Source organism: Pelodiscus sinensis, chromosome 3 (assembly GCF_052426305.1).
Source record: "Pelodiscus sinensis isolate ZL-2025 chromosome 3, ASM5242630v1, whole genome shotgun sequence".
In the NCBI taxonomy this organism is placed as follows: Eukaryota; Metazoa; Chordata; order Testudines; family Trionychidae; genus Pelodiscus; species Pelodiscus sinensis.
Genome location: NC_143054.1, coordinates 195,585,854 through 195,657,285, shown reverse-complemented (window position 1 = coordinate 195,657,285; position 71,432 = coordinate 195,585,854). Strand labels below are relative to the sequence as shown.

The 71,432-nt window shown below is 46.6% G+C and overlaps 2 protein-coding genes across 6 annotated transcripts in view; both read left to right on the top strand.

The window, feature by feature from the left end:
• The first annotated feature begins 26,259 nt into the window (after positions 1 to 26,259).
• On the top strand, positions 26,260 to 55,311 carry CD93 (CD93 molecule). 5 transcript variants are annotated; one of them, XM_075925738.2, is made up of 4 exons: positions 26,260 to 26,591; positions 28,017 to 28,076; positions 28,676 to 30,715; positions 54,877 to 55,311. In XM_075925738.2, exons 3-4 carry the CDS (start codon positions 28,935 to 28,937, stop codon positions 55,013 to 55,015), a joined length of 1,920 nt encoding a protein of 639 aa, XP_075781853.2. In that variant the 5' UTR covers positions 26,260 to 26,591; positions 28,017 to 28,076; positions 28,676 to 28,934; the 3' UTR covers positions 55,016 to 55,311. The 5 variants fall into 5 exon arrangements, with proteins under 5 accessions (XP_075781853.2, XP_075781851.2, XP_075781854.2 ...); XM_075925736.2 differs by having other exon boundaries at positions 28,487 to 30,715; XM_075925739.2 differs by lacking the exon at positions 28,017 to 28,076.
• A 15,913-nt stretch (positions 55,312 to 71,224) lies between these two features.
• The window catches only part of LOC142828084 (thrombomodulin-like), a 5,128-nt gene continuing 4,920 nt past the window's right edge, over positions 71,225 to 71,432 (top strand). The window contains exon 1 of the mRNA XM_075925741.2: positions 71,225 to 71,432. This exon is cut by the window's right edge and continues 4,920 nt beyond it. Within this exon, the coding sequence (XP_075781856.2) occupies positions 71,386 to 71,432 (47 nt within the window). The 5' untranslated portion in view covers positions 71,225 to 71,385.

Sequence of the window (71,432 nt, the reverse complement as noted above, 5' to 3'; positions counted from 1 at the left end):
GGCCTGACTCCGCGGGGTGAGCACTTGGTGCTGTTCATCTCAAAGGGACTGCTTGTGTGAGGAAGTGCTCACCAGTCTGAATAAGGCTTGCCCACTCCAGCTCTCAGTGCGTGTGACAAGTGCCAAACTAGCAGCCGAGGAGTGTGCCAGGCATCCTGATCCCCACAACAGGGGGCTGGGACAAACAGGGCCAGTGCAACTGCCTCCTTCTTGGATGCAGCCTCAGCGACTAAAGCGGGGACCTCCAAATTTAAAACCAGGAGCTGCTGCAGCTTGAGAGCCAAGGCTCTGTAAGTAGGTGGGTGAAGGTAGGGCTGGAGGAAGCAACCCCCCAGCTCCGCCCTCTGCCCTGAGCCTTCCGCCAAGGCCCAAACCCCCAACAGGAGACAAGCCACCTTCCCGTCTCTGCCCCACCGTAGGCAGGTGGGGCCACGCACTGCACCCCAACCCTTAGCACAGGGAGAGTGGGCATGTAGCCCCAGCCTCCCCGGCACAGAGAGAGAGGAGGGTGCATTGCCTCAGCCTCCCCAGCCCAGAGCACAGGGGAGGGCAGGCACTCGGGGACAGCCACACTCCACCCTCAATATGCCTAAAGTAGGTGTTCTGAGGGGCAGAGTGTGGGCAGGGCCAGGGTGACAGGTTCAGGCATACCAGCCATCCCTGGTAGGGGCTGTGACAACTCATGTCCTCTATAACTCAGCAAAGAGCAGGTCACCCGTACCTAGTTACATGTACCACACACTCCTCAAAAGGGCATCACGAGGATAAATGCATTAACAAGATTGTGAGACACTCCGATACTACAATAATGAGGGCCAAGTAGGTGCCTTCGTTAGCACAGTGTATACAATATGCAGGAGTTTATTTGGCTGCCCTTTGTTTTTAATTAGTTGCAGTTGGAAATGTGATACTACAAGTATATTGCTGGCTTCTGTTGTTTGCACACACTGCTGTCAAAAACAGAAATTCTTTTGGGGATGATACCCATCCATATCTGAATCTGGATAATATTTGTATTGAGACAAGTTAAAAAAACTGAAAGCATAGGATGAAGTGGTTTTACATGCACCATGCCAGCTTATCATATAAAGCCAGTATCCTCCCTTAGGTGACCTTAGCTACTACTTGGAAACCACATTCACTTTTCAATTCCTGGAATTGCCAGTTACTGAAAAGAGCTGAGTGGATCTTTTGGGTGTCAAAGATGTGTGCAGGCTTTGGAAAGAGCAGAGCTTCTCAGAAGAGGCCTATACGATGGCAATATTTTATGGTCATAAATGGCTTAAGGCCATATTGTATTTATGTAATGCTTGGCTTAATCTATGCACAATGCTTTGAAAATGAAAAGCCCAGCACTGGCGCTATGAATTAGCATCCTTCAGCCAGAAGTGTTATAAAGGGCTTTACACACTGTAGCGAAGAACTATTTTGACCATCTCTGAACTGTGGCCAGGAGGCAGACGAAACAATGAAGAAACAGTCACTTGCACAAATACAAAATGGGAAATGACTGCTGAGGAAGGAATATTGCAGAAAACACTCTGACAGCGAGAGTGGGTCACCAACTAAATATGAGTCAGACGTGATACTGTTGCAAAAAAGGTGAACATCATTCGGGGATGCATTAGCAGGAGTGTTGTAAGCAAGACTTGGGAAGTCACTCTTCCACTCTACTCAACTTGACTTCAGTATTGTGCCCAGTTCTGGGCTCCACACTTCAGGAAAAGATGTAGACAAACTGGAGAAAGCCCACAAAAGAGCAAGAAAAATTATTCCAGGGCTAGAACACATGACCCATGGCTGGCTACGTCTACACTGGCCCCTTTTCCGGAAGGGGCATGTAAATTTCACCTATCGTAGTAGGGAAATCCGCGGGGGATTTAAATATCCCCCGCGGCATTTAAATAAAAATGTCCGCCGCTTTTTTACGGCTTTTAAAAAAGCCGGAAAAGAGCGTCTACACTGGCCCCGATCCTCCGGAAAAAGCGCCCTTTTCCGGAGGCTCTTATTCCTACTAAGAGCCCGCTATGTTTGGTATGGAGAAGAGCAGTCAGGGAGGAAGGGAGGCATGATTAGAGTTTTCAAGTGTGTAAAGGATTGTTTTAAAGAGGAGAGTGATAAATTGTTCTCCTTCGTCATTAAGGATAGGACAAGAAGCAATGGGCTTACACTGCAGCAAGAGAGGTTTAGGTTAGACATTAACAAAAGCTTCCTAACTGTCAGGAGGGATAAGCACTGGAATAAATTACCTACGGAGGTTATGGAATCTCCATCATTGGAGATTTTTAATAACAGGTTAGATAAATGCCTGCCAGGGATGGTCTAGATCAGGGCTACTCACCTTTGGAAGCCCCGGAGGCCACAATGATACTCATAGCACTTGCCAAGGGCTGCAACTTCAGTGCGGTTGCATTTACATGCAAATAGCTTCTTTCACACTGATGGGCATGAATACAAAGATCAAGGCAAGACTGCACAACACGCAGGCCCCATTTAAGTCAGTTCTACTGATATTAATAAAATGCAACATTTACCCAATTTCCACCCATGTGACAGCACTTTTAGTGAGCAATGACAGTCCAGGAATTTAGCTATTAAAACTCATCAACAGAAGACCATTATACTGACTACCTTTTTGTTTTAGCTCCCACCCGCTGGCTATGTGTGGAGCCCCACGTAAATCCAAGCCACACCGCGGGCTGCAAACATTCAAGCTGCAGGCCAGATGTTAAGTAGCCCTGGTCTAGATAATACTTAATCCTGCCTCAGTGCTGGAGGGACTGAAGTAGCAGAGCTGTTGAGATCCTGTCTCATCCTGCTTTTTTATGAGTCCGTGATTCTGTAGTAGCAGGACAAGGGAAAGTGAGGAAAGAAATTGAGGCTTTGAGGACGAGTAGATTTATTTATCCTACTGAAAGTACAGGGAGAATTTTAGTTAGGCAAAATGATCACTCAAGTTGGAATCTGACCAGGTCAACAGAGCAGGTGGCTTCTCTACCAACAATGCTAAATGAATAGACTCATCTGAATCGTTGTCTAGCACAGAATCATCCCTTACATGGGGGGCCCAAAAAGCTAGACTCAGTGGGCCAGCTCTTGTCCCCACTGGGTAGGTTTACATAGCCAGGTGACTCCTGCAGGCTGCGGGGCTGTTTCATTGCTGTGTAGATGTGTGGGCTCAAGATGCAGGCTGAGTTCTGGGAACTTCCCACCTTGCAGGGTCTCAGCGCCTGGGTTCCAGCCAGACTCCTGATGGCTACACAGCAGTGAGGCTGAGTTGGCTGGCACGGCTCCTTGCTGTGCAGACGTTCCCTCTGAGTCCTGTTTGCGGCATTCCAGGGGCTCAATGGTGTCTTAAAGCGGCCTGAGGCAGCAGCAAAGCTTTTATCTGACCCTACACTCATGCCTTCTACTCCTTAATGGAGGAGGAGATGAGGAGGGCTGGAGGCAAGAAGGGGCAGGGCTGGCGCATGGTCAGTCTGATGATCCTGGCCTGCAAAGCGGCTACTTGAAACCCAGAATCTCCCAGTGCACTGGGAGGCTATGTCACTCGAGGCTATGTCAAGGGATGGTTGGCCCCCAGCAGGCTCCAGGATCAGGGAAGTGAAAAAATAAGATAAAGCTGCCTATGACCCAGCCCCTTGACCCGGTGCAAGTGGGGGCTAGTTCCAAATGCCCAGATTTTGACAACGTCAATCTGAAACCCGTTGATCTCCCAGCACATTTTCCACGCGGTTTGCTGGAGTTCACTTAGCGCAGCACTGGCTGGCTCCTTTGGCTCATGGTTCTGTCTCCGGGAGCTAGTCAGCTGATTCCTGGCCGCCACTCCTTGGTCCGATCTGTCGGATTTGGAGCGAGTCTAGAGCACACACCACCAGCTTCCTCTTCCAGTTCTGCCCCTCACATCTACAGAAGATAGCTGCCTTGGCAAGCTCCATGGAGTGCAGCAGCCTGATCCTCAGCTTCTATAAATCAGCAGAGCCCCTTGGACTCCAGTGGTGCTAGCTCATCTACAGCCAGGAAGGGCTCGGCTGAAGACATTCTGCAGAGACATGGGCAATAAAACAAGCTGCTGGCTGCTGACCAAATGTCATTTGTCCTTTGCTCCTTCATTCTGCCACTACCATTGGCTGCCTGGGGCACATGGTCATAGGGCCCAGAGATAAATGTATCCCCAGCACAGCTCACACGCTGGAGATTTGTCATGAACTACAACCACTTGATGAAGGTTGGAGAGAGGAGCAGCTGGAGAGGAGCCAACACCGAGCGACTCCCTCCCTACAAACCAATCAGGACCCACGAACATGCCGCCCCAACCTTTTCCTTCTTTGGTTCCTGCTGCAGGCTTGGCACCGCTCCTCTGGCAGCCTCCCTGAGCTGGCTGAAGCATAGCCCAAAGCTTTACTGCTTGAGCCTAGGGCTTTAAAATCCCATTTAATCCATTAACCAGATAAACCAGTTCACTGCTTCAATGGGATCCCACATGGCCCAGTGGGCTCAGCCGGGCTGCAGCAGCCACAGTCCGCGGTGCAAGGGGCCACTCCAGCCTGGCCAGGCCCAACATGCCACAGGCTCCTCTGGCCAGGCCAGGCCTGCCACAGGCGGTGGCTGCTCAGATCGGGCCAGGCCTGCCACACCGTGCCACAGGTGGTAGGCTACTCTGGCTGGGCTAGGACCACCGCTGCCCTGGAGTGCCACACCCTTTTTCCTCCACCTGTGGCTCAGCACAGCAGGCCCAGCCAGGGGGGCAGGAGCACCCCCCATGCACAGCACAGTGCGGTAAGGCCCAGCTGGGCAGGCAGGAGTGCCCCTAGCCTGTGGTATGTGGCAGTGGGCCCAGCTGGGCTGGGGCTACCTCCCACCCATTTCGGGCAGGGGCACCACTTCACCAATAACCAATAAGCATTGCCTGGTAAGGGCGATGCTCACCAGTTAACCGGTGACGTTCCTACTTGAGTCCATGAGCGCGTTCCAAGCACAGGCAGAGTGAGTTCAGCAGCAAGGGGGCCCAGCCGAGATGGAGGGCAGGCCCAGAGAAGCAGTCATCGGGAGTGGCTGGGCACTCAGTCTCAGAAGAAAGCATGCCACGAGGAATGAAACAGAAAGGCATGCAGAGCCACTGCCATTATTGTGTACAGACACGTGGGGACACTGCCCAGAGCAAAGGGCAGCCTCCATTCTGGAAGGCAGGGCTCTGAGCGGCAGGGGGCAGACCTGTGCCAAGGAACACCTGACCAAAAATAACTTGTTCTGGACCAGCTCCCCATGCTGTAACAAGAACCCACCGCAAGGCATTGAACTAAATAACTGACACCAAACAGAATGCAATCAGTGGCATAGACCTGCCGCTGACGTGGCACCCTGCAGTTCAAGGGAGCCATGCTTCCACCAGCCGACAATATGGCCCCGTAGGACATCCTTTCTATTCATCTGCAGTCATTATAATATTGAAACATACGACTGACGAGTTACTTTGTGTTTCGTTTAATCGATAATAGAGCGGTGGGAAGGCATCAAAAAGGTTCTTTTCGATCTTGGTTCAGAGTAGCACCCAAAATGTGGTCGCTAATCTTAAATCTATTTGTACTAGCTGAATATTCAGTGATTAAATTAAGGGGGAGGGAAGAGGAAAGGAACACAGCTCCTCCTCCCTCAGGTAAGAAAGTCGGGAGCTCCCTCTTTTATCCCTGCCTGGGGCACGAAGTTGCCGCCACAGCTCTGCTCTTCCTGGACCAGTTTGGTGAACAATATGAGGGGGACTAATTTAGCTACAACTACTCAACAGAGAGAGATCTTGGCGTCACTGTGGATAGTTCTGTGAAAAAATCCACTCTGTGTGCAGCGGCAGTCAAAAAAAGCAAATGGAATGTTGGGAATCATTAAAAAAGGGATAGAGAACAAGACAGAGACTATCTTGCCTCTATATAAAACCACGGTACGCCCACATCTTGACTACTGCGTACAGATGTGGCCTCATCTCAAAAAAGATATATTGGCACTGGGAAAGGATAATAAAAGGGCAACAAAAATGTTTAGGGACTTGGAACGGGTGCCATGTGAAGAGAAATTAAAAAGACTGGGACATTTCATCTTAGAAAAGAGGAGACTAAGCAGGGATATGATAGAGGTCTATAATGACAGGTGTGGAAAAAGTCAATAGGGAAAAGTTATTTACTTGTTCCCATAACATAAGAACTAAGGGTCACCAAATAAAATTAACAGGTAACAGGTTTAAAACAAACAAAAGGAAGTTTTTCTTCACACAGTGCACGGTTGGCCTGTGGAACTCCTTGCCATAGGATGTTGTGAAGACCAGGACTTTAACAGGGTTCAAAAAAGGGCTAGATAAATTCATGTTTGTCAGAGGCTGGGAATGGGTGACAGGAGAGGAATTGCTTGAAGATTCCCTGTTCTGTTCACTCCCTCTGGTGTCTCTGGCATTGGCCACTGTCAGCAGACAGGATACTGGCTAGATGGACCTTTGGTCTGACCCAGTATGACCGTTCTTATGAATGTCACATGAACTGGGAAATGAATATATGGCCAGTTCAGCGTAAAGAAACGGCTAAACCAAACTAAACATATTGGAATAGCAGAACCACAACATGCACACACAATGTAATTTACAGGAAACTTTGTGTATTTAATCATAGCCATGCTACAAAGGAAAAAAACCCTTAAAATAACTGGTGATGTTGTTACAAATGCAGAATATGTGTGTATGTGTGTCTGCTTAAAGTGAATCAATTTGTGTGTCAGGTATTTATAACTCATTCTTTGTTCCCTGGGGCCCCTGGCTGTCTGTTTCAGCTACATAGTAGTTCAGTAGCTTTGTTACATCACTGTTTTCATTTGCCTGTTCACTGAAGTTCATCTTGCACTCACATTGGTTCTGATATAACCCACCGTGATAAACAAAGTCTGGAAATGTTTTATTAGTCTCAGAGAGGCAGCCATGTTAGCATGTAACTTTAAAAAAAAAAAAAGAGCAAGTCTGTGGCACCTTAGAAATTAACAAATCTGTTATATCATGAGCTTTCCTGGGTAAACCCCATCTCATCAGATTTCCACTCCAACTCATCTGATGAAGCGGGTTTTACCCACATATAAATGTATTTGTTAGTCTCTGAGGAGCCACAAGAGTGCTTCTTGTCTTTAGTATTTTATTAGGCGAATTTTTTGAGAGCATAAGAAAGGGAGAAAGAAATTAAATGTTCATTTATAATAGTGGTCAAATACATGGCTCCTTGGGAAGTCCTGAGAGTGGATATGAAGTGAAAAGCAAATAGGGACGCATTTAGATTTAGAAGGACAGGAGGGGCATGTCTATCTGGGGGATTATTTCAAAATAACTCCTCTTATTTTGAAATACCAAGGCAAGCGATCCCAATACCACGCCTGCTCTTTCAAAACAACTGGCTTGTTATTTCGAAATAACAACTCCTGCTTCTGAGGAGGCATAAGCTTACTTGGAAATAGTTATTTTGGGAGTTATTTCGAAATAACCTGTTAGTGTAGACATGGCCTAGATGAGAAGGAGAGAAATTAGGTGATTCAGCTCAGGTCACAAAGCTGAAATTGCACATTGCTGTTGAGAACACTTGTCCAGAGCTGGTGTGAATCAGCACTGTGCCGCTGAAGGCAGTCGCAGATGCATTTACACTCACTTGGGATTTTGATTTTGACTTTTTCTGTCACGTTAGCAAATGGAAAAATTATTTGAGGGAGGATCTAAAGTCTCAGCTGGATTGGGTTAGTTCCCCCTTTCCCAAATATGAGAAATAAGAGGTTCTAAGGGAGGCAAAAGAGAGAGAGCCAACCTTTTCTCTGGCCAGGCTGGTTTAGCACACTGTCGTGGGAGTTATTGCCTGGGGCCTTCAACCCCCACCTGAATCTCAGGTCAGTATGGCCTAATGTCTGGGGTTGGCAAAGTGGCCCTCCCATTGCAGACTGTGCGTCTCAATAGCCAAAGTCAATGGGATTGTTCTCCTAGATGGGCTGCATGGGCGAATGGCCAGAGTCTGTAAAGCTACCCTGCCAGTTAGGCCTGTGGGGCCCAATGGCCAGTACATGTAGCTGTCTTATCCGTCAGAGTTGGGCGGCCTAGCAGCCCGCATTCATTGACAGCAGAGTGACATTAACTAGTGAGACATGCTGGTCTCCAGCAGAAGGTATTCTGTCCTGCCAGACAAGAATGGCCGCTATTTACAAAATAATCACTCTAAATCTGACCCTGCAGCCCTCACCCTCCAAGGAACCCTGCACAGCACTTTCCAAAGGCGAGCTTGGGAGCTACATTTATACTACAGTGAGGATCAACACTCTGAGATCAGTGGTGGATTTAGCGGGTCTAGTGAAGACCCACCAAATGGATCGCAGATTGCTCTTCAGTCGACCTTGCTACTCTATGCCAGATGAGAAAAGTAAGGTAAGTCAATGGGAGAATGTTTCAGGTTGACTTCCTTGTTGTATAGAGATAAATAAGACTCTGTTAGCAGTACAAGGTCAATGACTCATTAATAAATAGTTCTGATTGCCTCCAGCAGAGAGGGCAGTGACACATACACACTGAATTACATGCCCAGGCAAAGGCTATGTACTTGGGGGAATTTGATCCCTAAGTGGATATGACTTATTGTGAAAGTTTCCATATGAACCTCTTACCCAGCTGAAACAAAGTGATAAAGGTAAATTATATCCATCCTATTACATTAGGGTGGATGGGTTTACTAGATGCCAAGTATTTACTATTAACCTGCCACAGCTCAGTTAGCTGTTTTGTTAATTACCCTTAAAATTGTTCCCTGTTTTTGGCAAAGGTTTCTAACCCAGTGTCTCCCCTGCAGCCCACCACAACCTACTACTCATGGCATTCCAAGCTGCTTATGTTTTATGCTGTGAGGGGGCTGTTTACAGTTACCCTGTTCTTACAATAATGCTCTGTCATGAGGCCAAATTTCCTTTCTCTGTGGTACTCATTCTGGGTAATAAAATGGTTTGTTTCCTCCTTGTTTTAATTCCAAACACATGGAGCCAGAGTATATGGCCACTAACTAAGTATTGAAAACAGCCAGGGAGCATTAAACCCCTGTGACTGAGCTTACTTTATGAGTCATATCCAACCCCCGCCCCGCCCCATTGATGGTTTGCCTCTTTCCTTAATTGTCAAGTAATAAACAACCTGAGGTTCAGTGCCTATCAAATAAAGCTACTGTCATTGAAAAGAAAGATTGTACGTATTAGGGAAAAATCAAATGCCCCTTCCTCACCATCAAAATTCCCCTTCCTACTTCCCCAAGACACTCTACTCCCCAAAACCCCCACTAAGTGGTAGTACACATCCCAGTGCTGGGAATTCATATAGCAGTTAGCAATAATGCTGATCTGCTTCTGCAAGTTTAGTGGCAAAAGTTGGGTGCTGTAATTTTTGGTCTTCTGAGCTCACCTCCCTTTCCTGCCTCCAGGATACTGAATGATGTTTTATGTTTTCTAAACAGCTTTTGGGATTTTTTTCAAACACAGAACGACTATGACAGAACTATCAGAATGCATGACAATTTCCGTGTAAGGAGACAGCTGCGGCACCACACAGCCCCAGCGTAATTGCTGGTGTAACCCACACTCCTAGGTGTGGTTCACTGTCCCATGCTGTGGTACTTAGACCACTTAGAGCACTAAATAAGAACAAGAGATCTCTACACCCAGGCTAAAAAGCAACTGGCATTTAGCTCAAGCAATAGAGGCTTCTACACTACGCTCTAGAGAGCCCAGGTTTAAATCCACCAGGTGGTGGTTATATGGGCTTCATCTGCCTCAATAAGGGGACTGTGATGTCAGCTGTGACTTCCAGAGTCCTCCATGATACTTTCTGCCATCTGCAGCCCAGGCAGTAAGAGGACCCTGGAGCTCCCCGCCTTCATGGCTAGTGGAGGCCTCTTATGATCATGAGGGTTAGTCAGCAGCCTGGGGACTAAGGAATTTACTATGTCACTTACCTAAACCAGGTAACAGGCAGCCAATAGAAATATAGGTAGGAATTTCAAACTGGGACAAAGGAATTTTTGGGTTTTTCCCTCCTTTGTCTCTGGTCAGTTTCTCTCCAGCTCCTGAGGGGGACAGACATCATGTCTGTCTCCAAGAAAAGACTCTTCACTATCTGAAAGTAGGGTAAAGTTTAGATAAATCTGTTTTATTATTTTATGGTTTGGGAATGGGACTCTGATGTCTGTGCATTTAAAAATGGGTTTTTCTCTCCTTTGTAACTAAGTTTTGGCCCAGGGTGGAATTTCCCATGAGTTTATTAATTGGTGACTTTTCCATCTGGTCACTATGCTTGTAACAGGAGTATTGTGGTAGTGATAAAAGTTATTTCTCTTCCTTTTATATTAACATGGTATTAGTTAATTTTGTGTGTCCTGGTTTTACTTTAGGGGCTGAGATTTCCCAAGTGGTCTCTCCCTGGTTTCCTTATCATTACTTGGGTGGTGGCAGCAGATTTTTATCCCCCAAATCTAGGTTTTTAAGATTCTGGGGGGAAGTTTCATACCAAAGCCTGGAAAGAGAAGGTTTTGGGGTACTTTTGTGGGCCCCCACTTCTGCATTTGAGACAGAGTGGGGGAGAAGCCTTGACAGGGTCCTTGAGAGCTCCCAGCCCCTGCAGGCAGCAGGAAGACCCCAGAGTGCCCAACCTTGTGGGCAGCAGTCCCCCCTCCCCACAGTTGTCCAGTCATAGCTGGTGGCAAGGGGATACACCTGTAGTGGGTGGAGAAGGGACCCCAGAGCCCACAGCTGCTGTGGGTGCTGGATCCTCCTCATCTTGCCAGGGGTATTTTTAGCAAAACTCACAGACTGGTCCCAGGCTTTCATGAATCTTTGTTTCCTGCCCGTGGCCTGTCTGTGATTTTTACTAAAAATGACCCTGATAAAATCTGAGTCTTGCTTCTGGCCACTGCAATGGAAGTTTCAGCTGGGCCCCAGACAGAAGAGAAAGCTTAGACTGCCGCTTGGCCTGAGAGAGGTTTGAATTGCAGCTTTGCTGAGGAGCTGTTCAGATGTGCACACGGAGGCCCTGGGCTTGCAGATGCTCATGCACATGCTTTAACTGGTCCACACAGTGTGTCTCTCATTGGCCTGATGATGTGCACGAAGTTAAACTTACACAGAACTGTTGGCAAGATTGGGGCTTTCGTGTCTGATCCAAAGACAATGGGAGTCTTTTGTCTGCCTCCTTGGGCTCTGGATCAGAGCCTAAGGGAAAATACAGGTAAAGGGGAAAAAAAAGGCTGGTCCTTCCTGAAAAAGACCAAACAGGCAAAGGGTGGGAGCAGCATGGTGCTGGCCACGCGTGAGACAAGGGTCACACTCCTGACCAATAACAGTGCTAGTGCGCAGCCTCAGGCCCAGGGGCCATGCGGTTTTCATTTTTACGTTATATAATTAACGCACTTGATTATTTTCCTTTGCATCCAATTCATTTGCTGCTTCCCAGCTGTAAAGCCATTCAAGGGCATGGTACCGAGCATGGCAGTCAAACCCTCCTCATGCAACTGAGCAGAGGGAAGCTATTTTCCACACCAGGTTTGATGGTGCAGCAAAGGCCCTGGATGGGGACTTCAGAGATTGGTATTCAACTCCCGGCTCCGTTGCAGATGCCCTGTGTGAGTTTGGACAATTCACTTAACATAAAAGCAGCCATACTGGGTCCTATCAATAGCCTGTCTAGGCCAGTTCCTGTCTTATGGCAGTGACCAACGCTTGGTGCTTCAGAGGGAACTTAATCTCTCTCGCCCTTGTTCCCCACCTATCAGAGACAATTTGTCCATTTAGATGGGAAACCCTTCCAAAGAGGGTCTGGTGTACATATTGCACCTAGAATAAAGGAGCTAAAATCCAGTCAGAGCTTGTGGCACAACTGGATAATCAATAACAATACAGCTGCTATAAGTGGGCATCTAAATATAATCACAAGTATCCAATTATTTCAAAGTCTTATGACTAAAGTACCATGAGTAGCCAAGCAAGATATAATTGCCTTCCGTGACAGCGGATAATGGGATGCTCATAATTACAGGAACAATGTTACGTTGCAACCATCTAACTGGCGCTTGGGTCTAGAAAGGACGAGGACCAGATGTTTTCATGGCACATCTCCACAGCTCAGGAGAATTCCTTTGGGGATTTTGCCTTTTATGCAAACTGCCTGCCCTCAACCGTCACACCCGTGGTTTTCGGAACAGAGACAAGCCCATTGGACGGTAACTGCGCCCTGGAAACGTACAAGGAAAAGTCATTGAAAATAAAACTATCCCCATGCCAACTGCTCTGTGGAGCAACTTTGGAAAGTAACAGGATCTGGAACAACTTTGAAAGGAACAGGGTTTGGATTAAAAAAAAAAAACAAATTCAGATGCACAATGACATTTTCCTCATTGAGACAATAAAGGGCTGCATAGAACCTGGAATGATTTAAAATTTGATCAGCCCACAAGTTGCTGTCAGTGCAGGGAAGAAGAACCTTTGAGTACCATGGCTGAGCTGTTCTCTGTGTGCTGGGGATGTGGCTTTGTGCGTGGATTCCCACTCTTCCCACAGGCAAGAGGACCACCGTGCAGCCAGGGTCTGATCCAAACCCCACTGACGTCAATGGGAAACGTTCCATCTTTGGATCAGGCCTGGAGGCTCTGTCCTTCCTCAACTGAACTCTATGGCAGCTTTACCGTGGGCCAGGCCTCAAACTGCAGACACAGTAAAGTACAGACAGACTCCTCTCAGCAGTGGGTTTGAACTGAAGGGAGATTTATCTGGAGAACAGACATCTGGAAAAGCACTTCTCTTTATACTCACCCAACAGCCAGGAAAGTCATACACCCACTTTTTACTGAAAACCAAGTTAATTGAAATACAGAGTTGCAATAAAAAAAAGTCAAAAGGGGTAGGATTAAAGTGGCTGGATCTTGCTGCTTTTTTCCCTTGATCTCTTGCCCTATCCACAGGAGTCTTAATCTTCCCACCCGCCCGTATTTTATGGCTTTTTTATTCTCAGATCTTTTCAGTGACGCTGCCAATGGAAGGAGGGTAAACAGACTCACAGAAGTGGAAGGCCGCCATCTTGCCTGCCAGCATACAAGTAAATACCTCCCCTTCCCCAAACCCTTTCCCTCCCTCCCTCCCAGCTTTTGGCTACAGCTCTGGAGGGTGGGGAGGAGGTGGAGGAAAGGCCCCTGGCAGCCAGGGGTAGGTCTCGGGGGAGGAAAAAGGCCCGTGCTAGATGGGACCCCAGCCCTGAGAGCCTCCTCACCAAAGGCTCAGGTAGTCGAGTAGAAATTTGACTAGTCGCTTTCCCCCCCGCCCTTGCTGACTATCAGAGAGAGGAGCAAGGGGGGAGCATGAGACAGTCCTGGGGAGAACTGACTTAAGTCAATCCCCCCTCAAGCACCTTCTTCGCAGGGTACAGGGGAGGCAGGGAAACGTCGCGCATGGGGACTGATACAGCTCCGCTCGCACCAGTCCTCCTGCTGCTCCTCTCCCTTTGGAATGTACAAGAGCCACCTGCGGTTCTTGCACATTTCAAAGGAAGACACACTGAGGGGAACCTGTGCCAGCCAGCCTGGACTGCTTTGCTCCCCGCTGGCGCAGGTTCCCCCCGCCTCTCTCTCCCTCTGAAATGTACAGGAACTGCCGCAGCTCCTGTACATTTCAAAGGGAGAGGTGCAGTGGGATAGCAAGTGCCCCCCCCCTTATTGACTAATTGAGTAGTCGATAGAAATTCCATCGAATACTCGAATAGCTGATTAATCAAAATTTAACATCCCTAACAAATATACATTGACATCAGTGGAGCTCACACCAATTTACACAAACTGAGGATCTAGCCCAGTGGTTTTCAAATGGTGGGTCATGACCCAGGACTGGGGTGTGGAATGTCAGGTACTGGGTCTTCTTGCTGCCAGGGGATCAGGAGACCTCTGGGGCTGCTAAGGTAGGTCCCGGCCAGTCCTGGCACCACAGTAACAGGTCCAGCTCCTAGGTTGGGTGGCAGGGAGAGCATACAGGGCTCCGTGCTCTGCCCCTGCCGCTGATTGCTTCTGGGGGCAGCATGGTCTGCGGTGCCAGGAAGCTGCCTTTGCACCCCCACTGCACTGCTGACCGGGAGTTGCTCAAGGTAAGCCCCTCCTGCCCCAGCCCTGATACCCCCAATGCTGGAGCCTCCTTCTACACCCCAAAAATCTGCTGGTCTCCAGCCCCTCCCCAGAGCCCACACGTTAGTCCAAATTACATTGGGTTGTGGGCATCAGCAATTTTCTTCAACTGGGTCAGGAGAAAAAAAAAAGTTTGAAATCCCCTGACCTAGCCCATAGCTTCAGAGTATTTCTAGCTGGGATTTCAGGTAGACAAATATTCAGACTCCAAACATCCTCTTCCTCATCAAACAAGACAGTCCGGGGATATTTTGATATTTCTTAAGCTGAACTTCTAGAGACCTTCCTAGCATCCCTCACAACAAAATAAACAAAAGGCCTGTTCCGACAATTTACATGGTACAAACATTCCCTGGGCACAGGATTGATGGTGTACAATTTTCCAGAAGGCAGAACTCACATGTGTAAAGTGCATCCTTTCAAAGAATTCTAGAAAATTAGATTGCTCTTTAAAACAAATAAACATCAACCCAACCCAAAAGGAAGCTTAGAACAGTCATTACTCAAACGATTCTTCTTGAGAGCAGTAAATATCCGTCATCTCAGTCCAAAATGCTAATATGAAAAGGCTGTGGCTTTCACATGTCCCAGTTGTGCAAGATAATCTCTCTGGGGGACTGCTACATACAAATGGACTGCTGTAGGCTCCTGGGGAAGGGACCGTTGTTTTGTTCTGGGTTTGTACAGCCTCTAGCAACATGGATTCCTCTGCCATGACTGGGGCTCCAAGGTGCCGCCACCATACAAATAGATCGATATTATTATTATTAAACAGGAGGGGCTGCTTATGTGGATCATCTTGCAGAACCGGTTCCTATAGTAGGAGCCTCATTCTAAATATCATTCCTTATGGCTCTTCTGTATGGACAGGAAAAGGAGGATCTGATAGTTGATCTGGACCACAATGACCAGTCTGAGGCAGAAAAATCAGTCTTCACTCTCCCCTTAGGAAAAGTCCCAGCATAATGTCCATTCAGCACACAGGTTTCTGTATGGATTTTGTTAGCATTTTCAGAACTCATCAATCCCAATTTCTAATCTTTGGCCTGTTAGGTGGCTGAATTATTTTAGAAAGATAAGGCTGCAGGGGGTCCCCATACAAAACTAGGCCATCTGTCCCGTTCTGTGACAGACAGCATCTGTCATCTGGTGGTGTCCTTTTCCCTTAATTAATCAGAGAGGACAATTCATTGTATGTAAACTGGGCCTATGGAAAATTGATTTAGGGAAAATTTACAAAAAGAGGGGATTCAATGGGTAATCAGAAGCTGTTCAAAAACAAAAGAACAATGTAACCTGTACAGTAATCAGGCCCCAGAACCCGCTGAACAAAGGAGCCTTTGGTATATATTTTCTTCCACTATTTGATCTGAGGAAGTGGGTCTGGCCCATGAAAGCTCATCACCTAATGAACCATCTTGTTAGTCTTTAAAGTGCTACACGGTCCTGTTTTTTGATTTGTTCTGAGTGTAACTGACAAGCGAAGTGTGACAGGTTTATAGAAACCTCCTTGAAAGTTCCCAAGACGGACGCTCAGGACCTCAGATCTCGAGGCGCCTGGAGAGCCTAGAGGGACGAGCACTGAGGAGAACCCTCGCAGTCTTCCCCGCTTCAGGTGGAAAGCGACTGGCAAGGTTGCTGGCTAGCTGGTGGTATAGGTGGAGTCGTTAGCATGGCTGCGGCAGTCTGGTCTGGAGTCTAGATGACCTGAAAGGAAAACCACCTGCCACGAGGATGGGCAGCCCTGAGCTGTTCGGCTGCCAGTCTTCTGTGCAGTCCAAGGCAGGAAACCCCTGTGAGGGAGACCCCATGGAGCCTGCCCCTACAGGGAAACCTCGTAGGATCTCCTGAGGTAATTCTGGTTCTAACTGGAACTTGTTTACCTCTCTGCTGGAAAAAGGCGGGAAAACCTTTGCCTGTCAGACCCAGTGTCATGGGACTGATCTTCCATTTTGCTTTTCACAATGGGTGCCCGATAATACATGTAAACATTAAAACCCAGGATTTTTACCCTTAACACCTGCTAGCTCAATTGCCAAGGTTTTCCTCCTCTTCGAGTAAAACATCAGTTCCTTCACTTCCCACCCCTCTCCGAAAATGTCCCATTTCTTAGCCATTTCAACTGTGTCTTTAATTCCTTTCAAATATGAGAGGGTGGGGATTGACAGTGCCTCGGTACAGTGGCTCTACTAGCCTGCTCCGACCCGTCAGCCATATCCGCAATGGGTGTAAATCAGTAAAGCACCATTGACATCAATGGAAATCCAGTAACTCAGTGTAGGCTGGGATGTTTCTGTAGGCTAGAGAGGTTCAACCTGTACTCCATTTCTTTTCTTTCAAGATGCTAAGATTCCATTGCACTATAAATCTATAGCTAGATTCACAGTTAGATAGATAGGCAGATAATCAATGTATATTACCTTTGGAGCCCATCTGTTGTATAATAACTTTAAAGATGTTTTTCACCTATGTACCAATTATCCAAATAAAGTTTAATCTGCCATCATTGTAACAATGGTATATTGCACCATGTACAAATGAAATTAAAAATGCCGTAATTGGGAAAAAAAAGTGTTTGTTGAATGTTTTTATTTGATTTTGTCATAGAATCTTGCGAATTCTTATTTATGTAATCTGTAAATCAAGTGCTACTCCCCAGAAACTGATGGCTCAAACGCCATCAATCAGAAGGGGCCGTGGAAGACTGTTAGAGTGAGTTCTCATATTACTTTTTAAAAGCTATATTACAGTCCATGAATTAGTATGCATTCGGGTGGAAACAACTGACTCTTGACTGACATTGTCGATAAGAAAATATTTCTAATCGCTCACCTACCTTGACACACATACAGAACACAAACCGCAGCAAATACCATTGCTGCACATTTACTGCTGTTTGCAGTAGGGATGTAAACGAGTAGGCTTATTGGTTCAACTAGTTGACTACTCGCATCCCCTCCCGCTGCCTCTGATACAGAGGCAGCAAGTTGGGGGGAGGGAGGGAGGAGAGGAGCAGGAACTGGTGCTGAGGGGAGCCAGCTGAAAGCTGGTTCCCCCCAGCACTGGTTCCACAGTGCTGCCTGCCCCCCAACCCATGCTGCTGCCTCTCCCCATGGCAGGCCCTGGCTCGCTATGAACAGAGGCTACTCCACAGCCCAGGGAGATAGCAACCCCTGTCCACACAGGCTCCCAGTTCCACGCAGACAGGGGCTGCTGCCGGAACAGCCTCTATCCATGGGGAGCTTGTGCCACCACAGACAGAGGCTGCTCCGTGGCAGCCTCCCCTACCCCATCCCCCCATTGCAGCCTCTGTCTGTGGGGAGCTTGCCCCTCCTCTCCCCCGCAGACAGGGGCCGCTGCCACTCCGCCCTGCTGCCTCTGTCAGAGGCAGTAGCACGGAGCAGCAGGTCTGCACAGAGGGCTGTTTTTTAAACTAACATCCCTAGTTTGTAGTGAGCATCTCAATGCTGCGGGGTAGATCTTCAACTGGCATGAGTCAGATTAGCTCCACTGAACAGAGCAATGCTTATTTGCTTTACTATCTGGCCCACTTTACTGTATAAGGAGATTGTATAGTTTCAAACTTCCCCAGACAAGGCATGAGTTCCTTTTGTTCTTCCAGAGCATGATCTTCCTGCTATTATTTATGCAGGTGTTACTTTAAGGCTTTTGCATGCTCTTGTCTATTGTTCCAAGTCTGATTCTTTCTTTGGGATTTGTTGTTGACTTGAAACAGATCTTCTAACTTTCCTTCGTCTGGCTTTGGTAACTGGTTTATAATCAGTCCTTTTGATAATCTGAGATGTGATATCATGCCGTATTTGGCAGGCGATCCAATCTCCCTAAAGCAATTTGCGGTTAACCTTCATCTGAAACTTCAGTTCACAAATACCGTACAACTGTTACATTGCTTATTAAAAAATACAAAAAATAAAGCCATTTAACTTACTTCAGGCACTTTTATAGCTATTTATTGGCAGGATAATTAGGGGGATTTTTTTATTTTCAAATGACATCATGTCTATAGAGAAGGAAATTAAATTAAAAGAGTTATTTGATAAGGAGTTGCTATAAATTACTCTCATCAACCATTTGGGTAAAGATATACTGTATACATTTGCTATCTGGAGTTTTTGTTAAAAATTACAATCTACTGTACTTATATACTGTCAGAATCGCTCATAAATAGCTTTGGTGCTAATGTTCAAATTTTCAATATTTATTCCAAAATAAAAAAATATTGAAAGTGGAAAAAGCCAGTGGAGCTACTTGCTAAATTTTGAAAGTATGGAACGAAACAATAAATTTGGATACTGCAATCTTTTAGCAGAACTGCTATTCAAATGGATTTTGACTGAAAAAAAGCCCTAATGGATTAATATATTTAATATACCAGAAGGAAAAATGCCAACATGAGCTCAACTCTAGGTGTGACCGTCTTACAGTACCCTTTAAAAATCTTTCAGAGTTGCAAATTTAAGAGACTGTTATGTTTGCTCACTGCCATATAAAATGACCCAGAAGTTAATAGAAATTAATAACGCATTGTGGGAATGATCAAACGACTTCTATTTTGTTAGGTGCCATGCTTGTTTACAGATTCAACATTAGAGGTAATGCTAATGAGGGGAGAGCATTAGCATAGTTGACTTCTATATTTGGGGTGCAGCTCCAATTAACCCAACAGGGATATACACGGGGAGAGCAAATTCCATCCTTGTTCAAGGCTTGTGCCTGCACCTCACTCCCAAACTATCCCTATGGGAGAGAGACAAGTCTTTTGTTGTCATATCTACACCAACAGGCACTGGCTAACCCTGTTCAGCTTTCAGCCTCAGTCCTTCACTTCTGCATAGTGACAGAGGCGGTTTGGAGAGACAGTAGTTCTTCAGATGGCTGTGGGAGCCGGCTTAGAGTAAACTTTCTCCTCTCCTGATCCACTTCTCTCCCCTGTCAGTTTGTCCCATCTTCCAACCCTTGCTCCTTCCCTCATCAACATTGCCAATAACTTCTGATGTGCTGGGGCCTGGACTCTAAGGTATCCACGAAAACAAAGATCCGACTCAATCTGTTATGTAACGTTATTGGTAAAAGTCAGCAAAAGCTGGAGACTGGGACAAACTGGATTGTTTGGGTTAAACGGACCGCGAGGAGAGCTCTACCGTGCTCCCAGAACAGTCATCGGTTGGCTTGACAAGAAGCTGAATGATTCTAAAAATGGGTGGCAATGTGTTTTAGCTGGATAATATTAATGGAATGAGGCTGCCTCCCCTTTTTGAACACTGTTTACCTGGGGGACACTCTATGCGAGTATCAGGACGGGTAGATGGGAAGGAGCAAGTTTTACCATGATGGCTCCCACCACCACTGTCTCACAGGACCGTAGCAACCTACCTGCCACTTTTGGGCCTTCATTGTCTTGACCCTAAAAGACCTCCTTACCAGACCAGGGCATGACATCATCATCCTCAACTAACACCTAAAACGTGAGACTTGGGTTCCTGCACTCACTCCTCATCTGCCATTTTCTTTCCTATGGTATTTGTCCACTTTCCTACCTCCCTGTTTGACTCCGTCTGTCTCCATCTTAGCCTACAAGCATCCACTTCTCTTACAACACTGCTCTGGTTGCCAGTGACCAAGAAACACAGGGGAAAGCAATGCCTTATGCAGCCTACTGCTGTTAAAAGTTTTCCAAGGCTTGGCGCGCTAGGCTGGTCTTTCCACCGAAGCAAGCTCATAAATGAGAGTCAGCACCAGAGACAGAAGCAGCATTTTCTGTCTTTACTGCTCTTTCATTTCCCCTTTGGTACACGTTTATCTTGTTCGGACTTAAAGAAAATAGGAACAGACTCCAATAACAAGAGATTCAGTCGGACACAACTAATCTTTTCTCCACTCCAAGAAGCCAGTTAATACCATCTTTAACACCGTCTAAAGATGGCCATGGAGAAGTTTCTCTCTGCAAAAGGTTCTCTAAAGCTGACAGGAACACAGGATATTGTTAAAATGAAAGCCTGACTTAATACTTCACATTTTAAAGGTTGTACCTGCTTTTTGTGTTTTTAATTAAAAGCTGAAAACATTGGATGGTAGTTTTGCCAATGGGACTCACCAGCAATATCAACAAAAGAAATCTCAGGCTATACAGCACTGTCTAATATTGTAACAGTGACCATGGTTTCCGTAAAATCTTGTCCATTGCTGTCCCCAAACTCCCCCCCACCCCCCCATCAACACAGCACTCCTTCTCTGTTCTTCCCCCAGCTCTCCACCATCCAGTGCTGTCCCTGAGCCATATTCAAACACCATGTGAGCAAGTACAATTCCACTGACCTCCAATTTAAATCAAAAGAGTTGGCCCTGCTTCTTCACACTCCAGCTTGGAATTGAGTCCTCCAGCCCACATTTAAGAAGGCTCTTCCATGACCCTGAAGCTAACTATTGACTCATCTCTATTTTCCCTGTTTCACAGTTTTTGCAAAAGTAACTCCGTCCATCCTTCCAACCCCTTTTCCATAACAATACACTGAGCTAATTACCCTTAGACATAGCAAATAAATCATTCTTCTGCAGAGAGGTAATAAACTTTTTCCTACCGATGATGGCTCCCTCTGCCTTTTTACTCTCCTGGATCATGCAGGTGTCTTGCACGGTAGTCTCACAGTTTTACCTTCATGGACCAACTCCGTAGAGATGAAGACATCTCAGGCAAAAATGGAATGAATAACAGTGAGCCAATCAAACTGCTCTTTCTGTATCTGATGATGGTTGACCCTTGTGTCACATGAAAGTCATATGTGGGTCCTGCAGCTTAGCAGGTCTGGAACGGAAGTTTCCATTCCTGCTGTACCCAGATTAGCATAGCCTGGGACCCTGCAAGCCCAAACAGAAGCTGGGCTTTATCAATTCTAACCCATACCTTGAGCTGGGAAACTACTAAATGGTAAGAAAGCCCATATGAGTGATAAGAATGGCATTGAGCCAGGTACACGCACTCCTGGTAAACAACTGTAGTATAAGATCACTGGGAGACCCGCCCCTTTGTGAGTCTCAACAGGAACCTAGACCTCGAAGGGTGTCCTGAATCCCCCTAGCTGGAGCTACATCCACTGTGGCCAGGTGCAAGGTGACCAGAATGGGACTTCCCGCAGACTAAACGGGCATAAGCATTTCCAAGTGCCTGTTACTCTTACATGCATTGCTTTGCCTGTGCCGATTGTTGTATTACTTCGCAGTAGCTGTGTAACCATCTGGCAGTCTTAAGCCTGTAATAGTAGTGACATGGTGAGATTAATAAAAGCAACTATCCCTAAGTGACTCTGTCTTGAAGTGAATCCCCAACCCTGCTGGGCCCTGCTCCTATGGCTTGACACATTGTGCCAAGATGTCCCTCCCCAGTTTATTCTCTTGCATCTGTTTTCTATCCTCTTCCTTGGTTACTGTACTTCATGCTTTAATGTTGGCTCAGTTCGTGGGATGATTGTACAAATGAGCTCTACCTACAGTACATTGTCTTGTGACAACTGAAATGACTCTGCCTGCCTGAACCAAGTTAACTTTTCAACCAAATGTCTCAAGAGCAAGAAGAGTTAGGAAAAGAAGCATCCTGGTCTTTTACATCTCTCCCTTCCCTGAGTCCATTTCATTTGTCTTCACGGCCCATAATCTTGGCACTATTCTGGATTCCACAAATCTATCACGGTGCACAGCGGGTTTGCATTGAAGTGTAAGCCCTAAAAAGCAAGACATATACCCCAAAGAGAATTCCAAGATGCATGAGCACACTTACATATTTATTACTGCATCTACATTTGCATGCACAGTTTTTACTGGATATCCACATCAGGTACTTAGACACCTAAATATATACTTAGATGCCTTCATTTCAGTTTATGGGTACAACTGCAGTAAGCGTACACTCAAAAGCAAGAATATGAATTCATGGGCAGAAAATGTGCATGGGCCTAGGATCTCATTGTACATTGAAAATCTGACCTTTAATCTCTTTGCCTCTCATGCAAATTCCCATCTGCAAAATAACAGTCGTAAATAATAGGGCTTGCGAACAGGAACAGCTAACGGAGTTTGGAGAGGGAGTTTTCCAGGTAAGAGAGGAGTAAATACGGGACCCTTGTGGTAGTGTGTGTGTGGGGGGGGGGGGGGGGGAAGAGGGGGAGTTATTTGCTGAGCTTGTGTTTGTCTGTTTGGTTTGTTTGAAGGAGCTTCTAAAAGGTTTGAAATCTAGAAGCCTCTGTTAACGGGCTGAGCCTCAGTCAGGGGGAGGGGCTACCAAGGCTTGATAAGCCTGTGAGTCAGCAACCAGGGAGCTTGCAAACAAGAGCAGCTAACAGAGTTTGGAGAGGGAGTGTGAGGGGGTTCACTCACCATCAGAGCACCCCTGCTGTCTGTCCTGGGAATTAGCTCCTTCTGCTGGCAGGGTACCTTCCCTCAGGTGGTGTTTCCCCTCTTTCCTCCAGGCCACAGCCCTCCAGCAGTGCCCACGTCAGTCTCTGAGGCCCCCTTCCGGGGGTCATTGTTTCTTCAGCGGGCCGTTCTTCAAGCCCTGCAGCCTGGGGGTTTGCTTGGCCAGAGCTCCCCTAGCCCTGCCTTGCCACCTCAGCCCTGCCCTAGCTCCAGGGAGCCTCCTGCTCCCCCAGCAGCCAAGCTCTCACTGCTCTCCCTGGGAACAGCAGCCCATGCTCTTATATAGCTCCCAGCTGGGCCCTAATCAACTAATGCAGCCTCAGCTGGGGCTAAACTCCCAGGCCCTGCTCAAGGCTGGGGGTTGCCCTTAAAGGGCCAGGACAGGGCAAACGCCCTGTCACAGGGAGGTTAGAGGGCACTAGTGACTCCTGACCTTCTTTAAACCTAACTTTTCTAATAATCTATATTCCAGACATTTAATAAACCCAGTTTATACTTAAACTTATTCATAAAAAGATGGAGACAGAAGCCCAGCAGCAGAGTGGGGGCTATTCTGTTTATTGCATCGAGTATAACATGTATGATTAGCTGCCCTGTGGGCGGGTGGCCTATGTGTGCACCCGTTGCAAGGAGCTCCTGGCCCTCAGAGACCGAGTTCGGGCTTTGGAGGTCAGGGTGGCTGAACTGGAGGAGCTAAGGGAGGCAGAGAGCTATGTTGATGAGACTTTCCGGGACACTGTAATACTGTCCCACCTCCAGTCTGAGAGCCCCAGTGCTCTTAAAGAGGATGAAAGTCTCAAGGGAACAGAGCATCCAATGGGAACAGAGGGAAACCTACCCGTAGTTGGGACCCTCCTCCCAGAGGATGTTGCGGCATCCTCTGGCAAGGAGGATACCTCTGAGGGGGAGGGAATGCCAGTTGTTAGGAAGAGGCAGGTGTTAGTAGTGGGTGATTCGATCGTTAGAAACATAGCTAGTTGGGTTTGTGATGACCGGGAGAACCGTATGGTCACTTGCCTGCCTGGTGTGAAGGTTGCGGATCTCTCGAGGCATCTAGATAGACGTATGTGTAGTGCTGGGGAGGAGCCAGGGATCGTGGTACATGTAGGTACCAATGACATACGGAAGGGTAGGAGACATGTCCTGGAGGCCAAATTTAGGTAGCTAGGAAAGAGACTGAAATCCAGGACCTCTATGGTGGCATTCTCAGAAATGCTTCCAGTTCCACGCGCAGGGCCAGGTAGGCAGGCAGAGCTTCAGAGTCTCAATGTGTGGATGAGTCGATGGTGTAGGGAAGAGGGGTTTGGATTAGGAACTGGGGACACTTCTGGGAGAGGGGGAGCCTATACAGGAAGGAAGGACTCCACCTAAACCAGGGTGGAACCAGACTGCTGGCACTAAACATTAAAAAGGCCGTAGAGCAGTTTTTAAACTAAGAGATGGGGGAAAGCCGATTGGTGCGGAGATGCACATAAATCGGATGGAGACTTCTCTTAGAGGAGAGTCCATTGACAGAGATTCTCTAAGCTGTAGTCAGAAAGAGAGGAGGGGAGAGGACAAACCATGGGCCAGAGCAGACAAACAACCGCATATAAAGGAATCCAATGCATCAGGGAAGGGCAGACAAATAAGCAGTGGCAAATTTTTAAAGTGCTTCTACACAAATGCTGGGAGTCTGACTAATAAGATGGGTGAACTGGAGTACCTCGTATTAAAGGAGATTGACATAATAGGCATCACTGAAACCTGGTGGAATGAGGAAAATCTATGGGACACAATCATACCAGGATATAAAATATATCGGAAGGATAGAGCAGGCTGGGTGGGTGGCAGGGTGGCACTGTATGTGAAAGATAATGTAGAATCAAATGAAATAAAAATATTAAATGAATTAACATTTCAATAGAATCGCTATGGATAGTAATTCCATACTCCAATAATAAGCAATTAGCAGTAGGGATATATTACCAACCACCTGACCAGGACACGGATACTGACATTGAAATGCTGAGGGAGATTAGAGAGGCTACCAAAATAAAGAACTCTATAATAATGGGGGGATTTTAATTATCCCCATATTGACTGGATACATGTCACCTCAGGAAGAGAAGCAGAGATAAAATTTCTCAATGGCTTAAATGACTGCTTCTTGGAGCAGCTGGTACAGGAACCCACAAGGGGAGAGGCAATTCTTGATTTAGTCCTGAGTGGAGCGCAGGATCAGGTCCAGGAGATAACAGTTGCAGGACCGCTTGGGAATAGTGACCATAATATAATAACAGTTAACATTCCTGTGGTGGGAAGAACACCTCAGCAGTCCAGCACTCTGGCATTTAATTTCAAAAAGGGGAAGGAGGTTAGTTAAACAGAAATTAAAAGGCACAAAGACTAGAGCCAAATCCCTGCAAGCTGCATGGAAACTTTTTAAAGACACCATAATAGAGGCCCAACTTAAATGTATACCCCAAATTAAAAAACATAGCAAGAGACCTAAAAAAGAGTCACCGTAGCTTAACCGCCATGTAAAAGCAGCAGCGAGGGACAAAAAGGCATCTTTTAAGAAGTGGAAGTCCAATCCTAGTAAGATAAATAGAAAGGAACATAAACACTGTCAAATCAAGTGTAAAAATGTAATAAGAAAAGCAAAAAAAGATTTTGAGGGACAGCTAGCCAAAAACTCAAAAAGAAATAACAAAATGTTTAAGTACATTAGAAGCAGGAAGCCTGCTAAAAAACCTGCGGGTCCCCTAGACGATCGAGATATAAAAGGAGCAATCAAGGACGATAAAGCCATTGCGGATAAACTAAATGATTTCTTTGCTTCAGTCTTCACGGCTGAGGACGTTAGGGAGATTCCCAAATCTGCACTGTCCTTTGTGGGTAATGAATCTGAGGAACTGTCCCAGATTGAAGTGTCATTAGAGGAGGTTTTGGAACAAATAGAAAAACTTAATGTTAACACATCTCCGGGACTGGATGGCATTCATCCAAGAGTTCTAAAAGAACTCAAATGGGAAACTGCTGAACTATTATCTGTGGTTTGTAACCTACCCTTTAAATCGGCTTCCATACCTAATGACTGGAAGGTAGCTAACGTGACACCAATATTTAAAAAAGGCTCTAGAAGCAATCCTGGCAATTACAGACCAGTAAGTAAAACTTCAGTATTGGACAAATTAGTTGAAACAATAGTAAAGAATAAAATTGTGAGGCATGTAGAAGAACATAATTTGCTGGACAAAAGTCAACATGGTTTCTGTAAAGGGAAATCCTGTCTTACTAATCTATTAGAGTTCTTTGAAGGGGTTAACAAACATGCGGACAAGGGGGATCCAGTAGATATAGTATACTTGGATTTTCAGAAAGCCTTTGACAAGGTCCCTCATCAAAGGCTCTTGTATAAATTACATGGCCATGGGATAAGAGGGAAGGTCCTTGTGAAAGGAAGGTATTGAGGCCTACCCAAAATATGTCAAATGAGCACCAGTTTAATTGTAAGTGTAAAGGAAAGGCAGCATTGTCAGATACAGGAGATAAAAATAAAAAAAACAAAATTTGATTGGATGACCAACAATAACCCCGCTTTTAGGGAAGTAAGTAACTCAGACAGCAGTATGCAACAAAGTGCTGATTACCCCAAAAGGAGCAGACAAAAGATTTTGTAAGGGCAGAATGAGACAACAAAAATCTAACGTCAGCAATTGTCAGATGAGTGGAGGAGTACCAAAATACCAAAACAGGGTATATAAGGTTGGCTGAAACAGACCAAGAGCGGAAGGGTTGCGAATCCAAAAAGCCAGGTCTGATCAACCAGGGCTCCCTCCCTGGCACTGAATCTCGCTGCAGTACATAAGCTCCGAAAGGGGAACGAACACCGGTCGTAAGTTGCAACGAAAAATCCAAAGAAAGGAAAAACAAAGAAAAGAATATCTCCTGAATCTAAACAATGCTTCTATCTTTCTTAACGTGAGTATTATATATTTGTTAACACCATAAATTGTTTAAAGGTAAATCAGGAGGATATATCTGTAGGAGAAGTTATTATTTCTTGTTTTTTTTTTAACTCCTGTATCTGACAATGCTGCCTTTCCTTTACACTTACAATTAAACTGGTGCTCATTTGACATATTCTGGGTAGGCCTCAATACCTTCCTTTCACAGTCCTTTCTTGGATTGAGAACTGGTTAAAAGACAGGAAACAAAGGGTAGGAATAAATGGTAAATTTTCAGATTGGAGAGGGGTAACTAGTGGTGTCCCCCAAGGGTCAGTCCTGGGACCCATCCTGTTCAACTTTTTCATAAATGATCTGGAGAAAGGGGTAAGCAGTGAGGTGGTAAAGTTTGCAGGTGATACCAAACTGTTTAGGATAGTCAAGACAGAAGCAGACTGTGAGGAACTCCAAAAAGATCTCACCAAACTGAGTGAGTGGGCAACAAAATGGCAAATGAAATTTAATGTGGATAAGTGTAAAGTAATGCACATCGGGAAAAATAACCCCAACTATACGTACAGGAAAGAGATCTTGGAGTTATTGTGGATAGGTCTCTGAAAACTTCCACGCAGTGTGCAGCGGTGGTCAAAAAGGCAAATAGGATGCTAGGAATTATTAGGAAAGGGATAGAAAATAAGACACAGAATATCTTACTGCCCTTGTATAAAACTATGGTACAGCCACATCTTGAATACTGTGTACAGATGTGGTCTCCTCACCTCAAAAAAGATATTTTGGCCTTGGAAAGGGTTCAAAAAAGGGCAACTAAAGAACTAGAGGACACCAAATGAAATTAATGGGTAGCAGGTTTAAAACTAATAAAAGAAAGTTCTACTTCACACAGCGTGTAGTCAACCTGTGGAACTCCTTGCCAGAGGAGGCTGTGAAGGCTAGGACTATAACAGAGTTTAAAGAGAAGCTAGATAATTTCATGGAGGTCAGGTCCATAAAAGGCTAATATTAGCCAGGGGATAGAAAGGTGTCCCTGGCCTCTGTTTGTCAGAGGCTGGAGAAGGATGGCAGGAGACAAATCGCTTGATCATTGTCTTCGGTCCATCCTTTTTGGGGCACCTGGTGTTGGCCACTGTCAGCAGACAGGCTACTGGGCTAGATGGACCTTTGATCTGACCCAGAACGGTCGTTCTTATGTTCTAAATAATTCCACCTCCGTGAATGTGAGTTTTAATTCAAGTAAGTAAAACACTTTCTGATTCTCAAAGGAAGTATTTCTAATTGATTACAAAGGGGACAATCAACTTAGTATCAACTATGCTTTCTGTAAAAGTTGCCAGCCCTTTAGGATGTTTTTGGGGCCTGATGGTTCATGCATTTTTAATGTATTTGTTCATCTAGTAAAACTTACCACACTAACTACTCTGCCCTTTCTTTCCAACTCCAGTTGACTTCACTGACTTTGGATCAAGCTACAACTATTAATGAAACAACTGATCACTGATCTGTAAGTTCTCCAAAACCATTAATTTGGAACATCATTGTTGCAATGCCCCCATGTCCTTGGTGTTCAGTGCTTTTCTTGTTTGCAGTATCTGGTTTTGGACAACAGATTACTGACTAACTGGGCTATATTCAGAAAACTCCCCCCTGTAGACCAAGTAAGAATTGGTTAAGTGCCCATAAACATCTTGGCTTAGTGCTTGGAGCTCAGACATTCTCATGACCCAATCCCTATTTAGGGACTTTTCCATCTATTTAAAGTGAAAGAATGAAGAAAAAAAAAGTACATGAAATTAATTGTGTGGATGACATATGCACCGAGTATTCAGTTTCTTCTAGAAGATGAAATTTCAACTATGCTTAGGGTCACAGTTAGGGATTCTGTGATCTTTTTTTTCTTTTCTGTTCCAATAGACACTGAAAAATGAGAACGCCCTATTAGAAGTCACAAAAAGTTACTAATGAAAATGTTGCTTACGTCGTTTAAAACCAAAACAAGAAAGCAGCATTTCAACAGATAGGGCAAAGCACTGGGCCAAAACAAAGAAAGCCCTTTATGGTAACCCTTTTTTAAAACTGGAATTAAACCACTTTGCTTCATAGGAAGTTGAAACCATGAGGATGAAGCCACCGGTAACTAAAACACAGGAAACTCTGGACTCCAGTGACAATTAAGAAACGCAACAGCACAGGATGCATGCAGGGCAGCTCCTTGGGCCAAAGGGATCTGAAAGGCAAACAGCCTCCGCTCTTTTGTTCTAACATCTGATGCGAGTCCCCTGCAGGTCTCATCTGGTGCCTAGGCCAGCAACAGCACGGATCCTGCAGCTCTCTACCAGACCAGAGCAAAGCAAGCAAGGGAATGGCTCTTCTTTTCTTCCTAGGCCAGACGCTGCTTTGGGGGGTGCCTTCTTGGGCTAGCGAGGAGGCAGAGGTCCTGTGCTCCGGGATGGCCTGCTACACCCTCCACTGGGGCACGCACAATTGGGAGGATGCCCAGGCCAAATGCCAGAGCAACGGGGGCAACCTGGTGACCATGAAGAGCCAGGAAGAGGCCTTGCACATCCAGGAGCTGCTCGCCAAGCTGCCGAGGAGAGAGGCCGGGCCAGAGGGGCTGGCGAGGTTCTGGATCGGGCTCCACCGGGAGAAGGGCAAGTGTTACCAGAAGCACCAGCTCCTCAAGGGCTTCAGCTGGGTCTCGGGAGGGGAGGAGACCGACTACACCGGCTGGCTCCGGGAGCCCCGGGGGACTTGCACGGCCAAGCGCTGCGTGACCCTGCAGGGGAACAGCACGGCCGTGCTGGGCTGGGCCGACGGGCTCTGCAGCGCCTCGTCCTCCAGGGCGCTCGGCTACCTCTGCAAGTTCAGCTTCCAGGGCATGTGCCGCCCGCTGGCGCTGGCCGGGCCCGGCAGCCTCACCTACACCGCCCCCTTCGGCGTGGGCAGCGCCTCCCTGGCAGCCGTGCCCTTCGGCTCCGTGGCCTCCGTGCGCTGCGGGCCGCAGGGCGAGACGCCCGGGCCCTTCCTGGTGTGCCGGGGCCAGGCGGGCGGCGAGTTCGCGTGGAGCAGCCCGGGGCCGCTGTGCGCCTCGGCCACCCACGGCTGCGCCTACAGCAACGGGGGCTGCCAGCAGGAGTGCCAGGCGCTGGAGGGCGGCTCGGTGCGCTGCGCCTGCCGCCCGGGCTACCAGCTGGCCGGGGACCAGCTCTCGTGCAGCCCGGTGGACTTCTGCCGCGCCCAGCCGTGCCAGGGGCAGTGCCTGGCCCGCCTGGGGGGCTTCGAGTGCCGCTGCCCCGCGGGCTACGCGCTGGCCGCCGACGGGGTGAGCTGCGCCGACGTGGACGAGTGCGGCGCCCCGCAGCCGCCCTGCCCGGGCGGCTGCGTCAACACGGAGGGCAGCTTCGCTTGCACCTGCCCGCCGGGCTACGAGCCGGAGGGGCCCAGCGGCCGCCAGTGCCGGGACGTGGATGAGTGCGCCCAGGGCGCGCCGTGCGCCCAGCTGTGCACCAACACGCCGGGCTCCTTCCTCTGCGCCTGCCAGCCGGGCTACCAGCGGGACGGCGGCGGGGCCGCCTGCCTGGACGTGGACGAGTGTCTGGGGGAGCCCTGCCAGGAGCGCTGCCTCAACCTGCCCGGCAGCTACCAGTGTCTCTGCCCGCCGGGCTGGGCGCTGGCCCCCAACGGCGTCTCCTGCCTCTTGCGCCCCAGCCCCACCTCCCTGCGGGGCCCCGGCAGCGCGGCCCCGTCTCTGCGCCCCCCGGGAGAAGCGGAGCCGGCGGAGGGGGGTGGCCACCCGCCGGGCACCCTCCCTGCTAGCCAGAGCCCAGCGCCGCGCTCAGACCCCACCGTCCGAGCCGAGCCTGGGGGAGCGGAGCAGAGCACGCTGCAGCCAGCTGCGGTCAGCAGGTCGGCGGGGCCTTGGGAACCCGAGTGGGCCAGCGCCACCGATGGCCCCAGGCTGCTCCTGTACTACATCCTGGGCAGCGTGGTGGTGATCCTGCTGCTGATGGCTTTTGCCCTGGGTTTGCTCATCTATAGGAAGAGGAAAGCCAGGAAGGCCAAGAAGAAAGCCAGGAGCGCCACCGACAACTACAGCTGGGTGCCCGAGCAGGCAGGGAACAAAGCAGTAGGCAATGACTACAGGTAAAGGTAGAAAGGGTAGGGGGCTGGCCGAGAGGAGGGGAGCTTCAGGGTTCTCTGGAGAGGCAGCTTTAAGTGTAATTGTGTGCTCAGCATTTCCCATATTCTGTCAATGGTGCTTTCTTTATGTCACTTTACTTTTGTTTTCACTGTAAAAGGGGGGGGGGAGGAGAGGTTGGCACTGCTTAAGTGTCAGTCAGCCTGCCCGTTAGATCAAGAGCCCAGGGCTTTTCACACTGAAATCACCATCCAAACACCCACTGGTTTTAACAGGACAAGGCTCAGGCCCAAAGTGATAAGCTGCTTTTGAACAATAAAAGAAATCATGCCAGAGTGCTCATTTGAACTTTTGAAAGAGAGAAATATCTCAGAATAATCACCCTCGTGATCCCACAAACACTCGTGTCCATCAGTAATTTTATGCAGCTGAGCAGTCCCCTTGAATCCAATGGAGCTATTCATGTGTGCAGAGTCACTCCCTCCCCTCCCCACAAATGTTTGCAGGGCTAGAGTTTAACATATTTGCCAAACTTAGTCTATTTTCCTACCTGTACTTAACAAACGGTTGGCAAATTAGAAAAAAGATGCTTCTCAAAATGTTTTTAGGTATAAGACAGGCAGGAAATGGGAGGAGGTAAAAGCATGGGGACCATGGGTAAAAGCACCATGATCCATAGATGGGTCACTGTGATGGAGTCATTTCTAGGAGTGTCATCTTTTGGAGTCTGGTTCTGCACCATGAGCTCTGGAAGGTGCTGGCCTATGTGAAGAATATTGGATTAGGCCCATTGGCTCAGATGCTCAAATGCATTTAGTTGCTAACTCCCGCTGCCATTTTACTAAATTTGACAATCTGGACCACTCTTTCTAAGAGGAGTAGTCAAGTGACTACAGAGGAAAAGCATAAGAAGGAGGCTAGAAGTTAGGAAAAGATATTTGAAGAGTTGCCCAGTAATTGTCAAAATACAGAACCCAAACCATCCCTGATTTAGTCAAATATGTCTTACTGTGTCATAGAAACTTGTAAATTGTCTGGGCTAAGTATATTTGTTCCACATCCATTCATTAAAAACAGCCATTAGCAAATTCAGACTATAGGAAATTAAGTTATGTTCTCAAGGTGAAGTCATTCCTAGCCCTTGTAGGGGTGGGCAGTGTTGTGGAGAAGGTGAGTTTCCATGTGCCTCTGGAGCTGCATATAAAGTCCAGTCAGTTTCATTCTCTGGGTTCCTTGCTCCAAAAGGGGGAAAGGGCACAGATGGAACCATGGGCCCTGTGCCATCTGCACTAGCTTGGTGATTTTTTTCCTTAAATACATTTCAGATTTCTTTGGGCTCCTCACCATTGCTTCCTTGACTATGTTTATAAAATAAATGTATGACAAAGCAGACTTTTTTTTTGTTAAGAAATGCTTAATGATTTTAGGCGCCTCCATTTCTGGGTGCTCTGTTTAAGAGACCTAATGGGGCTTGATTTTCAGAAGGCTGGTGGTACAGTATTTTTTTTAAATGAGGCCCCTTTAAGGTGATTCAGATAACCTCTCTCCCACTTTTGAAAATCTAAGAGTCCAGGCCTTACTCCCAATCAAGTCAAAACTAGTTTTATTGTTTATTTAAATGGAGCAGCATCATGCCTACAGAGAGTACAAAAAGTGCTAAAGAAAAATATGGATCTGGTTATAAGGGTACTTATTCTTGAAATACTCATCACCTTTATAGTCTTGCAGCTTTTAATATGTGCTTGAGGCCGTATTTGTCAGAAATGTGAACTTAACACAAAAGAGTTAGCTGTGAACCTCACAGCTACATCCTGTTCTTTTCAGTGCGTGGAGGAAAACCCTTTCCTGCTGTTTTTCTTCTCCCGGTTAGCCATTGTACAAATCAAGAAAACAGGAAAATGTAGCTTTTAGCAGCTGTAAATGTTCTGAATAGCTTGTATATCCATTTCTCTGGATAATAGTTGAAAAGAAGCAGTGCACTCATCCCTAGGTTGTAGGGAATTTCTTTGTTGTGACACCAATCTAGTCAAGCACAAGAATAGTTTTAAGCATGCTTGTAATCCCAATAGTAGGACTCAAATTAAAAGCTATGCATGTGCTTAAATGCTGCGCTGGGTCAGGGTTTGTATGAAGTTACATCAACAAACTGCAAGATTCTGGGATTATTAGATTTGCTTTGAGGAAGTTTGTGTCATTTTCAAAGTGTTAATGCTCCTCAGTCTTTCCCCATTCATTTTATGGGGGAGGGTATGTAGGTGTTTCCATGTTTACTTGTTTTACCTCAAATGGAGAAACTAGAAAGTATAGGTGTAGAATGATAAAGCCATTGTGAAACTTCAAATATTTCTTCAGAAAGGTTCACCCCATAATCCTGATTTTAGTACCATAAACATTTTGTATATTCAGATGTATCATAAAATTCCAGGTAAAAAATTCTAATCAGCAAAGGCTACCAAAAAGTATTAATTTGCTTTGTATGGGGCGTAGCTTTAACCACCCTTCCCCTCACCAGATTAAACCTCGAGGCCAGTTTCATCTCAATGGAGTTACACCAGAGATGATTTCAGCCCTCACATTCTTTTTGCCAGGAATCAATTTTCTTGAGACTGTCTCTCTTTGACCTCACTGAGCTTTGGAGCAAACCCTTAGAGTGAGTAGGAGTGTCAAATAAACCACTTAGGACATCTACATGAAGACACGGGTGAGGCTGAATGTTAATCTGGGCTCTGTGTGTATTTGCTTGGTGGCATTAGACAAGTCACCTCAGTTTCCTCATCTCTAAATGGGGAATAATAGTGTTTTTCTATGAACCTCACAGTGGTGTTGGGAGGATTAATTTGCTCACAGGCGTGAAGTGCTATGAAGGCAGCAAGTGCTTTGTACCTGTTATCATAGTCTCGTTATGTGGGCGTTGTGTGCACATTCCTTCTCAGTGCAAATGAGAACTACCAGTACTTAAAGCGAGCCAGGTCAAAACAGGTTGCAGGCCTGGGAAATGAAATGGCTAAGAATCCAGCCAGCTTGCTGAGATGCTCAGGTTTTTGGTACCACTTAAGGAGGCTGCTTTCCCCACTTTTGGTGAAGTGCAGCTAATCTGAGCATCTGGAGGAAGCAGAGAGAGTCCTCTCCTCCTTCCCTTAACCAAATACCAATCTGAGAGGATGCAAAAGGGGGATGGGAAAGACTCCCGCAGCTTAGAGCAGCTTGGATCCTTCCTTCTCCCACCCCTCCTGTGAGCAATGGGGCAGCCAGCACCTCTGCTCCTCCCCATCCCAGCAACACCAGGCCTGGGTAGGGATACAAGAGGCGCTCCCTGCAGCACCCCCTCCCTTTTCCTCCAGGCCTGGAAAACTGGGGTGAAGAATTCCAGGAGATGCAGGAGGAATAGACCTGAGGCTGGGTGGACAGAACTGCTGGGGGGCAGACAGATGTGGAGATAAGACCCCTACATACACTTTTTCAACCCCTTTTAAACAGTTAATGCCATGCAGCCGCCCATATGTTTCAGTACACACCAAAAATGTTCTGTGCATCACAGGTGCATCGTTACCTTTGTGTATGATATTACAGTTGTTTTCAAACAGCATTTTCCCTTGTTAAAGTTAACACTGCAAATAGCAGTACCTCACTGAATATGTTGCTATTCTGATGTACAAATAAAATTCAAATGCAATGTGTCATTGATGCTTTCAAATAAACATGATGTTTGTTAATACTTATGGATGCAATACGTGATAATCATGTGATGTTTCAAATCATTTGCTTAAAACCACCCCCAAACCAAGAACTTTTTTAGACCAAAACTGACAAACAACTCTTGTTTGGTTTTCATATTTTTTTGGAGGAGGGAGAGAGGGGGGTTAGGAAAGCAGGTTCTCTCTGAAAAAAGAAAGTCATTTAGTTTAAAATTTGACAAAACGGGGGCTCAAGGGAAAAATTGTGACCAGCCCACTGATAAATTGTCCTACTTGGTCAAGATTAAACAAAAGCTTCAGGGGGTAGCCAAGTTAGTCTGTACAGGATAAACTTAAAAAACAACAAATGGTCTGGTAAAGTAACAAAACACGTAGATGGTGGTATGAGCTTTTGTGGGCACAGGGCATTTCTGGAAAACTATCTTGTGTTGTCACTCCTCATGCTGTACCTGCTCTGTACACAAGACTGGCTTCTGGAGCTGTTACTTAGGCACTCGTCTCAATCTTTGAATATGTTTATTAACAAAGTGCTTAGAGGCCTATTTATTCTAGGCACTGTACAAAGGTACAAGTAAAGTAAAGTAAAGTAAAGTTTCCTGCTCCCCAAATTTAAATCAAAAGGGCAATGGAATGCAGTCAGGCAGATTTACATGGGGGTATTTGACTTCAGTGTAGTTTAGGGTTGCTAGATGGTTTCAACAAAAATACAGGACATCTATTGTCTCAATTTTTTTCTCCGAACAGAAAGCTCAAATACTAGACTGTCTGGTTCAAAACTAGACACCTGGCAACTCTAGTGTAGTTTGGGAGGATAGGGCAGGGATCAATTTGTGTGGCTCTCACTACAGGATCGGGGCACAGAAATCACTAAAGTTCTTTAAAATGGCAAAATAGTAATCCTTTAGCATTACTGAGAGAGATTGGCTCAGCTGAGGAAAGATTCTTCTAGGAAAGCTTCAAACATGAGCAAAAAATTTGAACCAGCCTTAGGAGCACGTCTAAACTACATTTCTCTTTCGAAAGAGGAATGTAAATGAAGCAAATAGAAAGTGCAGATATTTAAATCCGCACTTCATTTGCACTTTCAATTTGCCTCATTTACATAGCCTTACTGACCAGACCCTCTGAAACATCCCCTTTCCTTAGCCCCCCCCCATTTCCTTCTACCAATCACAGAAGTTTTTGTTGAACGGTCTCTAAAAGAAGGATATTCTCTAAACTCAGCTGGACACTAAATGGACATGTCCAAAATCAGGAAAAGCTTTTCTAGATACATTTTGGCTGGTATCTGCCATAGGAAGAGATGACTAAGATAAGGTACCATTGTGATGCACTTAGTCTCAATATGTCTGTGTCTAGTCTGGCCTCTTGAATTTCCGCAAGAACACTGACGATCTCATGTAAGATTGTCAGTGTTCTTGCGGAAATGCTAGGCTGCTCCCGTTCGGGCAAAAGCCCTCTTGCGCAAATGCTTTTGCGCAAGAGGGTCAGTGTAGACAATGCGGTATTGTTTTGCGCAAAAAAGCCCCGATGGCAAAAATGGCGATCCGGGCTTTCTTGCACAAAACCGCATCTAGATTGGCACGGATGCTTTTCCGCAAAAAGTGCTTTTGCAGAAAAGCGTCCATGCCAATCTAGATGTTCTTTTCCGCAAATGCTTTTAACGGAAAAACGTTTCCGTTAAAAGCATTTGCGGAAAATCATGCCAGTCTGGACGTAGCCTGTTTGGGGAAATGAGACAGGCAGTGGTAACTTAACTTAGACTGGTGATCCGGGGAAGAAAACAGAATGTGGCTAGAGAATAGATAAAAGTGCAATATGGTGAAAGTGAATGGCTAATTTCATAGTACAGTCATTGCTATAATGTGGTCAGAAAAGCCCAGTCTGCCACTACTATTATTGCTATTCATATTTATTATGGTGAGGCCTAGGACCCAACGAAGATTGTGCTAGGCATTATGCAAACACAGTGCGGTAGCACTCTTGGCCCTAAGGATCTTCTCTAACAGTTGGGGAAAGATACAAAATCCTAATATTTCCATTCTGTCCACCAGTTACATTCAGACCTACCATTGTCTGCAGTGGCATTTTTCAACCATGAGCCTGATCCTCAGCCCCCTGATATTAATGGAAAGAGGTCCACTGAAATCAGTGGACTTTGGATCAGGCCCATATTAGTCATTTTGGCCTTTACTTGTCGCAGGTGCAAGGCACTAAGCAGCAAATGGGGAGGTGCCTTGCCAAGGTAAGCCAGGGCATCATGCTGCTCGGGCCCTGGGACCAGTGCTGAGGTACAGAATCTCTACTAGGAGATTTGCAGGCCTCTGAAGGTTCCCTTAGGATCTGAAGACCCCCCTTTTTTGGAGTGGCCGGGGGGAGGGAGGCAGGGAATAGTGAAAGATTTGGAGGGGAAGAGGTCAAGTAACATTAAAATACAATGTAGGATTAACGCCCCCCTCCGCCCCACACACATCCAATCTAGCATGTTTCCTACAGAAGTGGCACACTGCAAAAACAAGCAATATTAAAAATGCCATTTCATTTCCCTTGCATGAGTGTGACTCACCAACCCACATCCCCGTCATAGTGGAGCATAGCATAGCAGGCTCTCCTCTGTCACCAGCCACTGCTGCCTGCCAGGGTCGGCCTCTTCTCAATACTGGACTCTCTAGCCAAGTCACGTTCAGTTCCACCCTTTCAGGGGCAACAGAGTCCCACAAACCCTGGTCCAATGGCCTTACCCCAGATCTGCAGCCCAGCTCTGGCCCAGTGGTCCTTAGACCCTTCATAGACTTTTCCGGTACTTTGGGTACCAGCCGTACAGACCTTGGAACACACAACTAAGGGCAGTCTGCACCCTCAGCCTCCTTTTCTGTTTTCCAAGACGATCGCTTACCTTAGCCTGTTTCTAGGCCCCGTTCTCCAGTCCCAGGCTGGCTCACTCTTCCACGGGCCCTTCGCCCCTTCCCACTCTCTGCAGTAGGGATGTGAAGGGTTCACCAGTTAGCAGCACCCTTAACGGATGCGACTTATTTCTGGTTAATCGGTGGGGGCTGGAGCCACAGGCAGCCCCTGTTTGCAGCAAGCCCGGACACACCATAGCTCCTGCCTGAAGGGGTGGGGGAGGGAGTGTCACTACAGCTAACCCTCCCCTTGAATCAGTTAAAGATTACATTTAACCAATGAAATGAGATTTTATATCCCTTTTCTGCAGACCACAGAGTGAGGCCTGCTAGAGGATTCCTCCCTGTAGGTCCAACTCTCTGTTTCTGAACCCGCAGCTCTAGTGTGTCTCTTACCAAAGCTGTCAGAAGAGCGTATCTCACTCTGATCCCAACCCAGAGTCTCTACGGCCTTTATTAGTTACCCTACGCCTACGGGGGCTGAGCCTTTATCAGGGCTGGCCCATCTTTCAGGTGCAACTGGGGACGCTAATTGTTCTCTGGCTCCTATTAACTATTTCTATACCAGTGTGGGGTGTAGACCCCATCACATAGCCCCTATAGACTTTCATTACTTTGATCTTTTAGATTCTACTTGACATTGGAATCTCTCTGGTCCCTTCAAATCAACAGGTGAGCTTTGTGTCTAGCCACGTATGTTTTAATGCTACTGAAGACAATGCGGCTGAAGGAAGGGACCTCATTGCTAGGCAGACACAAACAAACTTTTTAAAATAATGAAGCCAGAAAACTTCCCAGGTTAGGAATCTGGAGTTCTCACGTAGAGAGAGTCAGGAGAGAGATTGTGAAAAGGATTGTTTTCTTCCACAGGATAAACAGTCTGACCTCCCTGAATGTCCAAGACATGAAGCTCCCCCTCTCCCCAAAAATAGTGGGGTGCAGAATAGGGATGTAAAATCCCAGTTAATGAAGTGAACCAGGAACCACCCAGGAGGCCGGCAACAGGATCTGGCAGCCCCAAGTGCAGGGGGCAGCTTCCATTCCCGCCCCCTCTATGCTTGGGGCTGCCGCTGCTGGCCCCTGCCCCACACTTAGGGCTGCTGACTGCGGCCCCCATCCCCTGCGTGGGGGAGGGAGGGACGCCAGCAGCAAGAGCCTGCCGCCCCACACACAGAGTGGCCAGCTTCTGCTCCCAATCCCCCATTCAGGGGCACTGGTTCCCAGCCCCATGGGCTGTAGCAGCCCTCCACCTGCAGCAGGCTGTGGGCAGGGGCGGGGTACTGCTCCCGCATACTGGTTATCCATTAAGGGTGCTGCTTACCAGATAAACAGTTAACCTGATAACAGCTGTGGAAGAAAACATTGTCCTCACTCTGCGTTTGTAAGCAACAAGTAGCCAGAGGCAGTTTTATTATGAGCTGCAGCAAGGGAAAAACTGGTTCGGACGGGGGCGGGGGAAGCCCCCCCAAGGCAGATCTTCGAATACAAGCAATTATGATGCAGTTTCTATACTGTCCATTAAATATAATAACAATAACAATTAGTCTCCTTCTCATTACAAACACCATTGGCTAACAGTTATTTTAGTTCCACCCAGATGCTCCTTATCCCAAGGTCCCTGCCAGAGTCAGCGTTCTATCCTTATCTCCTTATGGAGGCGAGAGGCAAAGACAGCGTCTAATCATAGATCTGGCGTTGTCAGGCCACAGACTTAGCCTGACTCTTGCTCTCTTGTTAACAAGACCAAGATGGCTGCACACAAATTCCCTTATTCCCTTTTCCTGCCTCCACACAGCCCTAGAGCAGGCAAATTCAAACACCTGTGTCCCGTGGTAGGTACAGTTATACATCAGTCATCATTGTTACATCTGAAGCACATACCCATAATAGGGTACTTGCCTTTTATGGCTAGAGGTCATTTGCAAGGCAAGTCCCCTAGGCTATGTCTACCCTGGCGGGTTGTTGCGCCAGAAGTATACAAATGAGGTTAAGCGTGGAATATTGCCGAGCCCCATTTGCATACCTAATGAACTGCCATTTTTGCGGAAGAGGCTCTTGCGCTAGAAGGAGCTGTCTACACTACCCCTCTTGCGCAATGCCGTTATTCCTGAAAATAATCAGTGTAACGGCATTGTGCAAGAGGGTTTTTCTTGCGCAAGAAGGGGCAGTGTAGACAGCTCCTTCTAGGGCAAGAGCCTCTTCCAAAAAAATGGCGGCTCATTAGATATGCAAATGAGGCTCAGTGATATTCCATGCTTAGCCTCATTTGCATACTTCTGGCGCAACAACCCGCCAGTGTAGACATAGCCCTACAGTGTGTCCAGGGAAGTGAATGAAGCAGTCACTAAGGAAGGAAGTTAGTCCTGGAGGGGGGGGACAGTTAATGTCTAGAAGGGGGGAAAATATGGGAAAAACTCAGACTATTATTCTTTAAAGGCCAGGAGCCTGGAGAATGGGCGGGGTGAGCCTCCCTTTCCACCCTCCCAGCTAGAGGTTTGGGGTTATTAGCAATGTTCCTTCTAATTTTTCCATCTATGTGTGGAATACAGTTTTTAGGTGCACCGAGGCATGTGCAAGTGTGCACCACAAGTAGGGGAAAAAACCCCTAATTGTGGCACTTTGCTAATCAGCTGGGCAGCATTTGACTCTCTCCTGAGTGGCTGCACAAGCACACAGCTTACAGGGACCACTCAATGGTTATTGGACCCAGATGGGAAGATTAAAGGATAAGTGCAATGAGTGGGTGGGGCTCTCAAAAAGAGGTTTCAAGGCCAAGCCAAGAAAACACTGTTGAGGGCTTAGGAAGAGGGCTGCGAGATTCTCATCTAAAGGGTGAGTTGATGAGCTGGGAGACCAGAACTTGCACTGGCCAGTCTTAGAAGGCAAGCAGTAGGAACTCTGATGAAAAGGGGGCTTGGCTTGGGAGCAAAACTATGCTGAATTATTGGGATCCCAGGAGAGGGGGAATCCTGCTCTAAAAACTTGCTGCTGTGAGTGGTTATTTCTGGGAAGTCAAAAAGAAACTGAAGCAGGTGCCTGCAGAGCCATTCCTAGGCTGTGAGGGGGCACCATGAGACGACACCTCTCTGCTAATTATTTTTCTGAAATGTGATAGGATGGCGGTATGAGAAACAAGAGGCATAGCATACTTATGAAATGGGGGAGGGGAGATTTCCTTTGGAATAGCATCATTGAAAACCAGAGAGCTGTGTTAACATACATGGCATTTCCTACTGCAGCTTTTTTTCTTTCTGCTGTATTTTCCCCATCTTTTGCTGTCCCTCTTGTTGATCCTCTCATGCTATGGGACTGGTTGATTCATGTTTATCGTTGGATGCAGTCACCAATTTCAGATAATTATCTCAAGTGCGAAACATCTAGTATTCCCTGCTGGGATCTCAAATGTATTTCTCTAAGATCTGATCCAAGCCCACTGAAGTCAACAGTAGGAATCTTTTGGTTTGAGCTCCTGATGAACTGTCTATTTTCCCCACAAAAAGCAAATGAAATTCCAGAACTGCTTGTTAGCTGAGCAAGATGTCAGCCCTTCATTTTTCTAGGCAGCTTTTGCATACGCTCAAAACCGCCATGAAAGAGCAGCGCTGTCAGCTGATATATATTGCATCCCCCCCCCCCCCCCCGAATAGAAGAATTAATATAAATATGATGATTACAATACAAAATTTGCTTGGTGATGTCAGAGTTTCTCTCATCCTGGTGAGGAATCCACCCCCGCGCACAAACATCTGCTTTCACGTCAAGAGGATTAAAAATGTTTTCATTTGCTGTTGCCTCCCAGTTCTGTATTCAATCTTTGTGTCTAGCTAGGATGGCTCACTGCCTTGCTAAAGAGATCCCTTGCTCATGTCCACTGCTCTTCTATGATGCTAAGCCTCGCATGTGACATGAGACCTCTGCATGGAGTAAAGTGGGTGACAGTGAAAAACTACCACTGAGGTTATGTTTTTCCCTGTAGAATTAACTGGAGTGCATGTAACTGGAGTTATTTCTCTCCTGTCAGCTCAAGGGAGAGCAGCGACTCTGAAAAATGACACTCAACCTGCTGGATAGAGCTGGGTGATATTTTTTGACTGAAACATGGACATACTTCCCCAACGTATGTTGACCTCGCTGAATTGTTGGTCAGGAAAACCTAAAACAATCCCAGAAAATCTAAAATGTTTTGTTCTGATATTTTCCAAATGAAGCTTTTCTTTGATTTTTTTTCAATTGGAAATGACTTGGTTTTGAAATTTCCCTTTTAATTTTATTTTTTAAATGTGCAACGTTTAAAAAAAATCCCTCAAAACAAAACATTTTCATTTGATGCCAAAATGATCTTTTTTTGAGTCATCAAAATTTTCAAAAATTCCTTTCAGTTTAAACCAAGAACACACTTTTTTCTTGTATCCCCTCTTTTTTTCCCCACCCGCCCTGTCGTGCGGTTCAATTTATGTTAGATACAAGGGAAACCAGGACGCTCCAGGGATACTTAACCACTTTCTTATTTATTGCAAGGTTTAAGCAGTTAATACAATTGTTTAAGTTTTACAAGCCTTAAAAACAATGACTATACATTCTAAAGCACTTAATACAGCTCAAAGCAATGCGAAAGCAATTAATGGAAGAGCTACTATAATACACTAATAAAGCCTAGTTCCCTTACACTTCACCTGTCTGCTACCTACAGTATCAGGCAAGAGGTCGTGGTTACTTTTCTTCCCACGCTTTGGAACACCATGCACTGGTATGACGGGACAATTTACTTCTAGTTATGTCGAGCGGGACCTGTCAGTCCTGCCCATGCCCTCCCATCAATTGTTCTTACTAAGCCCATTTTATAGTGTAACCCTCTTTTTCTTCCCCGGGTTACTTGGGAGCCGGTCACACTCACAGGTGTGCCTGGGCGCCTGATGGTTTTAACATAAAAGGAGATCCTGAATAGCCCAGTGGTGGTGATGTTTAGTTGGGGAAACCCTATCCACTCCCTTGCTGCTGTCCCTTGCTCATAAAGAACATATAATGGCAGTGCCGCCACCTGGCTGGCCCTGTACACACTTACTGGTGTGCCTTGGGAACCTCCAGGAATAAACTTATTCCAGCAATAAACTGGATCTAACTCCAGAACAACAATTACAAATCATAAATAATATCCATCTAATAGATTGCATTAGAATGAACAACCTTTACTTAACTTAAAGAAACAGGATTTAACAAATTAACAGTGAATAACATCAATTAACAAAGTATGCAGAAATAAAAGGAACTTATCTAGCTGCCATTTGTACTACCAATATTTATTCCACCCCAGTGTGCACACCCCTGGACTCAGAGTCCCAGACTCTTGCTTGCATGGGCGCGCTTGAAGAACTGCAGCTGTAATAGAGATTCTCTGTAGGTCGTGTGTATGTGGGTCCAAGCTATGCAGCAGCTCTGGTTCACTGGGTTGGCCTCTCTGCCGCTCTTTAAACGCAGGAGTTAGTCTGTATCTCTCAGGTCTGTCCCAGGCAGCGTTTTCCCAAAGATGCCCAGTTACTCTCAGTCTCCTTCTGTGTGCTGGATGCAGAGTAGCTTCTAGCCACCAGTACAGCCAAAGGGCCTCCTCTCTAGGGCAACCAGAAGCAGCCTGCTAGATCCCAGTTCCAAAGGCCCCTGTCCCAGTCTGTAACTGCAACATAACAGCTCCTGAACTGGATCAAACTCCTCCACAGCAGCCTGGCTCCCTTTCTGCTCCAGAAACAGAGGGAAGAGTCCACAGACTGCTGAGTCTTCCTCCACACATGTGGAGAGACTCAGATTTCCCCCAAAAAAGTCACTTCCTTCCTGGTTTCTTCCAGGGCTCATCGTAATTGTAGTCTCTGGGGCTAGACTGCAGCACACAGGATCTTCCCAGAGAATAAGCAGAGGCACCTTTAGAAAGAGGACTACAATACCAAAGCGAGACTTGGTCATTCTAATAATATTTACCAATTGATTACGTATTGTGTCGGATGCATAAAATGCCCCTATTTGGAGTACATCCTACTTAGGATGTTGCTGCTATGTGCATGGTTGACAGTTGTATGGCTGTATTCTGTAATTTTTGCTCATCACAAACAGAAGCACCAGTACAAGGGTGCTTGTCGTGTGTTCTTGATGTGGTCTCGTGTACCATGCTTAATCTGCATAATTATTCAAAACATTCCTGCCTCCCAAACCTTGCCTACGTGTTTAGGTGCACCTGACCTGAGACAGGCCCGGGTTTTGCTTTTTAGAGATCTGGACTGTGGACAAGGCAGAAATCACCTTTTATTATCAAGGCAGGGTAGTCCAGGCTCCCCTACTCCGCCCCGGACTTGCCAGCCAACTCAAAATGGCTGTTTGCCCAGCCTTACTTGTGTGTGTGGTGCTAAGGTTTTGGGGGGAGGGTCCATCTCACGGTTCTCAGAACTGCAGTCAGCTGAGTTGCTCTTTGAATTTTTTTGCTGTGCACCATGGAAGAATTTGTCTGTTCTTCCAGACTGTATAGTAGGAAGTGGTGTGGGCCCGAGAACTCATTCGGCTAAACTACGTCTGGCTTGGTGTGCTTCCATTTTGTCTGTCACCTGTGTTGTAACCTGTGATAAGGCATGGATCCAGTTCAGAGGAACAACCTGTACTAAATATGGGCATTAGTGCAGCGCTCCCTGCGGCAACAAAAGGAGGAAGATACAAGGCCCCAGCTATCACAGCAGTGCCTCCTCTCTGTTCTGCATTTCCACAGAGAACGAGAATGTGTTTTGGCATCTTATTTTCTGGGACATGCACCCAAAAGAGTATGATGAGCACACGGGGCACATCCTGGCCTCCATTTGTGGGGGACATGTGCAGCATTTTTGCTTACTAATTTTAATAAAAACGAATGCATACAAATATTATTGATGTTCCTGTGTACTGAGAAGTAAAAATTTCTCTCAGTATTACATCACCTGCATATTTTTGTCATGAACAAGGGGGATTTTATTCATTTATTTATTTAGAATTCTTCCACAAGCCATGTTAGAAATGTTAGGAGCCCCTTAGGTAGGTAAAAACTCATCGTTGTGGGTTATTTTAATAGGGTGCCCATTAAACCTGCTCACAGCAAATCGAATCAACAGATCAATAGGGATGTCACCAGTTAACCTCTAGGCATCAGCAGTTTACTGGTTAACCAGTGGCCTGGCCAGATTAGAGAAGCCCCGCCAGGCCCACTGTGCCACAGGCTGGGGGCACTCCAGCCTGACCCACCACACTTTGGGTAGAGGGGCACTCCAATTAAGATAAATAAATTAATGGAGATTGCCTATTTTCTAGAACTAGAAGGGACCTTGAAAAGTCATCAAATCCAGTCCCCTGCCTTCATACCGGGACCAAGTACCATCCCTGACAAACTTTTGCCCCAAATCCCTAAATGGCCTACACAAGGATTGAACTCACAACGCTGGACATAGCAGACTAATGCTCAAACCACTGAGCTATCCCTCTAGCTGGGTAGAAATAGCCTCCCCCTCCCACAGGATTCCATTTAAGTGGTTGTTAAACCTAATGTTTAACCAGTTAACCAATTAAACAGGATTTTACATCCCTACAAGCCAATTATATTTATGCCTCCTTCAAAATGCCTTTACACTGCTGGAGAAGTGTGTTTTAAAAAAAAAAAGTGTAAATGAGTATCAGACCTACAGTTAAATAGCAGTCAGCCAATTGGACTGTGACTTAAAAGAGCCAAGTTCAAAGAGGTCTAGTGTGTGTTAATTTCTAAAACAAGCTAGCTGGGATTCCAAGTTTCATTTCCCAGTAGGAAACTCTTGGAATGATGAATGTGTTTTGTTACCAGCACATAGATAATAGAACTTTAGCAGCTGGGCTTATTGCTGTGACAAAGACCATTTGCGATAGGGCACCCACACAAGATCTAAAGGGCTGAATTAGGCCAATTAACCTATAGGCCAGGGTTCTTAACCTTTTTCTTTCTAGCTCCCTCCACCCCAGCATACTCTGAAAACGCCACGGTCTTCTTGCGCCACAACAACTATGTTTCTGCATAGTTATCCAGTTAAACCCAAGCACACACAGCTATAATATGAAAAAGAAAAGGATAACATGAGTGCAAAAATAAACAGAGTATTATTTTTTTGTTTTACTCGGTGTGGAACTTGTTGCTGAGGCCAGGCTACCGTGGGCTGAATTTATTTTGGTAGATCGCATCAGACATGCTTGTAGATGTCTCGTGGAGGTGCGAGGGGGGGAGGGAGAACTGCTGCTGTAGGCAATACCTGGAGGAAAGCCAGGAAGACCTAATGGGCTGAGAGATCCCATCTGTGGGAAGGGTGGAGCTGGGTTAATAAACTTAGGAAACTGGCAACAATAGTCCTTCCTTGGGAAAAGGGAGGTGGGGTTGGGGTTGGGGCTGCAGAGGCAGGTACCCAGTGGCTAATCCCCAGGAGGAGGGCGTTTCTGCTGGAAAACCCAAAGGCATGGGGTGAACCAGAATGTACAGAAGAAGCTCAGGGAAAGGCCACAAGATTCAGGAAGGAACAGACCTTGGTTCCTGACTAGAGGGTCCCTGAACTGGAACCCAAAGTAGAGGACGGGCCTAGGTTCCCCTAGCAACTCCTGGGACAGTGACACCGACACCATCAGGGCAGTGCTGGAGAAGACTGCCTGAGACCATGAGTGAAGAAGGACTTTGGGACACCCCCTTAGGGGGAACCAGACAGTGATCTGGCCAGAGAGCGGATTCATGATGAGCAGACTGAAAGAGGAAGAAACAGAGTGATAGTCATAGAATCATAGAACCATAGAGCTGGAAGAGACCTCAGAAGGTCATCAAGTCCAGCCCCCTGCTCTAGGCAGGACCAATCCCAACTAAATCATAGTTGCGACTGCTGGAAAGGACAGTGGCCTGGCGGAGCTAATGCCCAGCCCCGTAAGGAGGCGGTACCACCCAACGGTGAGCAGAACGCCCCATCGTGGGCTGGCCTTAGGCCAATTCGCCCGATTCCCCTAATCGGGCCCCGTGCCTAGAGGGGGAATTTTGCTCAACCAAAATTGCTGCGGGGCCCTGTCGAAATTGTTCGAATTGGGCCCCGCACTTCCTAAAGCTGGCCCTGGCACCATGGCATCGCCCTGAGATGGCACAGCACATGAGATCTGGATCTAAATTACATTAGTCTCAATGTCAATGAGAATCTGTCTGTTTTTGCTGGGTGGGGCGTTCATTTCCTCAGTTATCTGACATCTTGCCTTTTTCCTCTGTCTTGCAAAACAGCGTCAGAAGACATCCGAGTTCATTCCTTATCCTGTCTATCCTGGTTCTGACTAGCTGCTTTTTCTCATAGCTGCAGATGTATTTCAGTAGGAGCCACTCCCCACAGGAATCCCAGCAGTACCCCTGTCCCACCTTACTCTAGGGAACTGAAGGCAGATTCCTTTGTAGCCATGGGACTAGGAGTGGTCTTGGGACTTCGAGGGCCTCTTGTGGACTAAGTTTTATCCTGCAAGGTGCTGAGCTCCTCTGGGAAGCAGAGAGTGGGAACTGCATGTGCTACAGAAGATACTTAGCATTTGATTCAGCACCACTCCATGGGCCTAATTCTCCATTTCCAGGCCCCTTAGGGAGTGCTTTACAAAGCAGGGGTAAATAGGGTTGTTGGGTGTCCGGTTTTGAACCGGACAGTCCAGTATTTGAGCTTTCTGTTCGGGAAACAAATTGAGACAATAGGAATGTCCGGTATTTTCTAAATAAGATGGAATGTAGATTGTGATGTAATGTCAAGTGTGCCTGGTATTTTTGTTGAAACCATCTGGCAACCCTAGGGGTAAAACATAAGCACTGGCATCCGTGATCAGAGTTTGATGATTTGGCAGCATGTTGTGCCCTCTTGGCACAGGGTAGATAACGACATGAGGGGTAAGTGAGTTAACTGTGCAGGGCTGAGCCTGATGTTTAGAACGTGGCATCGGCAAATTGGTTCTAAATACTTAGAACATCCTCAGAGAAACATGGGCCAGGTTTCTTCCATTTGCCCGTTCTGGAATAGAAACCTGGCAGGCCAGTTACAGAGCTTTGGCTTTTACACATTACTCATTACACACAACACTTGTCTGACAAAGTCGTCTTTTCACTGAGGTCAGTGAGCCTTGGATCAAACCTGAAAATCCTCGAACAGGGATGGCTGCATTTGGGTCAGAAGGAAACACCCTCGATTCTCAAACATGCTTCTGCTCCAGGTTGATTTGATTATCCTCAGCATGGCCACGCTGCTGAACCTTGAGTGGTCCCATTTGACTAGCTCCTCGGGAAGAAAGTAAAAAATGAGCAGAGATTTCATTAGAATGCTTCTTTGCTCCACTCTTGCTCCATCAACATAGGAGACGCTTTGAGATCATGGCCTATTTGTCCCAATGAAGCACAAAGACTCCAAAATAAAAAATATGGGCCATTGTATAAACTTTTTGCAGATTAATGGTTTGATTTAACATAACAGTGCCATAACAGTTTAGGCTGGCACTTTCAAAGGGACCTAAGTGAATTATGCACCCAAATCCATGGAAGACAGAACCCAGATGACTTGGTCTCCTTCCAAAATCGCAACCTTAATATATCTGTGGCAGGTGCAGGTGCATGCAAAATGCACATAAGGTGACGTTTTCAAAAGCATCTAAACAATTTAGGAGCTCACATCCTTCTGGTTTTCAATGGCACTCATGCTCCTAAGTCACTTGAGACACATTTGATAGTCTCATTCTGAGTGCACTAGTTTAAAATAATTCCCATTATGGTTTTATTTTAAAAACAAGTCAGTCCAGATGTGCAACTGCTGCATTTCTCGTCAAAATAAATGTGCTGTTTGGGATTTGGGGAAGAAAAATTCCAGGTCCCTTTGTCCACATGATAGGCTAATAGATCTGGATTCTCCCACTAGAACAGGAGTTCCCTTACTTTTTGCCTGCATGATGCCATTTTGAGACTTGCTCTTTCCTCCAATTTTCCAAAATGACGGTCTCTGCACCGCGTGATGTCTCCCATACTGAGCAGATCAACATGGCAGCCTCTGAGTAAGGCATTTGTGGAAAAAGTCTGTGCACATTCAGGAGCAGACAGCATCATCTTGTGGGTCGAATCTGGCCCATTGGCCATGTGATCCATCTGCAGATGGTTGTTTGGAGGTAGCTGGGCAGATGCCATTTTTCCATTTGCATAATCCAGCTGAGGCACTTGAATCCAGAAAATCCTTATCAGTGGGAACAGCCTTATCAATCCTCTCTGTGTGAGCTGCTAGGAGCTTATGCCAGCCTTCTCTGATACAGGAATCTACTGTGGCTTGCAAACTCCTTAAACCAGGCCCCTAAACCATATCTTGTTTTATGCCAACCCGAGTACCCTATTGGCACTTGATGAAGGAAGTACGTTTTTGTGAGTTACTGACTCTGTGATGTCCCTAGTGTCACCACACAGGACCTTCGTAAGTCCTGGCCTCATTTGCTTAACTCTGTGATAAGAGGCATAATGGACTCATTTTTATACAGAATATCTGCTTCAGCCTCCAACCCGTGGACCTAGTGATGGGAGTCTTGGTTTGCAATACAGGCAGTCCCTGGGTTACGTACAAGATAGGGACTGTAGGTTTGTTCTTAAGTTGAATTTGTATGTAAGTCGGAACTGGTACATATTGTAGGGGAAACTCTAGCCAAACATTTCTCCAGAGCTCAGTTATTCTCCCACACCTCACTTCCCTCGGTCCTTTATTCTCAAGCTGAGGTGTCTGCTGAGAAAAGCCGCTCCGCGTCTCCCTGGTCTGCTGGCGGGGGCGCTAGCTTCGCGTCTCCCTGGTCTGCTGGGGGGAAGCAGCTAGTGCGGGGTTGCCTCACATCGGATCCCTACTTACAAACGGGGTAAGTCAGATCCATGTAACCCGGGGACTGCCTGTTCTGCAATACTGGTGGGTTAACCAGAGTAGGGGTGTTATGAACTTGTGGGTTGTGGAAAAGCATCTCTCTATGAACAGACTGTATTCAAATAAAGTAAAACACAAAAATGTGTGTAGAGATTGATCCTTTGTGATGAGCACATTCCCCCTTCCTCAAAATTTCATCCCAGAAATATCTGTAAGAATTACAGAGGCATGAACAATCAGAAAATACAAATGTTAATCTTTAGGAGTAGTGGGGTATCTGGTACTTATTAGTATAACATTGTTTAGCTGCATTAATATGTATACATAGTTTTATCTACCCTAAGCATTCAAAATCATGATTAGTTTTAAATCTCATGATTTTGAAGTCACACTAACTGTGAGTTTTGTCTGTGGGCTTTTGAAGCTGTGGGGTTCATATTTTCCGGTTTTGCTGCTTAACCACAAAACTCAGATTTTTGTTGTTGGTTGTTGTTTAGTTTAAATAAAGATGAGGTTTTTTCCCCAGTAATATTATGATTCCAGGAGCTGTGGCTTTAAGAATATCACCAAGTGTCACAAGATTCATAATATAATTCCAAAAGCTGGCAACAGCGATATCTGCAAGCCTACATACACATGTAGGCATATAGCTGGTGTAAAGTGGAGACGCTCCACTCAAGTCAAAGGAGGAATGCTGCTTTACACCAGGTATGGATCTGCCCCTAAGACCTGTATCAAGAAACCACGCTGTATTCCTGTGCTATTTCCTTCTTGTGACTTACAATTTTTTTCATTGTAGTTCTAAAAGTGTTCCAAGTCAGGTGAGAGTTTGACTTGGATGGGCTTCCTTACTGTTCCTAAACTGGCCCACGTTTCAGTTTAAAAGAAGGCTTAGGATTTCTTTTTTCATCTTTCTAGGTACAGTGTAGTAAGTGGGAATTTCTGTGGCTTTCAAAAAAAAAAATTGGTCATGCTTGCGTTCTAAACATAAAAACTTTATTTTAAAGTCAATTGTGAAAACCCTGACGTAGAATCATCAGGCAACCAGTGGTCAGGGAAAACTTTGAAATATCCCCTCTTGGCATTCCTTTGATATGAAAATGACAGTGACATTTGAGATGACTCAGATGAAAAAAATTAAAGGCCCCTCTTTTGTTATCAGACTGGCCACCTGGCAACGTCTTACCATAACTCTGTAAACTGCACTGCAGTATGATTGAGAGACTGCTTTTAATCAGCCCTCACAATGGGAAAAGAAGTACATCTGGAGGAAATATCTCTGCGTACATTGAGAGTATAAGGTCAAAAGAGTCCATCTTGTCTGATCTCCTGTGAATCACAAGCCTCCAATACCACCGCACACTCACACATTAAATCAACCACCGAAATTAGACCTCCGTATTACAGCCTCCTATCCTGTCACAGGCAAAGAACAGGAGGGACTGAGTGCTTTGAGGCCCCGCAATGACAGGGAAATGATTAAGTGAGAGATGTCCAGATAAATCTGATACGTCACCTGAACCTCCATGTGGCATAAGGCAAAAAAAAAATCAGACTGTGAAATCCACATAGAAATGTGCTTTGAGTGAGTTGAAGCTGAAGATCATCAGAACAAACAATTATGTTTCCCACAGAAACTTTGTGCAGCTTTTCAGCTGAGGAGCAAGGTTTGTGTGTACAGTCTCCTGCTTTATTTGAGCTGGTTGGAAAATGACATCATTTCCCCCCAGAAATGTTTGAAATAATTCATATTGGGCAGATTTCAAAAGAATGTTTCAGTTTAAAAACATTGAAATGTTACTGAAAATATTTGGGGTTTTTTCAAATGTTTCTTTTGTTTTAATTTGTAGCTTTATGTCATCTCTGTTCTTTTTGATCCCCTTCTCACTTTGCATTGAAAATGAGGAGCAAATGAAGAGGCAAAATACAAAAAAATGAGAACTTAAAATGTGTGTGGGGGGGGGGGGGAGTTTGTTTACTCTATTTTTTTTTTTTAATAAGGCAATTTGGGGGGAAAGTTGAACTCAAAATGTTGACCTGCTCTGTCTCAGACCCACATTCTGCCCCTGTGGTACTGAAAAATCTTCAGGTACAAAAACAGCACAAACTATCCTTTTCTGTGTTGTCAAATGCTGATGGCATTTTTCTCCCAATAAGGTGTGGGGGTTTTTTCTGAATAAGGGCATGCTTTAACACACCATGGGAATGTTCCCTTTAAAAGCAAACAAGTGGGATCTGGAAAGAGAACAGATTATGGGTAAACTATGCCCCTTTAGGGTGAATTATTAATAGAGTTGGGAGGAGGGGACTTCAGGGCACTAAAAGTACTGGGAATTGAAGTCAAATTCCGTGAATAGTTTTGGTGGGAAGAAAAGGACTTTCTTTAAAACTATCAAACTCGTTTCAAAGTCAAATTTTTCAGCTTTTTGTTTCTAAATGATAATGTGTTGAAAGGTTTAGCTTATTTTTAATAGATGAGTCCCCACCCTTCAATGCAACAATCTCCCAAGAAATCTTGATCTTGGATCCAAAAATTGGCAGAAATCAAAACAAAAGCCAGAATTTGTTTAATGTCTTTGTGCTTGGGCTAACATTACATTTTATTTTTGTTTTGGTTCCCCCTCCCCCCCATTCAGTATCTGTTTGAAACTAACCAACATTTTTAGAGGATTTTTTTCTTTGAGCCCCCACAGCAAAAATCAGGTATTCACCAGTTCTAATTATACCATGGGAGTGATTGACAGCTGTCTCATAAGTCTCTTTGTCCTTGTTTTCTCTGCTGTCTGATACTAATGGTAGTCATTTGCTCCTGTGCAAAGTGATTATAAAGTATGGTAACGCTGCGTATCCGCTTTGCACATATATAAATGGCTACATAAGATACAAGACAATGGAGAATCATGTCTCACAGGATTCCTAAACATTACAAAAAACAGTGACGATAAGGTTTGGTTGGTTAACTGTGACCTAACCACAGTCTTGTTTTCCCCAGGATTAAACATGACCAGTTAAAGTGAGGGAAATAGTGTTAACCTGCGTCTATACTAAGTGAGGATGTAATAGTGTAGTTGATTAACCGATAAACAAATGCTTATAGGTTAATGCTATAGACTACACACATTCTCTCTCCCCTTGCCAGTAAATTTTTTAGCAGGCTTGCCAGCAGCCCAGCTCAGTCCTGGCTTGAACTGGATCCTGGACCTACTCCAGCTGTGCAGTTAAAGCGTATTAGGAGCCAGGAAGACAGGCAGCCTGGCTCAGTTCCGGCTCATGCCAGGTCCAGGAGCTCAGCCGCCCCACCCTGCACCACTGCCTCTGTATCAGAGGCAGCAGCATGGGGTGACAGGCAGCTGGTTCACGAGAGGAACTATTTTTTAAACTGACACAGAGGCAGGAGCATGGAGTGACGGGGGCTCTTCGGGAGTGGGGCCGGAGCACACTAGCTGCAGGCCCCGCTCCTGGGGACTATAGAATAGTCAAGTACAGGCAGTCCCCGAGTTACGCAGATCCGATTACGTTGGATCCGCAGTTACAAACGGGGCCCTCTCCCTGGTCTCCAGCAGACCAGGGAGAGGAAGCAAAGCGGCGCTGCCCTCGGGCTCCGGGGCTTTGCTCTGCTTTGCTCCCTGTCCCCCTGGTCTGCAGACCAGGGGGATGGGGAGCAAAGCGGCGGAACATGCGGGCAGCGGACCCCGTGCTCCGTGGCTTTGCTCCGGACGCCTGTGGTACAGCAGCTGGGGCGCTGCCGGTTGGTCCCATAGCGCCGCTCTGGGCGCTACTGGACCAACCCGGCAGCACCCCAGCTGCTCTGCCCCAGGCGTCCTGATTCAGCCACTGCTGGTCAGAATCAACTTAAGAACAAACCTACAGTCCCTATCTTGTACGTAACCCTGGGACTGCCTGTAACAGATAAAATTTCATGAGGTTAATCTATTATTCAATTAACCGATATTTAAGATCCTTAATCCTAAGAAGATGGTCTTGTTGTGATGAGGTGACATAGCTAGTCCTAACCTAGTCAGCCTCTTTCCTAATCCACACAAATCCATGGTGTGGCAATGAAATCGCACAAGCATTTGTCATGTATGCGTTAGGGCTGAAATTTTCCAAATAAGCTCACATCAGCAAAGTGCTGGTGTGTCATTGCAAGGCCTTACCAGAGCTGGCAGGGAAAAGGGTTATATCCCCTGCAGAAAATGTAGATGAAAATGGACTGAAATGAAAAACTGAAAACCAAACCACCTCACTTTTTGGCTAAATTCTTGTTTTTTATGTTTTCAAGGAAAGCAGTCGCTTCCCACGACTGGGTTTTCTCTTAAATAAAAATGAACTTTCTAGAGGAAAAAGTTTCACTAGAAATTTTTGACCATCTCTAATCAGCAGGAGTTGGGGGTCTTTATATGCCCCGGTATATCCCACCTTGTATAGCTGTTGCTGTTTACCACCGCATCTGGCCTGCAGTAGAGCCCATTAGAGAAAGCCAATAGAGTCCAGTAGCCACTGGGAATTCCTGGTAGGAGGGTGTTCCTTCCTAGCCCTCTCAGGAAATCAATTTACATCTTGACACATGAGGGTTGGCACAGGGCAGTTCTTGGTGAACTGATGACTTTGCAAAGACGTGGACGTCCCAGGCGCACCCTAGATGAGGGGTTTTCAAGCTTTTTTTTTTTTCTCGTGACCCAGTTTAAGAAAATTGTCCATGCTGCGACCCAACGTAACTTGACTAGAGCGTGAGCTACGGGGTGGCACTGAGCATGGAGCTTTGGCATGTAGGAGAGGGCTTGAGATTTGGGGGAATCGGGACTGGGGCAGGAGGGGCTGACCTCGAGCATCTCCTGGGCAGGTTCCCAGCCAATGGGAGTGCTAATGCTTGGGGCAGGAGTAGAGCACGGAGCCCTGTGCACTCTTTGCTCCCCCACCAAAGTAGCTGGATCTGTTACCATCCGCTTCTGGGGTGCAACACAGTCTGCAGTGCCAGGACAGGCATGTTCTTGAGAAAACTTTGTAGATCTACCTCACCGCTGTGTTATTCCGGTCGTATGACGGCATAGAGCTGGGGTGGTCAAGCAGAAGCTCCTCCCCTAACTTCTCCCCGTTCTTCACGGGTGGCACTGCAGTAGGGTGGCAGGACTAGGAGTTTCTACCCAGCAAAGAGGGGGCTTTTGGGGCCCTGCTGGGGTTCAGGGCTTCAGTGGGAGTGGGGCTGAAGCCCTGAGCCCTGTTTGGCCATCCCTGATATAGAGACACTGAAATCAGAGGGGTCACCCATCATCCCAGTCAATGTTCCCTCTTCTTTTTTTCATCCATGTGTGGAATAAAATGTATGTGCGCTGAACGTGTGGCTGTGCACCACCAAAAGAAACACATGCTGCCGCCTGGAGACAGCTGTGGGAACTTTGCCAATCCGCTGGGTGGCTTTTGCATCTTTGGTGGGTGGCCGCCCAAGCGTTCAGCTGTCAGGGAACATTGGCTGTAATGCAGTGATGAATTTTTCTGTACATTTCATCACTGTCACGTCAGCTGAATTGCTACCCCTGGAACATGGCTACTGCTCAGTGCATCACATCCTCAGCCATAAAGAAGCAGCAGTGTCAGTAGTCTTTCTTCACTGGCTGCCGCCACAGCTGTGGAAGTGCTGGCAGATGATTGTGCTTTTTTTTCTTTTCAGTATGGCATTCGGAGACCTCATGAGGCTGACTCATCGGACTGATATGCTCCTTTACCTGTTAGGAAGACCCGGGAGGGAGAAAGAGCAAGGGGATGCCTTCTGTGAAACAGGAAATGGAGAAGATATTTTGCAGCTCTAATTACTGTTCTGTTCTAAATTAAAACACAACATTGGATTGCAAGTTCCAAAGCAAAATCAATATTGCGCTGAAAGGCCCCAGGGACAGACCGGACAATAAGTGGTGGAATCTGAGGTTCTGATCCAACAAAGCATTTAATCGTGAGCATAACTTTGAACATCCGAAGAGTTTCCCTGCAGTCAATTGATCAACATGCACGCTTACATTTAAACATGCATTTAAGTGCTTTTCTGGATTGCGGTCTCAGCCATCTCATTTCCTAGAGCGAGAGCCTGCCAGGTACGCCCTCCCACTTCTGCGGGGGCTTTTAATTTGGTTAGAAGAAATTTGGAACATCTGTCTCATACCAGGTCTCCGACATGGCTCCAAGCCTGTAGATCATTCCACCTGCAGCCTGAGTGAGGAGATGATTTGCAGCTTTGCAATTTGCACTGGAGTCAGCTGGCCTATTCTCTGAATAGGCTGATGTGTCATGGAGCAGGAAGCGGCAGCCTTCCGGAGCCCAGAAGGCCAGGTGTATTTCGCTGGCTCTGGAGCTATTTGTACATAACTGCCTAATGTTATTTCAGGAGTCACTAGGTGGCACTGGTATACATAATCTGGCAAAAAACACTTTGGGTACATCTACACTGCAAATCGAAATAAGAGACCCTATTTGACCCCCGCAAATTGCAAATCTTATTTCAGTTTTATTTCAAAGTAGGGTATTTTCAAATTTGGCGCATCTACACAGTGCCAGATTTCGACATAAAGCACTATTTTGAGACATCCCTTATTCCTTATGGAATGAGGTTTACAGGGATGCCGAAATAGCGCATCCGTTATTTCAAAAATTATTTCAAAATAGTGGTTGCATTCCTTGGGTGCGGGATAGCTATTTCGGGACATCTCCGGTAGCTAGAAATAGCTATGCAGTCTAGACATACCCAAGAGTGTGAGCCGTGTTCAGTCTTTGAAGAAATGCTGTATTGTTGCTAGTGTTATGATTAGCACCCTGCAAAACTGCAGCGATCTGCAGATCTCCACATCCGTTTGCTGATATCCACTGTATATCCAAAGGTGTCCGCATCTGCTGCTTTGGATATCCACAGATCGTTTTTGCAGATGTGGATACAAATTTTGCATCCACACAGGGCTCTAGTTATCATGGATATTCTTTGGGGGGAGCTGCAACAAATAACAAGAGAATTTGTTCTGTGCCCTAATCTCAATAAAGTCAATTTTGGATGCAGAGTGGCTTCCTAAGAACTACAAAGTGGTGTTCACGCTGAGATTTCTCAGAGGGGACTGCCTGCATGCTGTTTGTGACCACTCCATTCAAGGACTGGAGTGTGACATGTAAATAAATTACACTAAGGCATTGTCTACACTGAGTTTTTGCGGCAGAAAATATGCTAATGAGGGACTCATTAGCATAAGTTGCAATAGCATTAGCATATTTTCTGCTGTTTCTTTTTGTGCAAGTGGTTTTTGTACAAAAAGAAGCACTTTAGCCACTTCTGTTTTGCGTAAAAAAAAAACCGTTTTGCGCAAGATCCTTACGCCTCTGAGTCACTCATTAGCATGAGCTGCCAGAATTGGGCCTCATCCTCCCTGACTGAATTGACCTCCTTATCTCTAACATTACTCTTGATTGGAACTCTTTTCTTATGCCTGTATACTTATACCTGCCTCTGGAATTTCCACTGACGAAGTGGGTCTTTGCCCACGAAAGCTTTTGCTCCAACAAATCTGTTAGTCTATAAGGTGCTACAGGACTTCTTGTTGTTTTTGCAGATCCAGACTAACACGGCTACCCCTTCTGATACTTGGTAAAAGACAGCAAACAAAGGGGAGGAATAAAAGGTCAGTTTTCAGAATGGAAAGAGATAAATATAGGGTCCCCTGGGGTGTGTCTAGACTACAAAGTTTTGTCGACAAAACCATACCTGCGTCTACACTACCACTGAGTTCTGTTGACATAACGTCGACAGAACTCAGCAGTTTTGTCGACGCTGGTAAACCTCATTTTACGAGGCATAACGCCTTCTGTCGACAGAGTTCTGTTGACAGAAGGTGTTATTGCATGTAGGGTTGTGTCTAGACTACAGGGTTTTGTCGACAAAGCAGCTTGCTTTGTCAACAGAACTGAATGTAGTCTAGACGCTCTTTGTCGACAGAAGCTTTGTCGACAGTATCTGTCGACAAAGCTTCTGTCGACAAAACCCTGTAGTCTAGACGTACCCCTGGGGATCTGTACTGGGACCAGCGCTGTTCAACGTATTTATAAAGGAACTAGAAAAAAGTAAACAGTAAGGTAGCAAAGTCTGTAGAAGATGCAAAATTATTCAAGATAGTTAAGTCCAAAGCAGGCTATGAAGAGTTACAAAGGGATCTTGCTAAAGCAGGTGACTGGGCAACACAATGGCAAATTCTGTGTTACAGATTCAAAAGAATGTACAGTAGACTTCCGATAATCCAGCCCCTTTGGGACCCAGGGGGTGCCGGATTATCGGATATGCCGGAGTATACGGAGGTACTCCAGAGGGGTGCTGTGATGGGTCTGCCGGGACCCGCACTGCGTGGGGGATGGTGTCGGCGGGGAACGGCGCGGTGAGGGGCAAACCCGCCGCTGTGTTTCGGGGAGGCGGTGGAAGCCCCGCACAGCCAGCTTGCAAGCAGGGAAAACCAGCCGCCAGCTTGCAAGCAGCGGCGGCAGAGAGGGGGCAAGAGGCAGGCAGCTGTTTAAGGCAGGCATGTCTCTCGCCCCCTCGCCGCCGCCGCCGCTTGCAAGCCGGAGGCTGGGTTTCCCCACTTACAAGCTTCCACTGCCTCCCCGCAACGCTGTTCCCCGCCGACACCCCCGCCCGCCCGCCTTAAACAGCTGTCTGCCTCTCACCCCCTCTCCTCCACCGCCGCTTGCAAGCCGGTGGCTGGGCAGCTCCAGTTGTCCAGCTGGCCGGAGCACTTCCGGGTTCCAGTTGGTCCCGGACTATCAGGAATGCTGGACCACTGGATGCCAAACAATTGGAGTTTTACTGTACATTGGAAAACATTGTCCCAACTATACGTATAAAATGATGGGGTCTAAAATAGGTGTTACGACTCAACAAAGAGATCCTGGAGTTGTTGTAGATAGTTCTCGGAAAACGTCTGCTCAGTGTTCATCAGCAATCAAGAAAGCGAACAATGTTAGGAACCATTAGGAACAGAACAGAAAATAAGTGAGTATGGCTGTTCTTATGAAAGGCCCTAAAATTCTGCTACCGCTCCTCAGACAGGTAACCATAAGAAAACAAGGGAACTGTCTCTTTACTGTCATGGTTAGCGAGAAATTAGCCAAAACGTCGTAACTAATGATATTGTTTACAAAGGGGTCGGGTGCTTCTGATATTGATGTTGGGAATTAAAGCAGTCAGTGGGTTTGGAATCTCCCATTTCACCTTAGCCCCGAAAGGCAACTCAGGCTATGTCTGGACTGCAGGCTTCTTTCGGAAGAAGCTTTTCCAGAAGAGATCTTCCAAAAATACTTCTTCCAAAAGAGAGTGTCTACACAGCAAAAACACATTAAAAAAAGTGATCTGCTTTTTCAAAAGATAGCGTCCACACTGAATGGACGCTATCTCGCATTTAAGCTGTGATTACTATGGATGAAGTGGCCACGAGGGCACCTGTGCCTTTTCCTCTTTCCTCTTCTTTCGAAAGAACTCCCTCTTCCCTGTCCGCACACACCTTTTTCCGAAAGAGCTCTTTTGGAAAAAGGCTTCTTCCTTGTAGAAAGAGGTTTACCAATGTTGGAAAAAAAATCTGTTCTTTTTTTTTTTTTTTTTTTTGAAAGAACACAATTGCAGTGTGGACATAAGTGAAGTTTTTTTGGAAAAACAGCCATTTATCCGAAAAAACTCTGCAGTATAGACATAACCTGAGTTGGGGGAGGTGAAAGAAGAGAGAAGACCCACAAGCCTTTCCAGCACTTTCCAGCAGAGGAAAGTCTATACAGGAACTTCTTCGGGCCCATCTACACTGGTGAGTTACGGCGCTGTGACTTTCTTGCTCACGGGTGTGAGAAAACACCCGAGCACAACAAGTTACAGTGTTTTAAACTTGGAAATATAGACAAAGCCTTAAATAACTTTTCTATTAGGCCTATTTGGGACCAGTCCTTCTCCACTCTGGGGATCAAATAGCTCCTGGCAGTCCCAAGAATACCTCTTCTGCATGCCCACAGAGTAGCTGATAAGCATGGGGGAAAGAGGCAAAGATGAAGACCATGAGAGGCAAGGAAGTTGCTTGCATGAGTTCTTTCCCCTCTGATTCCACCTGGCCGGCTCTGCAACTCACCAAAAGGCAGAATTTGAGGGGTTTATATTTATTTCCCCCTGTCTCTCTTTTTTTGCATGGCAGGAGCCAATATCCACAGTCTCCTGTAGCCTCTGTGACTGGAAAGGAACCAGACCTACTGTGTGAGTTAACAAGAATAACATCATTGGAATGAACTAAGTAAAGAGTGATATTGATTTCTTTCCCCGCAGGGAATTCCAGAAGCTAACTGCTGTGATTTCATTTTGTGGTGAATACTGCTTTCTGTTGAAGAAAAGATCAAATACACTTTACTCAGAATGACTGAGCTTTAGATGTTTGGGTTTTTAAAAAATGTTCCTTTAGTGCTGGTTGCACTGAGGGCTCATCTACACAGCAGGGCTAAAGCCGAAATAAGCTCCACAACCTGAGCTACGTCAATTGCGTAGCTGAAGTTGAAATTGCGTATTTCAGCTTTTGGTGCTGTCTGCACAGCAGGAAGTCCGAGACAGAACACTCTTCCTCCGATTTCCCTTACTCCTTGTAAAATGAGGGTTACAGGAGTTGGAGTAAGAAGTCCTTCAGCCTGACATAATGTCGAAATAATGGCTTGCTGTGTAGACACGGACTATGTTGTTTTGGAATAACGTCAATTATTCTGAAATAACGCTGCTGTGTAGATGTATCCTGACAGTACAGGTGAGCCTATATACCACCACTGCTGGAAGGATTAAAGTTATTAAAAGGATAGACATTCTCCAGGAAGTCAAATTGTGCTGAAAAGAGAATGCAATAAAGCCATCACTGAATGCATGATCTAAAGTTTTGTGTACTGGTCAAAATGTTGATATGTATTATAGGTTTTATTTATGGTTTGTAAAGTGTTTTAAGGATTAGAAGGCATTCAGAGGCCCATGCATTCACTGCCCATGATTGCAGCTTGAAAAGGGAAATTTAGGGCCTGATCCAAAGTCCAGTGCCATTCATGAGAGCCTTTCTATGGCCTTCAACGAGCTTTGGAGCAGGCCTTCATGCAGCAATTTCACAAAAGACAAAATTAGGCAGTCATTTGGTCTGCCATGTGACTGCAGCATATGGGGATTGTGGAGGGAGAAAAAGGGGTGCGACCACCCTCTCTAATTGAGTGGGACTGTACAGTCCTGAAATGTAGATTTCAAGTGCTTGGCTGAATGTCTTCAGGAGAGACGGTTTGTCCAGGAGTCCCCTCAACACAGTTCAAATTTACTGCTTAACAATGGTCAAAAACAAACCATATCAACTACAGCGCAGTGCAAACTCCTGCTACTACTGCATCATTCACAGCCCCAGAATGAGTGACCCACATGGTACAGCCCAAGGGTTCACTCACTTCATTGCTTAGCGACCCCCTTCTGATAACAAAAATTCCCTCTAATCTTCTCCATCCATGTGCAGTTTTTTACATCCATGTGTGGAATAAAATGTATGTGCACCGAGGCACGTACCAATGTGCACCATCATCAGAAACAAAAAAACCTAGCTGTGGGCATTCTACTCTACTAATCAGCTGGGCGGCATTTGACTCTCTCTTGAGTGGCTGGACAAGCACTCAGCTTACAGGGAACATTGGCCACGACCCATTTTGGGATCTCCACTCACACTTTGAGAACCACTGGTATTGCCAGTCTAAGTCATAAATTATCATTCCAGTGGCATGTGACCTGTTACACTCCTCATGTGTTCCCAAATCGTGGAAATGAATCTGCTTTAGCGTTGCAGTCCAAAGAAGAACATAACACAGTGGTAAGCTGATATTTCAGTTTTAATGATTGTTATTAAATATAGAATATAAAATGTGTACATACATATTCAATTGCCCTCCCTAGTGTTTTCAATGCCATGTGTCCTGGTTTTGCATTTGGAAAGGTGATCACGTTAAAGAGGGAGGAAAAGAGGGGAGTTGTGTATAATCCTGAAAAATATCCTCTTTGGAGCTCAGATAACTCAGCTCGCCAGCAATTGCACCTGCAGGTTGGGCTCAGCTTTCCACCCTGGAGGATACGTTATACATGCAGCAGGCACAGCATGCAAGGGGAGAGTTTATGAAATTCTCTGAGTAATCTAGAGGACAAGTCTGGGTCAGCGCTATTTATTTGGGTTGGGTAACCAGAAGCTAATACAAAAAAGCACAGAGGAAATCCCCGTAGACTGTCTCCTTGGCTGACCCATCTTACCTCCACTCTCCTGCCTCTGCTTTATTTTGCTGTTAATCACTGTATAATGCAAAGGACCTGTGCTGATCCTGCATCATCATTCATATCCCACCCTTCAAGCAAGAGCTAATGGTTTCCAAGTCCCTAGCTGCTAGGAGAAATTTCAGTAAATTCCCACCGAAGCTTTCAGGCTTCGTCTCTTCCAAAAAGAACAGGAGACTGACCCTCCAACACACTCTCTTCCTCCGTTACATGTTTAATATATCAAAGTCATTATCCACGGCTGCTATATATCTCTAGCTTACAAAATATGAAACAGCCTCCATCAGAAAGTGAAAGTATCGGGTAAGGTTTTCTGTTAAGTGAGTTAGCAGACTAAAGACATTACTTTATTGTAATGTGTTTAACCACCGCTGTACTTATTTAACCTCAGCTCAGCATCCTTGGAATGCAAAGCCAAATGCCATCTGCTGGCAGAGACAGGAGTTAAAACAGTAATAGAGATGTAGCCATGTTAGTCTGGTGTAGCGGAAACAAAAAACAGGACTGTGTAGCACTTTAAAGACTAACGAGATGGTTTATTAGGTGATGAGCTTTCGTGGGCCAGACCCACTTCTTCAGATCAAATTGTGGAAGAAAATTGGCACAACCATATATACCAAAGGATACAATCAAAAAATGAACACATATGAAAAGGACAAATCAAATTTCAGAACAGAAGGGGGATGGGGGGGGGAGGTAAATGTCTGTGAGCTAATGATATTAGAGGTGATAATTGGGGAAGCTATCTTTGTAATGGGTAAGGTAATTAGGGTTTCTTTCATGTAGCTCCAAAGCTTGCCTCTCTCTCATCAACAGAACGTGGACCAGTAAAAGGTATTACTTTACCCTCCCTTCTCTCTTTAACGGTGTGTCTACACTGCACCGTTCTTTTGCGATAACTAGTGTTAGTTTGAAATAACAATGTGAGCATCTACACAGCCAGCCCGTTATTTTTAAATAATTTTGAAATTACACACATCTTATTCCAAAATCTGTAAACCTCATTCTATGAGGAATAAGACCTGTTCTGAAATAAGGCAAGTGTAGATGCTGCACTGCTGCTGATTCAAAATAGCCCGTCACCAGGGTCATTCTGTTATTCCTCCCCAGTACCTCCTGGTGCTCTAAATCGAGATAGTACATCTACATGCAGCCTGCCTCGGACTAATTTTGAGGCTTCCTTGCAGTCTAGGGTTACGTCTACACTGGCATGAATTTCCGAAAATGCTTTTAACAGAAAAATTTTCCATTAAAAGCACTTTCGGAAAAGTGTGTCTAGATTGGCAGGATGCTTTTCCGCAAAAGCACTTTTTGTGGAAAAGCATTCGTGGCCAATCTAGACGCGGTTTTCCGCAAAAAAGCCCCGATCGCCTTTTTCATAATCGGGGCTTTTTTGCAGAAAACAGTACTATTCTGTCTACACTGGCCCTTTTTTTCCCGAAAGACTTTTGCGCAAGACTTTTGTGCAAACGGGAGCAGCATAGTTTTTCCGGAAAAGCACTGATGATTTTACATGAGATCGTCAGTGCTTTTCCGGAAATTCAAGCAGCCAGTGTAGACAGCTGGCAAGTTTTTCCGGAAAAGCAGATGATTTTCCGGAAAAACTTGCCAGTCTAGACACAGCCTAGATGTGCTATTTCGGAATAAGCTATTTCAGAATAACTATTCCGCACTTGCTTATTTTGAAATAAGCGTGCAGCGTAGTTGTTCCCTACGATCCTGAGGCCACCATGGCTACCACACCACACACAACACTATATTATGAGCTTTCATGGGCAAAACTCACTTCATCAGATACACGCCAATTCATCTGGTGAATGGGTTTGCCCACAAAAGCTCATGATTCTATATATTTGGGGGACGGGAGGGAAAGTAGTCCTGTAGTATCTTAGAGAGAGAGAATCATGACCTTTCGTGGGCAAAACCACTTCCACAAATGAGTGGAGAAAAAAATCCCCTTTTTTTCCTCCACTCATCAGAGGAAGTGGGTTTTGCCCATGAGTTATATATATATATATTTTGTTAGTCTTTAAGGTGCCATAGGACTTCTCGTTTTTAAATTACAGACTAACACTGAAATGATTATTGCATAGACAAAACAGTGTCAACTTTGACAGGCAAACAATCACCCTCCTTGGTCTTAAAAAAATGTCACCTTGCCCCTGAAGAAAGTCAGGTCTTCCTAACAATGGCTGAAATGATGTTAAAATCTAGGCATGGCCCCACTGGTATCAATAGCAAAACTCCCATTGACTTTAAAAGGGAGACAGAATTTCAGCCCGGAGTTTTCCATTGAAGATCCCTCAAGAACAGACCTAGGGAGCGGAGGATATTGTGATGGCTGGCATGCACTTAGCTATCTTGTACTCCCCTCCCTATGGGCTCTGCTCGGGGGACGAGTCAGACCCTTGGAACTGAATTCTCTGCCTGCTCACAAGAATGGTGCGGACACGCCTGGGTGAGCTGGTACTTGGAGCACTGAGAGGATTATAAGAGGACGTCAGGTTCAGAGCTTGGTAGGGGAAGAACTGAGCCATGGGAGATTCTGAGCAGTGAGAGCTGGAGAAAGAGGGTGTCTCAGCCTAAGGGTATGTCTACACTACAGAGTTTTTTGGGGGAAACGGCTGTTTTTCTGAAAAAAAAAGTCACTTATGTCCACGCTGCAAGTGCGTTCTTTTGAAAGAAAATCAAAAGAGCAAAGGGGTTTTCCAGCATTGGTAATCCTCTTTCTACGAGGAAGAAGCCTTTTTCTAAAAGAGCTCTTTCAGAAAAAGGCGTGTGTGTTTGGGGAAGAGGGGGTTCTTTCGGCAGAAGAGGAAAAAGCACTGGTGCCCTGGTGGCCACTCCGTGCATAGTAACCACAGCTGACATGCAAGATAGCATCCATTCAGTGCGGCCGCTATCTTTCGAAAAAGCCGATTGCTTTTTCGATGCACTTTGGCAGTGTGGACGCGCTCTTTCGGAGGAAGTTTTTTCAGAAGATCTCTTCCGGAAAAGCTTCTTCCAAAAGAAGCCTGCATTCTAGACATAGTCTGAGGGGTTGGGAATTTTACCTTCTCATGAGAGAGGGGGCTGAGCTTGGTGGAGTCCGGTGGGATGGGGTGCTAGGGTTTGAGCTGAGACTTGGGGCTTTCTGAACAAAAGCAGGCAGAGCTGGGAGAGAAGAACATCAGGAAGGTGGCGGGAGGGGGAAAAGGGGGGGCTAATTGTGAGCATAGGTGAAGGGATGTGGGCAGGCATGAAGGCAACAAGCAGGCAAGAGAGAGAGTGAGACAAGAAGGTTCAGAGAAGACACTGAAGGAACTAGAGGGGAACCCACAGTTCTTTACTGTGAAGTGCCTCTGTTTATCATAACCCTTCCTCTGCACCCCAACAACGTCCTGGTTTATCAGTGTGAAAATCTGACCAAACTATAGGGAAGAAGGGTGAAGTATTTGGGAGAGAAGGGTACGGATCCCCCTACACTTGCATTGGGCACCAGCCACCGCTGCGTATGACAATGCTCCAAAACACAAAGGAATGTCTTGGAGTGCTTCTGTTATTTCCGTAGTCAATACAAACCCTCCTCATCCACGGGGTGACCTTTTGTTTCTGCTGAGAGGCATTCCTGGCTAACCGAAGACAGTACTTCTGTAAGAGAGGCAGCAGCCATCCCTGCGTGTTACCGTCTGCAGACCTGAGGTCTAGTCCTAATTCAAGCACCGATTTGCCGCAGAATCTTGGATGAGACACTTCATTTCTCAGAGCCTCGGGTTACCCTCTCTGGCATAACTGAGCTAGCAGGGCACTTTGAGATCCAGCGGTCTGGGGAACAGATGTAGGCCTTCCCCTTCAGTCTTGTCCCTGGAGGGCTGCTATTGCACATGCTGCCCAGCCAGTCAGTTGTGGGGAAGGCAGTGGCGTTGGAAAGTGTTCTGTGCAGTAGCAGGGGAACGGAGCTTGCTGCCTGGCTACCAGTGACGACAGCTGGCGTGGTGGCCAGATAGGAGCAGATGGCTAGGAAGCAGCAAAATGACAGCTGGGAATGGGATCTATTAATGGAATCCACACTCTTGTTTGCAGGCCTCCCACCAAGAGATTGAAATCTCCCACCAAAGGAGCAAATACAGAGAGGCAGCATGAGACCAAGACCCACAGCTGCCCCAAGCCTCAAATCATGTACATAAGAATGGCCGTACTGGGTCCGACCAACGGTCCATCTAGCCCCGTATCCTGTCTGCCGACAGTGACCAATGCCAGATGCCCCAGAGGGAGTGAACAGAACAGCTAATCCTCACGTGATCCCTGTCCTGTCATCGATTTCCAGACAAACAGAGGCTAGGGACACCATTCCTGCCCATCCTGGCTAATAGCTATTGATGGACCTAACCTCCATGAATCTATCTAGCTCTTTTTTGAACCCTGTTAAAGTCCTAGTCTTCACAACATCCTCTGGCAAGGAGTTCCACAGTTTGTGCGCGGAGTGAAAAAAACTTCCTTTTGTTTGTTTTAAACCTGCTACCTATTAATTTTATTTGGTGACCCTTAGTTCTTACATTATGGGAACAAGTAAATAACTTTTCCTTATTCACTTTTTCCACTCCAGTCTTGATTTTATAGACCTCTATCATATCCCCCCCTCAGTCTCCTCTTTTCTAAGCTGAAAAGTCCCAGTCTTTTTAATCCCTCTTCATATAGGACCCATTTCAAACCCCCTAATCATTTTTGTTACCCTTCTCTGAACCTTTTCCAATGCCAATATATCTTTTTTGAGATGAGGCAATCACATCTGTACGCAGTATTCAAGATGTGAGCGTGCCGTGGTTTTATATAGAGGCAGTATATTCTCTGTCTTATTCTCTATCCCCTTTTTCTAATGATTCCTAACATTCTATTTGCTTTTTTGACTGCCGCTGTACACTGAGTGGATGTTTTCAGAGAACTATCCACCATGACTCCCAAGAGCTCTCTACTGAGGAGTTGTAGCTAAATTAGTCCCTGTCATATTGTATGTATAGTTGGGATTATTTTTTTCAATGTTACTTGACATTTATCAACGTTAAATTTCATTTGCCATTTTGTTGTCCAATCATTTAGTTTGGTGAGATCTTTTTGAAGCTCTTCACATTCTGCTTTGGTCTTAACTATCTTGAGCAGTTTGGTATCATCTGCAAATTTTGCCACCTCACTGTTTACCCCTTTCTCCAGATCATTTATAAATAAGCTGAATACGATTGGTCCCAGGACAGACCCTTGGGGGACACCACTAGTTACCCCTCCCCATTCTGAAAATGTACCATTTATTTCTACCCTTTGTTTCCTGTCTTTTAACCAGTTCTCAATCCATGACAGGACCTTCCCTCTTATTCCATGACAACTTAAGTAAAGTAAGAGCCTTTGGTGAGGGATTTTGTCAAAGGCTTTCTAGAAATTTAAGTACACTATATCCACTGGATTCCCCTTGTCCACATGTTTGTTGATCCCCTCAAAAAACTCTAGTAAATTAGTAAGGCATGATTTCCCTTTACAGAAACCATGTTGACTTTCACCCAACGAATAATGTTAATTCATGTGTCTGACAATTTTATTCTTTACTATTGTTTCAACTAATTTGCCTGGTACTGACATTAGACTTACCGGTCTGTAATTGCCAGGACGGCTTCTAGAGCCCTTTTTAAATATTGGCGTCACATTAGCTATCTTCCTGTCATTAGGTAAGGAAGCTGATTTAAAGGATAGGTTACAAACCACAGTTAATAGTTCTGCAATTTCACATTTGAGTTCTTTCAGAACTCTTAGGTTGAATGCCATTTGGTCCTGGTGATTTGTTACTGTTAAGTTTATCTATTTGAGAATGGTTCAGCTTTGGAAATCTCCCCATTATCCTCAGCTATGAACACTGAAGCAAAGAATTCATTTAGTTTCTCTGCAATTACTTTATCGTCTTTGAGTGCTCCTTTGGCGTGTTGGTCATCCAAAGGCTCCACTGGTTGTTTAGCTGGCTTCCTGTTTCTGATGTACTTAAAAAGTAATTGCAAAATGGTTTTCTGAGTTTTTGGCTAGCTGTTCTTCAAACTCCTTTTTGGCTTTTCTTATATTTTTACACTTAATTTGACAGAGTTTATGCTCTTTTCTTTTTTCCTCACTAGGATTTGACTTCTGCTTTTTAAACGATGCCTTTTTATCTCTCTCTGCTTCTTTTACTTGGTTGCTATGTCATAGTGGCACTTTTTTGGTTCTCTTACTGTATTTTTTAATTTGAGTTATACATGTAAGTTGGGCCTCTATTATGGTATCTTTGAAAAGTTTCCATGCAGCTTGCAGGGATTTGTAATAGCGTAATACAGTGTTTCCCAATTGGTGCTCCGTGGAACCCCAGGGTTCCGCAAAGCAGAAGTAAGGGTTCCGCGAGAACGTGGCATTGCCCCGCCCCCTCTTAAAGAGACAGAGTATTTTGCACGGGTTGTTTTGCTCAACCAATTCTGGCGGGGCTCTTTTTTTTGTTTTTTGCTTGCCAAATTTTTCTCTGGGAACCCTAGGGGTTCCTTGAAATTATTTTAAGCTGAAAAGGGTTCCGTGGCCAAATAAAATCAGGAAACACTGGCTTAATAGATTTTGAAGGCTAGAAGGCACCATTAAGCATGTAATCTGGCCTTAGTTCCTCAGACTCCAATTGCCCATTAACTGGAATGATCCTTCACCTTAAGCAGTCATCATTGCGGGCTCTGCACACTGGGTTTAAAATCAGTGTCCCAGGCCTTTGGCTGGCACGAATGTGTGTGCACACAGTGAGGGTAGTATGTAGTGTGTCACACCATTCTGACATATGGATGAGAATTTGGTTAAGGATTTGGGTGATCTGAGCTTAGTCCTTTTGTCTTTGCTCCAGACTCCTTGTGTGAGTTTGTGAAAGTCACTTTATCTCTCCGCCCAGCCGTCCCCTCTCTGTACAATGATGGTAATAGCACTTCTGTTCTCCTGCCCGCTGGCTTTGAGCTACACAGCTTTTAGCGACACGGCCATGTTGCAACAAGTCGGGCAACGTAGCTACTGGTTGTGACACTCTTGGGGTGCATCTACGTAGCAGCATTATTCCGAAATAATGTGAGTGTCTACACAGCAATTCCCTTATTTTGAAATAAATTCAAAATAACGGACAGCTTATTGTGACTTCTGTGAGTCTCGTTCCATGAGGAATAATGCCTATTCTGGAATAGCAGTAGTGTGGACACTCCACTGCTGCTATTTCGAAATAGCTCTTCCCCAGGGCCATTCAGAGTAATGACTCCCCAGTGCCTTCTGGGGCTCTACATTGAGGTAGTGTGCCCACGTTAGGGGAGCCTGCCTTGGACTAATTTTGAGGCTTCCCTGTACTGTAGATGTGCTATTTCAAGAAAACTATTTCAGAGTATTTCTTCCGAAATAGCTTATTTTAAAATAAGATGGAAAGACATGCCCTTGCTGACAAAATACTTCTACCTCCCAATGAGCAGCGTGTTTTTGAGAGTAGAGTGCTCCTGCTGACAATGTCAAAGGTACCTGATACCTCTAGTGGCAAACTTTTCTTGGAGTTGTGGTTAGCACTTCTGAGCAACAAAAGTGTAGTCCCTCAGTTATCGGTGTAGGCACAACCTTTGCCTATGTAAGCTCTTTGGGACTGTCTCTTGCCTTATGTATGAGCTATGTCTCACACCGTAATGAGAATACCTAGCTGTTTTGTAGCACTTTTCATCCATGGATCTCAGAGCACTTTACAAAGGAGGACAATGTCATTATTATTCCTATTTTACAATGGGGAAACCGAGGCACAGGGCAGCAAAGTGATTTGCCCCAGGTCACTCAGGGAAAGCAGTGGCAGAGCTGGGAATAGCCTGAATGTTAGACACTACTGTAATACAATAACAAAGGTAGAACCTTATAAGTTAGAGGAGGAACCCAGGTCCTAGGATACATAGAGAGATGGAGATAGAGGTATACTCTACTAGTTACAGATGGCTCCAGCCTTTGAGATTCCCGAATGGAAGAAGCTAGCGATGTGCACGGAATTATTTACTGATAGGGATCAGCACTAGCCCTTCCCTAGCTCTTCCATCTGCACAGCTCGAAGTGCTTTGCCATTTGTAATGTAGTTCCCCTCCCAACACCTGGTTTGAGTTTCAAGCCTGGTTGGGTCCAATCCAAGGGGGTGGGGGGAGGGAGAAACAGCTTCGCATAAAACTTTTATCCCCTGCTCCATCGCCCCCAAACCGAAGTGCCTGGCAGGTGCCCAGTGCCCAGCTCTCTTGCGCGCTGCTGGAGGGCGCTCTTGCGTTTTGGGAAGGGGATATTGGGACCTGCCCTTCCAGCCGGTGCCTCTGAGCCATAAGGAGGAGTCCCTTGACCTCCCGGCCGCCTGCCTGGGGCACCCCTGCCCCGGAACGCCTGCGAGCGGAGCTGACGCCTCGCCTGTCATTCCAGCCGGGCAGCGAGGATGTGACCTTTTCCTCTTGACACGCACAAGGCGATCTCGAGTCACGCTGCAGCTGAGTCAGCGCTCCGCGGGCCGCAGCGGATTTCAGCCCTTGGAAAGCAGAGCCCCCCCCCCTCCCTCCCCTCCAGGCCCACCCTCTCGCCCAGGAGCGGAGGACAAGGCGCCCTCCCAACTGGAGCAGGCAGCGAGCACAGCAGCGCGCCTGCTTCCAGCTGGTCGCCTTCCCCAGGTGGGGAATGTTGGGGGCTCCGGGCTGGGAGCCCCCTCTCCTGGTTCCCAAGAGGAAGAAAAGTCCAGATGGGGGGGGGGAGCTGGGAGAACATCAGTTATCCTTCGTGTTTGTCTTGCTGCCCGGGAGGGGGGGGGGGATTTTAGGCCTCGGAAGGGAGGGACAAAATCCTTCCCTGCGTCCGGGAGGCTCTTTGCGGGGCAGCTGGGTGGAGAAAGTCTGCAAGCCAGGGAGCAGCCTCCGGCTCCCGCAGAGCCGCGTCCAGTCCTACACGGCGGTGAATGGGGAGCCGGGCAGGCCGGTGGGGCGAAGCGCACTGGCCTGGAGACCCCGCAGCGCCTCCTGCTGGAGCCGCGGGCACCGTGCGCTCGGCTCCACCGGCGGGGGAGCAAGTCGGCGCGTCTCCTTTCCACGTGTCGCTCCGAGTTTCTGGGCGCCCCCCCCAAAACCAGCCCAGCCCCCCTCCCGCTGCGCAGCGCCCGCGTGGGTCTCGCCCCTCGGGCTGCCCAGGCCAGATGATCCGCGGGGACGCACCGCGAACCGCCTCCCGTACTCACAGGAGCGCTCCGCGTCCCGCACCCGGCGCCGGTTCCACCCCGCGCCCGCTGCGCGGAGCCGCTTCTGCCTCTCGCCCCGCAGAGGAGCCGCGGTTTGGGGGGCGCAGCCTTCCCCCCGGCACCTCCCGTCGGGTCGCCCGTGCGCCGAAAGGCCGCTCCGTGCGCCCGGCCTCCCTCCGACCCTCCCCATTCGCGCGGCGCTTTCCAGGGCTTTGGCTCCGACGCCGCGCGGGGCTGGGGCGGGGGCTCCCCCGCCTTAATCCGGCCGCCGCCCCGGCGAGGCGAAGGGCCCGGCGGCTGTGGCAAGGACGGGCGCGTTAACCTCTGGCCCCCGATTGTTCCCGGGGCGGGGAGGGGCGGCTTGTTTATCCGCCCCCCTGCTCCGCCCGCCCCAGACAATGAGTCCCCCGCCGCGCCCACCCTCCGCCCCTCGGGTGACCGCGCTCTGCTCCGGCGGCGGGGGCGCTCCCCGCCCCGGCCGCCGCTTCCTGCGCCGCAGCGCCCCTATAAAAGCCCGGGCACCGGCCGAGCCGCGGCATGCCCGCCGTTCCCCAGCGCCGGCAGCAGCCGCTGCCCAGCCCGACTCGCAGGGCGGCCCCGGCTGCGCTCCCGCGCCCCGCACCATGCTGCGGCTCTGCCTGGCGCTGCTGGCCACCGCCCAGCTCGGGCG

What these genes read in the sequence shown, in the direction of transcription:
- CD93 (XM_075925739.2), top strand. Translation starts at nt 28,935, where the DNA reads ATGGCTCTTCTTTTCTTCCTAGGCCAGACGCTGCTTTGGGGGGTGCCT. An exon ending in GCAGTAGGCAATGACTACAG is followed by an intron (nt 30,716 to 54,876) that starts GTAAAGGTAGAA and finishes TTTTCTTTTCAG; the next exon opens with TATGGCATTCGGAGACCTCA.